General features: G+C 36.0%; 2 protein-coding genes and 1 long non-coding RNA gene across 10 annotated transcripts; all 3 read right to left on the reverse strand.

The window, feature by feature from the left end:
* Window positions 1-3,277: 3,277 nt before the first annotated feature.
* Window positions 3,278-15,022, reverse strand: LOC110903963 (ABC transporter B family member 15). The gene is made up of 7 exons (XM_022149765.2): window positions 14,669-15,022; window positions 14,526-14,580; window positions 14,122-14,300; window positions 11,770-12,227; window positions 11,090-11,630; window positions 4,918-5,817; window positions 3,278-4,843 (listed from the first exon to the last, which is right to left on the reverse strand). The coding sequence occupies exons 1-7, from the start codon at window positions 14,885-14,887 to the stop codon at window positions 3,452-3,454; spliced, it is 3,744 nt and encodes a 1,247-aa protein (XP_022005457.1). The 5' UTR covers window positions 14,888-15,022; the 3' UTR covers window positions 3,278-3,451.
* A 2,328-nt stretch (window positions 15,023-17,350) lies between these two features.
* LOC110903955 lies at window positions 17,351-25,706 on the reverse strand. Of its 8 annotated transcripts, none has more exons than XR_004879498.1 (5): window positions 19,836-25,706; window positions 19,576-19,738; window positions 19,278-19,408; window positions 18,482-19,193; window positions 17,351-17,727 (listed from the first exon to the last, which is right to left on the reverse strand). It is a non-coding gene; the product is annotated as an uncharacterized LOC110903955 (long non-coding RNA). The 8 variants fall into 8 exon arrangements; XR_004879497.1 differs by having other exon boundaries at window positions 18,482-18,951; window positions 19,027-19,193; window positions 19,576-25,706; XR_004879499.1 differs by having other exon boundaries at window positions 19,576-25,458; window positions 25,575-25,705.
* A 15,681-nt stretch (window positions 25,707-41,387) lies between these two features.
* Window positions 41,388-52,051, reverse strand: LOC110907461 (ABC transporter B family member 15). The gene is made up of 5 exons (XM_035983324.1): window positions 51,754-52,051; window positions 44,524-44,984; window positions 43,908-44,448; window positions 42,937-43,818; window positions 41,388-42,856 (listed from the first exon to the last, which is right to left on the reverse strand). The coding sequence occupies exons 1-5, from the start codon at window positions 51,949-51,951 to the stop codon at window positions 41,483-41,485; spliced, it is 3,456 nt and encodes a 1,151-aa protein (XP_035839217.1). The 5' UTR covers window positions 51,952-52,051; the 3' UTR covers window positions 41,388-41,482.
* Window positions 52,052-72,089: the final 20,038 nt, after the last annotated feature.

A 72,089-nucleotide genomic window follows, 5' to 3' on the forward strand; every position in this document is an offset into this window, starting at 1 on the left:
GCATAGTAAATAAACCAGTAGTAGTTAACAGTTTTAAGTGTCATAATAGCTCAACAGAAAAGCCACGATCCTTGTCCACAACGACCCGCTTCTCCAGTGCAAGCTCCAAGTACCTAACGATCTGCAAGGCATGTAACAGAATGATCAACAAACTAGTTGAGCGAGTTCACAGAAAGTAAATGCGTAATAGTAAGTTCGTTTGTAACAGGTGGCTCTACTGGGCCGTTTGTATGTTCTATTGATGGTGGTGTTCCACGTTATTGGTGGTGGTGTTCCACGTTATTGGTGGTGGTGTTCCACGTTATTGGTGGTGGTGTTCCACGTTATTGGTGGTGGTGTTCCACGTTATTGGTGGTGGTGTTCCACGTTGTATAACCACTAGACTACTCGTAACTATAGGTATCCTTCACAACCGAGGATAGTGATCAGTATAAGTATCCTTCACATCCGAGGATAGTGATCAGTATAAGTATCCTTCACGTCCGAGGATAGTAATGTGGTAGTCTAGTCATAGTGTCAATAGTGTATCTAATCAACCTTTCAATCCCATTCCCAACACCCCGGGAATCCCATGCCTTGGTAAGAGTGTGAACTCACCTTGGTTTGCTCGGTATGCTATGTTATGCACTCACAAGTATTTCAATCAAGTCCTATCGTGTGCACGTATAATATCAGTTCATGTTCGAAACAATACGCACGTAACATCATAGTACACGTAAGCAACTAATCACATTCATGCAATTCAAGTCCTATATCAAGAGTTTTCTCAGTTTGCTTTGACCTAGTTATTCGTTAGCAGTTGTGTTACAGCGTTGATCAGAGTTATTAGAATTTACATGCACAGATTTGTTCCGTTAACATACTACACAGTGTTTACCAATTTGATAGTGTTAAGCACTTAACAGTTTAACAGATACAAACAACTCAGATCATATGTCATAAGCATTCAAAGATCAGGCAAAGCTTCAAGAAGTTCGGACCCTTGAGTCCATTAATTAAACTCGGGCCCAATGACATCCTATTAAACTCGGACCATAGACAAGCTATTAAACTCGGACCAACATTTGAAGATTAAACTCGGACCAACATTTGAAGATTAAACTCGGACCATGAACAGGCTATTAAACTCGGACCAAGGTAGTCATTTATACTCGGACCAATATTTAAACTCGGTCCAATCAATAAACTCGGACCATTACAATTGATTATATTCGGGCCAAGACAAGTTATTATATTCGGACCAAATCAATTACCATTATGTTCGGACCATTATGAAATTTATATTCGGACCATCAATTGAACATTATGTTCGGACCATTTTGATCCATTAAACTCGGACTAGACAAATCAATTATATTCGGACCTCTACAATTCAATTAAACTCAGGCATTACATATTAACATAACTCAGACTATCATGCGTGAATTTCAATTTGCACAGAATTCAATAGGATCAGAACAGTTACGTTTTTCATTCAACAAACCCTAAATCAAAACATATGACGGCAAATCACAAGTTCATTCAATCGATGTTAAACCACAACAATCACCACAATGTTAACCTATCAAGCATGCATCTAATCATCATCGTAATCTCAACTATCCAGGATTAAATCACAGAATATCACATGAGAAACTAGGGTTTTCCAAGAACACAAGAATCAAGAATTCAATAAACAATCAAGCACAAATCATTAACAATGATTAAACAATTACCTTGAATGATTCTAGAGGAGTAGAGTGATCAAACTCGTGATGATTATCTTGGTGATGATGATGGTGATGATTGCTAGAGCCCAAGAAATGAGAGTACGTTCTTTGGTTTTGGTGAAAGTGATTAGTGAATGATTAGGGAGGGGATTAGGGTTAAGTGTTACTAGAATTTCACTAATTGCCCTCTACACCCTCAAGTACTATATTTTACAATAGTGCACCATTCCAAATAATTACACAATTTCACCACCAAGTTTACACATTTGACAAGTTCATCAAATAACAACCAACTATGCACAATCAAACAATCAAAACGTATATAATTTCATGGAAATCAATTGTGCAATTACATGAACGTGCAATAAATACGAAATAAGATCTTAGAAATTCGAGTTGTCACATAATGTTCTTAAGAATTTTGTGTTTTTTCTCATCGTTTGATTTTTCAATCCCAAAAGTTTCAAATCATTCAAAATATTTGAAAAACGGTTATATGTTTATGACAGAGTTTCATTACCATGACTTTTAAAGTATTAATAGTTAGAAACACATTTTGTTCTTTTGTTTTTTTCATTCTTTCTCCACCTTCATAAAGATTCTCTAACTTATCCTATATTTCCTTGGCTGATGCACATGCATCAACATGAGAAAATATCTCATAAGGAAGTGCCATAACTGGATCGCTGATGGGAGTATTATTACTATTATAGTTTTTTTTTTTTTTTTGTTATCCGATGTGTATGTTGGCCTCCTTTTAGCGGAAGCTACAACGACCCCCTATATATACTTCTAAGTATTATAAAAACAATGAGAAGTTTAGGTTTTGTATGTGTAATCCTCACTTTTTTGAGACAATGGATGAAGCAAGGCTTAATCCAAACACATTTTATGGTGATACTCCAGCAGAGATGGTTTGCCCTGGTGGCAAACAAGTTTTTATCAGTAGAATGATTCAAGATAGTTTGTTTAATATGATAGATATTTATTTAAGAGTTTATTTATTTATTTTTTTTTTTTTTGAGAAAACATCGTTTAATATGAAATCAAAGGTTCTGTTCTATGAAGTCTTTATGTATATAAATATGACTATATGGATGAATCATACATCAGTTACATCAAATGAGCAAGTCATGGCTACATCTTTTATAATTGTTTGTAGGATGTACTATAATTGTTCCATAATTAAAAAGACTATCCTTATAACTTTTGGTTGGTTCTTTTTTTAGAAGGGACTCAATTTACTTAAGGAAAGATTTTAGCAACTCAAGGATATGCATATTTAAATGGACTCGACTATCTTTAAATTGTATTTCCACTTTGTCACTAACTTATGTAATATGGCACTGTGTTTGTATTTTTTTATACAATTATGATTTATTCGATGACGAAGGAAAACCAACCAATGAAACTGCTAACGTCGTTTACAAAGAGATTTTTGGAAATTTATAATCATTTTTTGGTTGAAACCCGCGTTTTACACGGGCAATAACCTAGTTATTACTATTACAAATTTGGATTTTATAAATTAAACCAGATACGCATTATTCCCAACTAACACACATATATGTATATAATATTCATAAGTTGTGTGATATAAACTTGTGTGAACACTAAAAACTTAAATATTGTATAATAACAAGTGATTATGTCATAATTTTTCTGTTGAAAAGGTAAAGAAAATACATATAATTCTTCTGTTACTTCCAACACTTACATGCAGTATACCAAGAGAGATCCCATCATGTTTCATCTAGCATGTGGTTAATGGTATTAGGCTCTCGAGGATTAACCAAGGAGTAGTAACCTCCAGATGGCCCTTTCGCTAGTAATGAACCATGCGACCCTTTTTCAACCACCTTCCCTTTTTCCAAAACCGCAATGGTGTCACAACTTTGTATGGTACTTAATCGATGTGCCACCACTATGCTAGTCCGCCCCACCATCATTCGCTCAAGTGCATCTTGCACTATGTTTTCTGACCGACTATCAAGTGCACTGGTCGCTTCATCTAGTAACAAAATCTTGGGGCTTTTTAATATTGCACGCGCTATTGCAATGCGTTGTTTTTGTCCCCCAGAGAGTTGAACCCCTTGATTACCGCAACAAGTATCATACCCATCTTTCAAAGCCGTTATAAAATCATGAGCATTGGCTACTTTGGCAGCCGCAACAATCTCTGATTCACTAACGTCCATGGAAACACCATATATGATGTTTTCACGTATAGTACTAGCGAACAACATGGGGTCTTGGCTCACGAGTGCGATAAATTTCCTTAGTGTTCGTAAATGGTATGACTTTATATCTTTTCCATCAACTTTGACAAGGCCTTTCGTTGGGTCGTAAAAACGTTGGATTAACCCGATTATCGTTGATTTCCCCGATCCACTTTGTCCGACCAAAGCAGTTGACTTTCCAGCTTCGAAACTGATGGAAAACCCATTAAAGATACTTATATTAGGCCGAGTAGGGTAAGAAAAGTGAACATCACATATCTCTACATGGCCTATAATGACATCGGGCTTCATACCATAAGGGTTTGTTGGATCTATCAAGGTTTTACGGTCTAATACCGTGAATACTGACTGCACTCCATCAAATCCTTTGGCTAGATCATTTGTCATGGTTCCAGCTTCCGCGATTACCCTACCCGTGTTTACCAATATCAAAAATGTTTGCAAAAATGCTTTTGCACCAACATGACCGCTACTAATTAATATCCCTCCATACCAAAAGCCTAGAGCCCAAACAAAACTAATAAGGCTTTGAGAAAACCCAAGCCCGAATCCCGCATACCAAGCTTGTCGGATGCTTTCGCGCATTGGTGCCTTTTGGGTCCCTAAAAGCATTTTGAGGATTCGTGTTTGAGATGAGAATGCCGTGACTGTACGCAAATTAGAGACAGCTTCGGATGCAAGCTTGGTGCTTTCCTCTTGTGATTTCATGGCTTTTTGTGACATGTTCTTTAACATAACGTGTTTGTAATAGAAGCATATGATTATCAATGGCTGAACCACTATTAGAACCAATGCCAGTTTCCACGCAATCACCAATCCCATTGTGAAGGAAACCGTTAGTGTAGACAATGTCTGAATTAGAAGTGAGCATCGATCACCGACCAAAGATCGCACCTACAAATTAAATCACTATTGGCATACTAATTGTCCCGTAATTAATTGAAAGATCAATTGAATGTAAACCATACCATATTGGCATCGGTAGCGAGTCTCGAACAAATAGCTCCACTTGAATTTTCATCCTGATCAAACCACCCAATTTCAAAGGTGAGTATCTTTGACAACACCCTTTCTCGGACCCTCTTGGTTAAATATTCTCCCATGGCTGCAAAATTGTAATGTTGAATGACATTGCTTACTATCGAGAAAACTGCTAAAGCTACGATACATAATGTATAAATCATTGTTTTTTGCTTGATCTCATCATGATCTGTCAAGAAATAAACTGATATCATTGACCCAATTGAGAATGAAAATATTGGTTGGACTGCACCGGATAGAGTTGCACCCACACTTCCAAATAATGCCTGCTTCCATTCAGGACTGTTCATTTCTATCAGCCTTTTGTAGGACAAAACTAGAACTTCTTGGTTATCCTGCAAGGTAAAGTTCATGTCCTCTCCAGTATAATTGACAGAGGCTACCGAGTTTGACCGACTCACCATTGGCTGCCTATGACTGCTTATGTTGTGGACATCAAATGTTGAGGAGATATATGAAGTGCCAGATGGGTAAGGGCTAGGGGTTTCATTGATTTTCTTGGTTTCTTGAATGCGGATAAGTGATGTGTAGAAACCGTTTTCAAGCTGAATGAGGTCATCATGGGAGCCAAACTCGACCACATGACCGTTTTGGACTACATATATCACATCTGCATTTCTAATTGTGGATAGACGATGAGCTATGACGATGGTGGTTCGACCTATTGTCGCTTGGTCAAGTGCCTCCTGAACAATTCGTTCGGATTCCGAGTCAAGTGCACTTGTTGCCTCGTCCAACAGAAGAATACGAGGTGACTTGATTATTGCACGAGCAATTGCAATTCTTTGCTTTTGCCCACCCGACATTTGAACTCCTCTTTCCCCAACCTATTTATTACAACAAATATAAGCATAACCAAAATAAAGAACGATGAAATTTTATTTTGATTGCTCTCTTATATATTAAACATCACATTTGTAAGGTAAATACAACAAAATTAAGAAAATATAAACAAATTAGTTTGATTGTTCATTTATGTGTATATATAACATAATGTGTTAGGAAAAAAAATTAAAAAGAAATATGAAAAAATAGTTTGATTGTCCATTCATATATGTATATATAACCCATACAACACATGTGTAAATATGATTAAATGAGTTTGATAATTGTTTTACACGTATAGTGTTGGGTTCAATGGGGAACATCAAAAAATGAAAAATCGAGAAACCACGTATTTAACATGTAAAATATATCATAAGCATTTCAATTTAACATGTTAAAAATTATTTTTTTTAAAAAAAATCCGAGTTTTTGCATATAAATACATGTAGAAGCCATTTGAATAAAAAAAATTAAAACTAAAAAAATGCCTAAAAACACCGAGAAAAGGGTAATTTTTTTTTTTTTTTTACAAAAATGACTTTTTTTTTTTATTTGAACAGCTTCTAAACATCTTCATATGCCAAAACTCCAAAAAAAATTGGAAAAAAATATTCTTTAGCATGTTAGATTGAATTTTTATGATATAACATGTTAAATGCATGGCTATTGGGTTCACTACTTTTTTGGTGTTTCTTACTTTTTTGGTGTTCCCCATAGCATCAGGATCTAAATGCATGGCTCCTGGGTTCACTACTTTTTTTTGTTGTTTCTCACTTTTTTGGTGTTTCCCATAGTATCAGGATCAAATTCAAACAGATTTAATGTATGCGCTAAGACTGGAAGGTATAGTGAGGGTCATCCCCAAGGGGATGGACCGCCACGTAAGCGGGTGTGACGATGGGCCTAAAGGGGATGGACCTAGAAGGTGGGGGATGAGCCGCTTTATGTATATATATGTATGTATGTATAGGTGTGTGTGTGTGTGTGTGTGTGTTGGAGAGGGACGGCGAGATCGTCTGGGATCCGCTGGTGAAGACGCACCGGCCCATAGGGGGGCGGTGTTCTAGGGCGACGCTGGGGCTTGACGGCTCTTGGCCGTCCCCCATACCGTCTAGTCTAAGCATACACATAATTGGAGTAATTATGCTAACAGTATAGTAATTATTCTTAGTCTAGAGTATTGAGCTTGAGAATTTTTTATTACTTTGCTTTAATTGTTGTAGTGTAATTACTGTATTAGTAATAATAATGTACTAGTTATTTCTATGCTTATCACAGAAAACCATTTTTATTGGATCTCACCCCTAATGTGTGTACACTACATTATAATATAACTTTTTAGAGAAGAATTAGTATTTTACTTAATTAAGGCACCTACTAGGGACATTTTTGGTATTTGAAAATTTGGGTATTTATAACATAATTTTGTTATTTAATTCAATTTTAGTATTTATGACATAATTTTGTTATTCGAATGTTGTTATTAATTCTTACAGGTAATTAAGAAACTAACAAAAAACCGTAACAGTTGATAAACAAATGGAAAATGAGGTGTTTTGGCTTAAAAAACATTTTTTCCTGAGAAGTGTGAGAAAATTTTTGTGCATGGTATAGTGCTTAAAAATTAAAAACATTTATGAATTTTTTAATACCATTCTACAAAATGTTTTCACACTTTGTAGAAAAAAAATTCTTTGGTGGTGTATGTTTTACTAAAAAAATCTATACAGGCTCTTCTATATGTGTTGTGCAGACCACGCACACAACATGTCATCGCAGACTGTTTGTTTTTTTGAATACGTTTCATTAAAAAACGTCCACGCGAGCTCTTCTTGGTGCTGACTTAGTCCAGCCACTTTTAAGATCTTTTAAGTTCTGTAGAGGGTACCACAGAACAACCCACACCACCCACCGTCCACGTCCACCACCCACCACTGTCTACCACCGCTGTCCACGTCCACCACCCACCACCATCACCCACCGTCCACGCCCGCCAAAAGAGAAAACCTAAAATCTGAAAATCCTAAAGTTCTACGAGACGGTTCCAGTGCGCCAGAATGACTTTAATTGGAGTCCATTTGATACCTTTCCTGCGACTTCCTAGTTTTAGGAGACTCACAGACGATATATATAAGGTGAGGTTAATTTCTAAAGAGAGTTTTAGTGCGAGAAGCACGAGAAAAAACCTAAATCTTTATTTTTTTATTAGTTGTTCCTATATTTTTTTTAAGTTTTAAATTATAGGCATTAGTTTTAAATTGTAGGCATGGTGTTCAGATTCTTTTGATATGGCATTGCAAAGAAAAACACAAAACGTAACAATTTAAAACACAATAAAATGTATTCTAGGTATTGGAATTAAAACACAATGCCAAGAAGGTTAATCAGCGTGTTTTAAATTTCATGCCAAGCATATGTTTCATTATGTTTTAAATTGTTACATTTGGTGTTTTTCTATGTGATACCATACCTAAGTGTTAAAACATAATGCATACATAAACTTCTTACACCTTTTAGGAGTTTCGAATAATTTCTTACACTTTTTAAAAGTTTCGAACTTTGTAGTTGAACCCTACCATATAGGGTGAGATCCACTAAAAAGTGTGTTTGGCCTAAATAGGCTAAGAGGGTGTTTGGGATTACGTTTTGAGGTGATTATTTGATTATTGCGTTTGTAAAACATACATAATCTAAAAAAGTGTTTGGATAAAAAGTGATTATCTGCCTCTAAAACGCAGTTTTGGAGAAGCATGTACCTACATGCTTTTTCAAAACGCAGTTTTGAAAACGCAAAACCTATTTTGAAAACGCATAATCTATTTTAAAAACGCAATACTAAACACCCCATAAGAAGGATTGTAAAGATGACATGTGGAACGCCTTATAAGTAGCATAAAATGACATTTTGGTGCTAAAACACATACTATTAGCCTTTTGTTTTCTCAATATCTAGCATAAAAAACCTAGTAAAAAAAAACCAATACAAAAATCAAACACAAAAAATGTAGCACAAAAGATTTAGCACAAAAAAATTATACAACATAGAAATATAACACATTTTTTAGATTTTTTTAGTTGGCATATTTAAAATATCAATGTGGTACTTAAATTAAAGATAAAAAGATGCTCGATTTTATGATGCATTTTTTTAAAATAATGTCGTATAATGAAAACTTATGAATGTTTAAAAAATTGGGCGGGGATATGCATGTGGAAAAAGAAAATCGATAAATAGGTTATTCCAAAAAAAATCTCTTACCCTCCTCTTTTTTCTACATTTTCATCTTAACAATTAATATGGAAAATGAAAGGTTAATAAGTCTTTTACCATACTTAGGTAAAATCAACTTTTTATTTGATCCATCATAGGAGAACCATGAGAACTCGTTTGGTATGGAGTAATGGAATGAACGAAGGAATGGAATGGACGAGGTAATGGAATGGACGAGGGAATGCAATGGATCATTACCATTCCATGTCTTGTTTGGTTACCATGTGAATGAAATGAATTATTATTGTGTATTGTTCGGTAGGCAAGAAAAACGGAGTAATAAAAGTAGCGGTGAGTGGTTGTGGTGGTCGGTTGTAGTGATTGTGGGTGGTTATAGGTGGCGGTGGTGGGTGTCGGCAGCGGCGATGGGTAGTGGTGGTGCCAACGAGTGGCGGTGCGGCGGTGACGACGAGTGGTGGTGGCGACAAGGTGAGCCGTTGGTGGTGGGTGGCAGCAAAGGTGGCGGTTGGTGGCAGCGGCAACAAAGGTGGTGGCGGTGGTGGTGGCGTCGACGATGGTGGTGGGCAGCGGCGGCGAGTGGCGTTGGCGGTTGGTCGCAGCTGTGGGTGATAACGGTGGCGAGTGGGTGGCGGTGGCGGCGGTGGCTGTCGGGGTGAGGTGGTGGCGGGTGGCGGCGATGGCGTCGGTGGTGGGTGGTGGTGGTGGGTTGTGGCGAAAGTCGTGGGTTGTGGTGTTGTTGATAAATGGTGCAAGAGGGGATGGAATGGAAAAAAACATGGGGGTGGATTGAATTATTTTGAGGGAATGGAATGACTTTTGGAATGGGTGATTCCATTACATTGACCAACCAAACACTCTTTTCTTCATTCCCTCGTAACCACTCATTCCATTCCACCTCTCATTCCTGCATACCAAACACTACCACTTCCTACGAGAGTTGGGCCACCATTTTTTGCACAAACGTAAATGAAAATGTTTTATAAATACATCTATAAAAAGGACAAAAACAGTTGTCGAGTCGATAGTTACGCATGATGTTAATTTTATTTACGTCTGATGTAAATTTTGTTTGTAAATGTTTTTACATCTAATGTAATCTTTTGCATGCGACATTTTTTTATTTTTATTTTTTCTAGAACAAGTGATTTTTTTAATATTTTTTAGAACAATTTTTTTTAGAAAAATCTTTGGGAACGTCTAGTTCTCATAACTCAACTCATTTTACGCTTTCCCTATATATATATATATATATATAGGGAGCCGCTAGAATGAGAACCACCCCGAGTTGTAAGAACCGCGAGAACCACACCATCCGGGTCGCCGTTTACCATGATTTTTTTTTTTTACAACTAGATGTGTAGATTATAAACACATCCGTAAAAAAAAAATTAAACGCCCCCTCGGGGGGGGGGCGTTTAATTTTTTTTTTTTACGGATGTGTTTATAATTTACACATCTAGTTGTAAAAAAAAATCGTGGTAAACGGCGACCCGGATTATGTGGTTCTCGCGGTTCTTACAACTCGGGGTGGTTCTCATTCTAGCAGCCCCCTATATATATATATATATATATATATATATATATATATATATATATATATATATATATATTGGAGAGTTATTTTGAGAACGCTAAATATTGCGAGAACCATGAGAAGAATGAAAAAATCAATCAAAACCAATTTTTTTTAATACAAACTCATTGTAATTAAAATACAACATAAAAAGATGACAACATCAAATAGTTTATTTTTTCTCTCAAAATCACTCTTATTAGACTTTTTACACATGTGTAAATTACCGACTTATACATGTGTAATTTTTCTTTATTTACAAATTCACTATAAATTTAATTTCTAACATTATATTTGAATAATAATAATAATAATAATAATAATAATAATAATAATAATAATAATGTAAAAAAATAAATTGGAATTGTTAAGGTATATTTAATCCAAAGTATCCGAATATGTGATTATTAATACAATATCGTTTTTTTTTTTTTTTGATATTTTTGGTTTTAGAAAATGGAAAATGTACCTGAGTGTCATAGGCCTGGGGCAACTGAGAGATGAAGTTATGGGCATTTGAAGCTTTTGCGGCTTCAATGACTTCTTCCATGGTGGCATCCTCCTTACCAAAAAGTATGTTTTCTTTTATGGTGGTAGCAAATAGAGCAGGCTCTTGACTCACCAACCCCATTTGTGATCTCAGCCATTTTAGTTGAAGCTTATCAATCCTCACCCCATCCACACAAATCTCTCCTCCTTGAGGATCATAAAATCTCTGCAGCAATGCGATCACCGTCGATTTACCCGACCCACTCCCACCCACCAAAGCCACTGTCTTCCTAGCCGGAACTATTAAGTTAAAAGCTTCAAATATCACCGATTCGGGCCTTGATGGGTATGCAAACTTTACATTCTTAAACTCAACTTCCCCATAGACTTGTTGTATTACCTCCCCTTCCATATTCTCTGAATCAATAGCTGGAACTCTTTCGATCACTTCTTGTATACGTTTGCTGGCAGCCATGGCATCGGAAAAGTACTTCACGTTAGACATTGCAGAACCAAGTGACCTGTCATAATTCATTTCAATTTTAACAAACAGCTTTTTAGCAACAATTTATTTTCACCGATGCAAGTAGACCATAAGATCATGGGGATTTTTAAAGACAACTGATTGATGGAATGCCAAAACGAAAAGAACAAACTTACAGCCCGCCAATGGCGATTCCTACTCCAACTGACCACACAGTTCCTCCTCTAGCTCCATGGTACATCACTTGTCTACTACCATACCAACACAAGAAGGCCCATACCGCGTAAGTCACACCATTGCTACTAATCGCGAGTCCTTTAGCCAACCCCTGCTTTAAACCCAACTTCAATGTACCTTCGAGAGCATCAGAGTAGTCTTTAATGGTCTTATTTTCGCCAACAAAAGAATAAACTGTCCTTACGGAAGTAATCGCCTGTTCTGCCACCGCATCAGCCTTATTATACTCCTCCCTAATCTTTCTTGATAACCTCAACAGAATCCTTCCCGAAATCAAACCAGGTATAACCAAAATTAGGATAAATGGCAGCCCAACAATCGCTAGCCTCCATAGCAAAATAAAGGACACAATATACGCCCCAACAAAACTTGTCGCATTCGCCACAAACATGGGCACCTGCATTTTTGTTTCACTATAAAATTGACCATATATATAGCCTCCATGAAAATTAGAATACTGAGCTAGTGTATGAGTCGTTTGTTGTATAAAATAATAATGTTACCGTGTTGATTGGTTAGCTTTTTCTAACAAATTCATTTTTTGCCGTGGAAAGAATGTATAAAATAAATAAAACTTTTTATTACAGTAAATTACAACTGAAATAAATAAGTTAAGGATTCAAGTTCAATACGGATCCCTTGAATCAAATTTGGAGTCATACAACAAAACTGGTTTCTTTTCGTGGGTATAACAGCTAAAGGAATGTGTAAAGTCCGGGAAGACTAGCAATCGAAAAGGTACTTTGAAGAATGAATAGTAATAGAAGTTGAAAACCACAACTCAAACACTTTTGTATTTTGTGTGACGTGTAGTGTATATTTTTAACTAAGAAGCAAATGTACCGTGAAAAAAGTTAGAAACAACTCTACAAGGCATTATACAGCAAAATAAATTACATTAAACGTCTACAATGTATTTGGATTATTTTTTTAATCTAAAGTGTCATTTTACTGTTTTAGCTCATAGATAACAACTATGAAGGTTGGTAGCAAATTAAGATGAGTGTAGCAACTTAGGTGCTCGATAGCAAACCTAGCAGGGCAGGTCCTGGGCGGGTTGGGTGGCGACCACGCACCCAGGGCCCGAAAGTTGTTTAAAATTCTTTTATACATTACACACACACACACATATATATACATAAAGTGTATCGTACAAAATGCCTTAACGTACGACGTGTACGCGACGGCAAGTTCACATATTATAAAAACGAAAGCTCGCACGTTAAAAAAAATACAATTCGCATGTTCAAATAAAAACCCAATTTGCATGTTGAAATAAAACTACAATTTCGCATGTTGTTATTGGAACCCAAATTCGCATGTTAGTTACAAGTATTCACACGTTGATAATGCAGTGGTTTGTTTTCAACGGACTCTGGTTCGAACATAACAACCAATATGGACGAACTATTAACGCATACAATATTTCACAGAATCTTTCACCGATTTACCATCCGACGTCTCTCATCCTTTCTTTTCGTCGTTCACCACCGTCGTAGCCCCGTGAGGTGCTGCTCCCTTTCTCCAGAGCCGACGCTCAAAACCGTGGCTCTGATACCACTTGTTAAATTTGGGTACATGATCCTATTCTTACTTATACTTATCTCTAAACAATTAGACACTAATCAAATCTAATACGAAGATAATTCAAATAATAATTAAATACATTTAATTATTATTTTACTCGCTTAGTCCTTTGACTTAAGATCTCTTCCGGACCAACCCTTTTTTAATTTTATCACCTAAAACCTAGTAGTAAATTCGCAACTTTAACCGTTACACTAAACTCTAAGGCCCTTCGGGGCGTCTTCGGTAAACCGAATCGGGGAGGAGAGATGGAAGGCGGTAAGACACCGCCAACACTTCGGTAAAGGAAATCGGGGAGGAGAGAAGGAGGGAAGCCGGTGGCGGCTCACCGAAGAGAGAGGGAGGAGAGAGAGAGGGAGTGACCAATCACAGCTTTTCTTTTTTTTTTTTTTTTTTTAAAAAAAAAAAACCCAATTCACCTAAGAGGGGAGTGGCGCCATCAAATTGGGGTGTTAGGGGAGTTTAAGAGGAGAGTTGACGTGGCACACGGGGATTAGTTTGGCGTAAGAGAGGGGACTCACCTATTAGGTGAGCACCCCCTTCACCCTAAACATAGATATCTCGTGCATCATGCATGTTACCTCCGTTTTCTACGGAGTTTGGTTGGTTGTGAACCTCTTACGTAGTACAACTCAACCACGTAAAATAATAATATATCAACATCGATCAGTTAAATATAATTATTCGTGTCCAATAGCTAGTACCTTTTCACTGATGAATTCTTGAATGATGAGGCTGTCACTTGAGACACTGGTAATGATATCAGCTGTGCTTGTAACATTCAAATCAAAATAGGCCACGTCTTGCCTTAAAACTGCTTTCAAATAAGTCAACCTCAATCTTGATGCCTGCCTTTCTGATGTTCTTGACCAGCAATACCCCTCTGCAACAATATTCCTCATCAGATTACAAATATATGGATTCAGTGGCGTAGCTTAGTTGATACCTGGGGTCCCCCAATATTTCGGTTAAAAGTGTAGAATTTTCGATTTTTCGTCCAAAAAGTATAAAATTATAAAGGATCCCCGGGACTTTTGGTCAATCTCCGCCACTGTATGGATTGTAATGTAACCTGCTTTAATTAATAAAACAATCAAGCAAGACATACCAAGAAAACATGCAACACACTTCACAATAGCCAAGTAACAAAGATAAACAGCATTCTGTAAGCAAGAAATTAAAACGGCATTTAGATTGATTTCTTGATCAAGATATACTAGGTTGATTTATTAATGTATATTTAATATTAACCTTGTTTATTTTGTCTATGTAGACGTCTGCTGATACAGAAGAACTGCCTCCAATGCTGTTCATCGTGGTGGTGGTGAACAACAGCGTAACTGGAAGCCCCATTCCATCGCCGATGGCACCGATAAGCCCAACAGCCATCAGAAACATGTCGGCACTATCTACATGCATGAAAAGCGACCGGAATGACCCATTACTTGTATCCTTCTTATGCTTATTCATTTTCACACAACAGATTTGAGTTTATGGTAAGTGGGAGGAACAATGTTTATGTGCATTTATAAATCTGCCACAGCTCACTCGTCAGATGCAACTTGAAATATTTAATTCAAATATGTTTTGTTTTTTTGCTATAACGAAATTAGTAAACTCAACTCACTCGTCATCAATGCCTGCCAGGCTGATTCCGTTTATTTTTAAATTTATATTTCTAATGTGAAAAAATTGATTAGAGTCAAATACAAAGGCTCCTAATTATAAGAAGGATACAAATGCTTCTAAAAAACCCATTAAAAACCCCTAATTATAAGAAGGATACAAAGACTATGTTGTCTTAACCAGACTCACGTTGGTTTCAGAGTTTGGCTTGGGAGTCCATCTGGAAACCATATCGCCGACTGCCATTTGACAGTCGTTGTGCCACCATAAGAACCGAACATTCTCTAACGTAGCACATGGTGAGACGAAAACTCGGGTGAACTCAGGATAGAACCTGACACCCCTGTAAAAAGGCTAGGTTCTATCCATTATTGTTTAATCCACTAAAGTGACACAAGTAAAGATTGAATTTCACAAGCAACAGGCGATAAGTGGTAGATTGATATTTTGAGTTAGGTATTATCAAATCAGAATAATAATATTATATAAGATTTGTGTTACACGTGTTATTTTTGTATTTGTAGATTAAGGGGGTGTTTGTTTTTTTTATCAAAAGTACTTCATAACCTCTTATGTCTGCCCCACACAGACCACGTGCAGACGTTTGAGTCTGCAGTGTGTTTGTTTTCTGGAAGTGCTTTCATTAAAAAACGTCTTCAACACCTCTTCCTCAAGCAGATGTGGACTCACATCTTCAAGGCTCTTCAAGGGTTTCAAGGGTCTTTTTCTTCAGCTCTTCAAAACAAAATCCAAACCCTAGCAACTACTCCCAGCCGACACCTCCTCCGCCACCACCTCCACTTCCTCCGCCACCACAATACGCCGTCGTCTTTGGCGCCACCGTTCTCCGCCGGTACCGCCTCCACTTCCTCCGGTGATTTTCGCTGTGATTGGTTGGTTTTCGAAGCTTGTTGTCCGGTGATTTTCGCTGTGATTTCAGCACTCTGTGTATCTGGCCAGCTCTTTATTGGAGGATCAAAAATGGTTTTAATTTGAGATCAAGTTCTTCAATTTCTTGTAGCCCATGTGTCTGTGATTGCCCCCCCCCCCCCTCCTTTGTCACTTCTTAAGCTTGCTCCTGGTAATCAACCCATATGATTTCTTGAATTTTTATCTGGGTATATGATTTTGTGGTTGATTAGACTGTGTTTGATGTAAGGGGGTTGGGCAATTAGGGTAAATTATAAAACTTTTCTTTCTTTTATATTGATTGATGCAAAATTCCCAATCTTAATATGATTTTCTTGATTTTCCTGTACGATTAGGCTCTAATTAGTCTGAGGATTTTGTATGAAAATTGAGTTCTAGTTGAATAAAAGTATACATTTTTTTCATTATTAGATCAGTATGAATTAGGATAAAGCCCATCTTCCTTTTTCAGCTGATTAATGTAGAAACTTACAATCTTGATCTGATTAATGTAGAAATTTACAATCTTGATATGATTTTCTTGATTTTCCTGTTTAAATAGGTGTTGTTTGTTTGAAATTAAGGTGATGTTTGCTTGAAATTAAGGTGCTGTTTGCATGAGGTGGTTAATTTGTGACTGTAATTTTCTAAAAAAAACAAACAGTCTTCTTCTTGCAAACTGCAGAGGTTTGGTCCACCTCTTCAGCTGCATGTTTGCAGATGTGGTCCGCAGACTGCAGACGTTTTTCCTCTGAAAAAACAAACAACACCTAAGTGTCTCGTTGAATTAATTAGATTATTTAATTCCATGTTATTAGAATAAGACCTACATTAGTAACTCTGTACATTTTATTATATGTTGGAATATTTAATTCCATGATGATGATGATGATGTTGTAATTAAGTTTTTATATGTCGGGTGTAATTACTGTTAGCTGCCTTGTACTGGTTTAAAGATTTGACCTTGACAATCACCCTACGTAAGAATATAATTGGAATATTTAATTCCTTGTTATTATAATAAGACCTACTTAGTAAATGTGTATATTTTATTAGGACTTTTTACATATTTCCCCCTGCTAACACTACTAGAAATTTGGCATTTTCTAACAATCTTTTCCGTCACAAATGCGTAGCAAACCCAGATTTGCTACGCACTTGTAACAAAAACTTGATGTTGGAAAAAGCCTCGTCGGAAACTAACTACTACGGATTTGCTACGCAAATTTTAACGCAGTTCTTACGAAAATATTGTGTCACAAATTTTGTGACGCATTTCCTACGCATTTCTTAATTGTTTTGTTTTAATGCTTGAAAGTTGCAACGCATTTGCAACAAAACAGTTTTACTTTTTGTGACGCATTTGTAACGGAACATTTAAAATAAAGAAATAAAAAAGGCCAAAAGTATTCAGATCTTATTTTACTAAAAAATGCAAATATGAATCACCGGAAATTATAAAACATGTTTTAAAATCACAATACAACTAACAAACTTGTAACATCCATAACGCAAGATCTAGTACGTCTAAACCACAAAACAAATAAACTCTTAACGTGCATATGTTTAAAACGATACCAGCTGATAACTAAATACTAGGACGTCAATTCTTCATGAAGTTGTGCAACTCTTTTTACACTGCTTCGTTTATGTGTTGTTGAAGATCTTCTCTCGTTCTCTCAATTTCAAGATGAGTTCTAAGACTTTCCTTGCCTTTGTCTCATTTTCAAGACGAGACCTTGAATGTCTGCCAATTGTTCTCGCATGGCTTGAGCCTAAAAATGTTAGGACAAAAAAGATTAGAAACTTAAAAAATATAATGAAAGTCACGTTCATAAGTATTCTATTAAATGAGTTGTAGCTAATCAAACCGACCCATTTCTACATGTACCTAAATACCTGTTGACTAGAACCCATTTTTTGTCAAAAGATTTCTATTTTATTTAATGGAAGAGTTTGTCTGCCCGTCAACACAGAAGAGTTTCACAACATTTATTATATTTTTATTCTTATCTTTACTTACAATAGTCATTATATACCTCAAAATTTTAACAATAACTCAAATAGCAAAACAATAGTTCAGCAGATTCAGATCAAACTTTCGAATGTTACAGAATCTCTACAGAACTACCTACTGGAAGCTAATAGCACAAATCTATCACTACAAATAGAGAATGTTAACTAACTAGAACAATTTCTTCAAGATTTTTGGCAATATATGAAAAAAGGGACAATTAATTTAAACCCTAAACTGATTGTTCATGTCACTATTGGATTACTAGGTGGAGTTGTCATAGTGAAGTCTAAAGATATAGTTGCCCCTTCAATTCGTTCTGGTATTCATAATCAATAGAACTCCATGCCATTATAATATTTCACATACTTGACAAGCAATCTAGAGTTCAGATTAAGTGTTCAAAACAGAATAAAAAACATCAGAGCAAGTATACTACAATGACCAATGCATAATAAAGGAACAAGATAACAATTCTATTAGAGGAAAATAAATGATGCTAATAATCATGATACCTCTTATAGGGACCGTTGGTACTCAGCAGATGATGATGCACATCCGCTAGAAGAGGATGACGTCCCAGTCACCATGTAATGCAGATCCGAAGATCCTATGCCATATACCATGTTCCTGTGACCTCCTGCCTGCACAAAATGTCAAAGATCCTGCCTACAAATAATCATGATACCTCTACCTTAACGAAATGCGACCCGTCAGGAGTTGCTACTTTTTTAAGTGGCTAATCCATCATGTTCATGCTTGTCGCCTTCCGTTTGTCTTTGATAAACATTGTAATTACAAAAAAAAAGATCAATAACTTCATAATCATAATTTCATATGACAACTAAGAGCGAGGTCACGAAAGAAGCCATACTTCGGATTTTATCCCAAATTTCCCATTTCTCTTCCAAGTGTTATGTAGAGGTGGAGATGATAAATTATGAATCAACTTAAGTTGATTGTAAATGCATAAACCGGCTGAACACTATGAATTGTATTTCCACCTATATAAGCAGAAAAATAAATGTGTATACCAAAACTGCAGTAAAACAAAATTTACCATTAAGGCCCCATGCACTCGCCATGCCTAGAGTCACCTGCTCTCATTCTTTTGTGAATACATTATTAGCAGTACTATTAGCAGCACACCATCCTAATAGAAAAATCAGGCAACAGGTGTATTCTTAGCTCCAGCTTCATATACCGAACTAGGCTAGGGTCACGAGCCTTTTATCAATATAAATAAAATTTTTATTTAATACAAAAAAATACATATTACATAATAAAAATAATTATATAAATAGTACATACCGCGCCACCCAACAGTGGAGAATCATTTCTTAGCCATGTTTTATTGAATTCCAGTTTGGTAGTGTGAATAGCAAGAGTTGACGAACAAGCCTCTTGAAGGAAAGTTGTCGAATTCAGTTCCTATCCGAACCCTGTGAAAATTTACCAGCGACATGGGTAAGGAATGGTTTTAGTACACTAAATGGACAAAAAGGGTATGCAAGTCACTCGACCCTTAATAAAAATGGACCCATTTTGAAAGGTTACCCAACCCACCCCATCTTGCGAGTTAAAGGTATCAAAAGAGATGAGAGTGAACCTTGCAGGACATCGAGTTGAGTCGCTGAGCACTTTGTTATATTGAGTTTGCACAAGTCTGACATGTCAAGTGCAGGTTGTGCAATTTTAGACTCAAATAGGGCTCGGGCCCATTTTTTTTTTTCACTCAAAGATCTTTCCAGTTTAGCATACTTGCTCCAAGCCTAGCAATTTGATAATCTAACCCATCCAGGTATCTATTAGGAAAAGTGTGAGTCAGGTCTCTTTAAGATGAAGTCAATTATGATACTAAGTGCTAACCCGTACGGCGAGTGTAAACCTTGGATTAGCTAACAAGTTCCTTGTGTGTAGCCAGTGGCGAAAAGGAAATATTAGATATGCAAGTTGAAGTAGCAGAATATATATAAATCTTGTGAATACAAGTTTTAGCAATAATTCAAGCGGGTCAAACAACAGTCTATTATTGTGTTGTCATCTTTGTGCTGAGGTGAAATATCTTAACAACCATTTCTTCACTGAGACATTCCAAGAATACAAACAAGACTCAAGAGATCAGCCCATGGCATACTTATGTGTCTAGCTATGAGCAGTGGCCTCGTACTCAGACTCGTAAGTTTTTTACATGTGAGCAATCTCTGGCACCAATGGGTCACGGGTTTAGGGCTATAATAGAGTGTCGACTGTCAAGATCAAACATCTTTACCAGTGAGTATTATTTGACTTGGCTCAAAAGAGAGATTACACATTTGATCACATAGAGAGTTAGAACATATTCACTGAAACATATGAAGAACATCTACATAATCTCTAGTTCCTTATGCTTCATTAAGCTTCAATAATTTATGTCACTGGATATAGTTATAACATATAATACTTTTTGAATACTAAATGGTAAGAAACTAAGAATACTAAATGGTAAGATGAAGTAATTATATGTTATGAAAATGCTAGGTAATATGAAAATGCGCCATCAAGTGCCCAACTAATTGAACCTTCATCACTCCCTTCAAAGACAAACCTTGAAGAAATAACAATATGAAAGTTCTCATCAAGAACTAAATCAGATTTTTGTAAAGAGTGACCTATCTGTAAGCAGAGGATTCATTGAGATATTAATTTTAATCAGATTCCGCAAACCACAACACAAACATTTAATTCCAGCACCAGTGATCATAATTTCACTAATGTTATAACTACGCTAAGCATCAATTTCAAGCTTATTACGCGGATAACTTACATCTAATTCCTTCAAACTGGATGAAACTTCGCTATATCAAATCAAAATCACATAACTCATCAATTTCAAACTTATTACGCGGATAATTTACATCTAATTCCTCCAAATCTGGATGAAACTTCGCTATATCAAATCAACGTTACGTAACTCATCAATTTCAAGCTTGTTACGCGGATAATTTACATCTAGTTCCTCCAAATCCGGAGGAAACTGTTATGAAGTCGGTGGACCTAAGCCAGCAGGCCCAATTAAGAAGCCTAGTCCAAGAGGCCCATCAAGATGAAGGAACCTTTGCAGGTTATAACGGATGTTAGAATCAAAGAAGAGGGTATCGAGATTATTAACTAGTGTGTGTTCTTCTTCCCATCTCCCTATCTGTATGCTCTAATCTTCCCATCCCTTTCTATTGTTATCTTTGTCACTTTCAATTTCTTGTTTGTAATCACTCAAAATCAATAGAGACCTATCAGATTACATTCATATTCGTATTGTTGTTTAGTTGTGAATATCAAATCACAACATTGGTGCTTTCATTGATCCTTAGCATCGATGGCTTTGGAAGATCTCGAACCACAATTACCTCGTTTCACTGGCTCTGATCCTAACTCGTGGATCTCTCAATCCGAGCTATACTTTCGATTTTACTCAATCTATGGCGATGAACGCTTCTCATACGTTATTGAAGTATTTGAGGATGAACCATTCTACTGGTTCAATTCCTGGTTTCGGAGCGATGACCTCACATGGAACGATTTCACTACTGCCATGCTTCACCGATTCCGTTCTCCGACCTCCACGAAAACTGCTCTCAAGTTGTTCGATGAAATGCCTGATGGTATTGAAGTTCATGAAATCATCAATGATGAGGTATCTGAAATCCAAACTGAATCAGTAGTGAATGTTAATGAGTCACGAGGAATGAAGGATGCCCAATTGGATATATGGTATTATAATTTTGTGCTTGAACATGTTAAACCTTGTCTACCTTTAGTCTTGGCAGATGTATCAAAGGAGAATGATATGGTAGAAACCAACGTTTGTAATGATGGTTTTTTAGTTGATTCAATGGTTCTTAACTCCTTTGCATGGAAACCGGGTTGGGTTACGAATCTTGTTCATATATCTTCTAGGAAATCCACTATTTCTGCTACTCATACACCGAATTTCACATTGACTAGACCTGCTATGGTAAGTGATGGTCTCCTTTTGCCTTATTGTACTGAAGTTCAAGGAATGAATTTCGGTTTTGATCCTGGTCTGTATATTCTTAACATGCTTTATTCAAATCACCTTATTATAATGCTTGACCATATCGATGTGGTTTTGTTGGCACATAAATTTTCTAATCATAAGCTGAGAATAGATGATCCTTCCTTGGGTAGCACCACTAGTGCACAACAGCTATTTGATGAAATGTCAAACAATTGCACAACCTTAGATGATGCATTCATGACTAATTTACCACAGTTACAACTTTCTCTGTTAATGCTTGGACATAGTTTGCCCTTTGTTATTGATTGGCTTGGAATGGATTTGAGTTTTACCGCTAGTTTCATGAATGTTGAAATTCCTTATTTTCTTCAAGTTGTCAAGCGCGTTGGATATGTTAGTGACTTTGTTTCTCCTTTTGCGATGTTTTTGCTTGCTGTTTCATGGGGCTGTGGTTCTCATTTGGTTCTTAGAATACATTTTTCGTGGGAAACAACTGGGTGTAGGGTCATTCATGCAGCTTACTTGTTCGATAAAGTGCTTATATGGAATGCCTTCTTGCGTGATTATGTTTCTAAGTTGTTTCATGTGGATGCGGATCTGGCACCCCCTGACCCTCATACAAACTGTACTACAGATACCGCTGTAAACATAGCTGCACATTGTGGCTCAACTTTTCAAGAGACAGAATTTGGTTTTCTCTCTCATTCCATTTCTGTTTACAAGCCTTATTTTCGGAAGGATGTTAAGATATTTGAACCATTTAGTATGGCTTTTCATAGGTCTCTTACTTTGGTTTATGATCCGACTCCTATTGTTATTGCTCACGTGTTACAGCATTCTGACCATATTTGGGTGTTATGTCCTGCCCAACTTGCTGCATTTGTTCCATCAAAGGCGAAGCACAATCGTATACACACAATTCGAGTGGTTACCACGACTAGAACAGATGTTGTGATGCTTACGTTTCAAGTGGGGGGTAAACGTCTTTTTTGGAAAGGCAGGACATCTGTCCATATTACTACTCAGTTGCCAGGAAGAACCATGTTTATCGAACAAATAACACTTGACGAAAAGCACTACCGGACTACGCGTTTTCAAAAGACACTAATCCACCACGTGATTGATCCAAACAACCACAAACCTACTGGTACCACTTCTGTTTACAATACAATGGTTAAGTTTTATGGACACGGGTTACCATCCTCATCCATGGAAACAAGTTTCAAATGCGGCAATTTTTTGAGTAAATTGGGTGGTGCCCCGTGGCTCTTAGTTGAGTTCCAGTTCAGTAGAGATTCAATGGGTTATACTTTCATAGATAACATTACACTCGTTGCCAATGGAATTCTAGTTCTCAAAATGACTTTCTTCAACGTTGAAGGGGCTACTGCTGAAAACATTCTGTATTTACAAGAGGTGTATGTAATGAAAAGGCTGCAACAACCAACTCTTTTGTTGTTCATGGGTGCAGTAATTTCACTTCAGCAAGTATGCATCATTACTGAAAATGCAACTGAGGTTTTAAAACTCCATCATGTTTTGGTTGAGAACATATCAGAATTCAAGAAAGTGCATATCACAAAACAAGATGAGGTGCATGACTCTTTGCTGCTTTTTAACAAAATGATTGCTGAAAAGATGGTGCTTGTTAACGCCACTATTTTTTTAGTTCTCTATGCTTGTGCATCTATAACCTGGTTGGACGTGGGACACGAGATAGATGATTTGGTGAAAAATAACAGTTTGGTTGAAGCTTTATTAGTTGGGCATACTACGGTGGCTATCCTTGTCAAAGGTGGTCACATAATCTATGCACAAGCTATTTTTAATGAAACTAGTAAGAGATATGTGGTGACAGGGACCTCAAGGATATATGTACTTGATAAAGAAGCAATATTTTTAGTCAAAGAACAGAGGCTAAAAGGTGTATTACCAAATGAGGAAACTTTAAAGTGTGTTTTACCAGCTTATGCTATCACAACAAATCTTCAGCAGGTACCTAATTTTCATGGTAATTTAATACGATCGGGGCTTTTATCAAACAGTGATTTAGCAATTGGTGTGACTGATATATACTCAAAATGTGGAGCTTCGGAACAAGCTTACATGACCTTTCTTGAGGCCGAATTAAAAGAAAAAGATATTCTATTATATATTGTGATTGTGATACTATCTGGTTATGGGAAATCACCATGGTTTACGAGGTCTCTACACGAGTATTGGCTTAACCATTCTCAGTGGCTGGTCACCTGTTATGCGCAACGTCTACATCGTATTTTAATTGCTGAATTGGAGCTTGAACACGCTATCCGACCAAGGACCCTTTTGACAAAAGTGAAGTATAATTGGGTTGAATATGCTTCTGTGCAAAAATGGGTTGATGAAATCAGTTGGTTTTGCCTTGAATTAAACACACTTCCTTATTGGGGTGGCATTCTTTTAACTCATTTTGGTATTGCAACCGCACAATTGGTCCGTGCATTAACAAATATTGAAGCCCTTTATGGACATCAGCCACCAAACATAGCTTGTTACATCCTGCTACAATCGCATTGTCAGGCACCACAACTTCTACAACGTTTTCACAAGTCGGGTACACAACACCTTGGACCCTCTCAACTGTCCTATGTGACTAGTGAAGTTGCTTGCACTTCCGGGTTGTTCACAACTTTTACCGCCTTGCACCTTGAGGACAAGGTGAATTTAAAAGGGGAGGGTAATGTTATGAAGTCGGTGGACCTAAGCCAGCAGGCCCAATTAAGAAGCCTAGTCCAAGAGGCCCATCAAGATGAAGGAACCTTTGCAGGTTATAACGGATGTTAGAATCAAAGAAGAGGGTATCGAGATTATTAACTAGTGTGTGTTCTTCTTCCCATCTCCCTATCTGTATGCTCTAATCTTCCCATCCCTTTCTATTGTTATCTTTGTCACTTTCAATTTCTTGTTTGTAATCACTCAAAATCAATAGAGACCTATCAGATTACATTCATATTCGTATTGTTGTTTAGTTGTGAATATCAAATCACAACAGAAACTTCGCTTTATCAAATCAACATCACGTAACTTATCAACATTCGCACATCTCAACACCTTAATTTTCCTATTACTCAACCCTAACTTCTTCAATCAGAACCAAAACATAAATCGAAACATCAATAGATTCTAAATTCAAAGCAACAGACGTACGAGCAATCTCATGAATAGCAGTTTCTACGTTACAGTTTTGCAATTAACTAATATCTAGGGTTTTTAGGTTTTTGAATCGGTAAATGAATCCAGAAATCATACCGTGAACGACTTACGTCTGATCTACGACGGTGAAATGGCGGCGTAACCGATCGGTTAACGACAATAATAATTTGCTTACCAATGAAAGTTATTCGAATTGTTGATGATGATTATCTCCTAATTGGTTCAGTATTAGCTCCCAAATTTCGTCCAGTAATTCATCGTAGTTGCGATTCATGATCTGATCTGGTTATTGATCAATAAATTGGAAGATGTATGGAATGAAAATGTGAAGATTGTGCGATTATGGAAGTGATGGATTGAAAATGGAAGAAATTGGTGATTATATTTGGGGATCTTACCGGAGAAGAGGACTTACAGGACGATGACGATGACGATGATGAATATTTGGGGATGTAGGGTTTTGAATTTTAGATTGGAAAACATGTCTTTTTGACAGAAGGTATGGTTTCTACTTTCCGTAGTGGTTTTAAAAGTGATGGCAGAAATGTAATTATATGAGTTATTTTGCACTTGAGTTATGGGTCCCGTAATCTAAGGGGGTTTTTTAATTTTAGAGTTAACTGCCATTTTCGTCCCTGTGGTTTGGTCACTTTGGCCATTTCAGTCCATTTTTCAAAAATGCGCCATTTTCCTCCCCGACGTTCTGGAAAGGTGCCATTTCAGTCCAAAAATCATAACCCAGTTAAGTCGGTTTGTAAATAAGGACTGATTGTGTAAATTTGTAACATAAAGGACCATTTAAGTAAAATGTATAAATATTAATATAATTATAAAATATATAATATAAAAACACCACCACCACCGCCACCACAGCCGCTACCACCACCACCACCACTGCCACCACAGCCACCACCGCCACCACAGCCACTGCCACCACCATCGCCGCCACCACCACCGCCACCACAGCCACTGCCACCACTCTCTCTCTCTCTACTCTCTCTCTCTATGCTCTGCAATCACCACCACCATCACCTTTACCTCTCTACTCCGGTGACCGGAGAAAATCCGGCCATCTTTCCGACACCCCACACCCCCACGAACCAAACTAAGCACACACCCCTCCACATCTCACAGATCAGACGAAAGAGGGAGAAAGTCGGAGAGAGAGGGAGAGATAACGACGTGAGAGAGAGAGAGAGAGAGAAGGAGGCGGGAGAGAGAACCGGCGACGGTGGGGGTGCCGTTTTTCCGGTGAGTTGCAGGAGGCGGCAGTGGTGATGAAGGTCTAATGATGATGATGAAGATCGCGATGATGATGATGAAGGTCGATGATAATCGATGATGATGATAGCAGATGATGACGATGATGACGTTGATGGTGGTGGCAGTGGCTGTGGTGGCGGTGGTGGCTGTGGTGGCGGTGGTGGTGGTGGTGGAAGTGGCTGTGGTGGCGGTGGTGGCTGTGGTGGCGGTGGTGGTGGTGGCATCGGCTGTGGTGGCGGTGGTGGTGATGGTGGTGGCGGCAGCGGAGTGGTGGTGGTGGCAGGGCTAGTGGTGGTGGTGTTTTTATATTATATATTTTATAATTATATTAATATTTATAAATTTTACTTAAATGGTCCTTTATGTTACAAATTTACACAATCAGTCCTTATTTACAAACCGACTTAACTGGGTTATGATTTTTGGACTGAAATGGCACCTTTCCAGAACGTCGGGGAGGAAAATGGCGCATTTTTGAAAAATGGACTGAAATGGCCAAAGTGACCAAACCACAAGGACGAAAATGGCAGTTAACTCTTAATTTTATAAAGTTTGGTTACAACTGCGTAGCAAATGTCTACTCGCTAGAAATGTGTTGTAAAATAGTTAGATTGTATTTGGTAATAATAATTTAGTTAAGTTAATAGTTTTAATATAATATTTCCGTCACATTTGTAACAAAATTGTGACAAAATTGGGATTTTTTTGTTTGTGTTACTATTGTGTTGCAAATTTGTTAAAAAAATTATGGGTTTTTTTTTAGTAAAAAATGCGTTACAAATGTGTTAGAATTTGTGACGCAATTTTTTGCGTAGGAAATTTCTGTAACAAAATGATCACTTTTCTAGTAGTGTAAGCTGCTTTATTACATATTTACCCAAACCATAAAATCAATTACATATTTCCCCTCCATAACTGATATATATTACATATTTCCCCTTTTCATTAAAATGACTCTTATTTAAGACTATTTTACCCTTAATGAGCTAGTAAATGAATATTTACATATTTCCCCACTTTAATATGTAAAATCAATTACATGTTTACCCAATTTATGTATTATCACCCCAATTCTTCTATACTTCGCCCTTGTTTACAATAATAAAAACATAAAACCAAAAATGACAAAACATAATTTTCGTTCATAATAATTTCCGTTCATAATAATATAAACATAAATTCCGTTCATAATACTTTCCGTTCAAAAAACATAAATACGATACCAAAAATTATCAACCGCTCATCTTTGACTAATTACTTAAAAAGTACCTGATTCATATACAATAAGACTTTAAATTTTACATACTTTTTTTAACGACCAACAAACGCATTTTATTAGATAAAAACTGGATTAACGTTGTTAACCCCAGTCACCAAAGCTCACAACAGAACTAAAAGACACATACAGAAGAACAAGAAAATTCCCAGCCACACCAAAACTAGAGTCCCATACAATTTGCACTAAACCCACACCATTGTTCCCATGTTAGCGCCACCATTCTTGCTCGGTTCTTAAACCATAAGAAGCTTATCGCCTTGATTTCCTCGATCACCTTCCCGATCCTCGGCTGCTTCTGATTAAAAACAAGTTCGTTACGAGCCCGCCATGTGCACCAAACAACTGCTTGCATGACCAAATATATCGTTTTTTCCAACTGTCTGATCCTCGAACAAAGTTACCTAAAGCAACCCATTTCTGTTAGAATTGAGTCATATACCAGGTCTGCTTGTAATCATGCATGTTTATAGGTTACTAAAAATATATCAAACATGATGAAACATGAAAGCACCTTATACATGTTAAATTTGAATACTAGACATTTTAAATAAGAAGAAATTACAGCTATTCTATTAATAAAAGAACTAACATAATTTCTAAGTATTACAGTGTACATAATAAAAAATGAAGAGGTATTGAAAGGGGAACACAACTACACAAGGCAACATAATTTGAAGCCTAGTATTGCTTATTTAAATGAATTATAAGCTAAACATATAAGCTAACTACAAATGGCATTAAATCCTATAGAAGATGAAGATGAAACTAGAATAAGTAATGAAGAAAAGGGATTAACGTCATTGCAGAGTCCCAATTAATAATCTGAAGCCTTCATTGCAATGGATTTAATGCCAATGCAGAGTCCCAATTAAGATTATTTAAATGATATCTTAATGAAGGAGATTATTGTTAAAAAAATGAAAGATTAATAACCTGACGATAATCTTACTGATTGTAATCGAACCAGTAAAATAGATAAAAGAAAAAAACACACGTTTGTAAAATAATCGAACCAGTTTTTGCACTAATAATCGATGAACCAGTAAGAATCGATGAACCAGTAATAATCGAAGAACAGAAAGATACCTGAAGATGTCGACGTCGCTTTGGTGGGGGAGGAGAAGAAAGGTCGCGTGTAGGGGTTTGGAAGATGAACTGATTATACAAACTGATTATAGGCTTTGGTGGGGGGAGGAGTAATTGAGGGTAGTTAGGTAATTTCTCAAAAAAAGGGGAAATATGTAATTGATTTTATGATTTGGGGAAATATGTAATTAGGAGGCTTAGGAGGGGGGAATATGTAAAAATCCCATTTTATTATGAGAGTTAATATTCACATCCCTCCTCTCTATCTCTATACATATATAGATATATAGAGACGGGGTAAAAAGGATGTGTAAATTAGATACAGGGGTGTAGGGTATACATATATAGATATATAGAGACGGGGTAAAAAAGGATGTGTAAATTAGATAAAGAGGTGTAGGAATAGTGAGAGCTTTTATTATACTATATACAAATTTGTAAATATACAAATAGAGTAAACTGTCATTTTGGTCCCTGCGGTTTGGTCACTTTTCCAACTTTAGTCCAAAACTCAAACCTTTTGCATCTGGGTCCATGTGGTTTTAGTTTTATTGTCATTTTGGTCCAAAAGTGAAATCAGGTCATATTATCTTATAGTTATTTTGTCCTTTTCCTCATGGGCAAAATGATCATTTCTTTTTTTTTATTTAAAGCTTTTATTAAAGGGACTATTCGTATAACTAGTATCAAGTTTTGGACCAAAATAAAAAATTTATATGGTTTTAAACACATACCTACAACACCCTATATCTTCTTCATAGCCTCACCACCACCACAGCCTCACGATCACTACCACCATCACTACCACAGCCTTAGAATTTCTGTTCTTCGTTCTGATTTCCGGATCTAACCAGAAATCATCATCCCTGTAACGACATCACTGAAATTACAGAAAACTCATGTCCCTGTTTTCCGATCAAAGAACCAAATTTATTCCGACAACGGAAAGAACGATCGCAAGAATAAAAGACAAACCAAAAATCTGTTCGATATACCTAAAACGCTTGAACAATGAAAAACTGTTTCGTTTTTCAAATCCAATCAAAGAATTTGAACCCATGTTTTCAAATCGCAAGTATCGACATTCAAATTCAAAATTCGTAATTGAAATCGAGCAATAATCAATCTATACACTTGATACATACAAACCAAGGAAAAAACCATCTTCGTTGATCATCACTGAAATCGGAATCTGGCGAAACAAATCCCCGATCGAGAAACACGAACAACGTAGAAGGTTAGATCCGAAAATCAGAATGAAGAACAGAAATTCTAAGGTTGTGGTGGTAGTGGTGGTGGTAGTGGTGGTGAGGCTGTGGTGGCACTAGTGGTAGTAGTGGTGGTGAGGCTATGAAGAAGATACAGAGTGTTGCTGGTTTTTGTTTAAAAACATATAAACTTTTTATTTTGATCCAAAACTTGAACCTATTACACAAATAGTCCCTTTAATAAAAGCTTTAAATAAAATAAAAATGAAATGACCATTTTGCCTCTAAAGAAAAGAACAAAATAGCAGGAATTTATAAAAAAAATATGATCTGATTTCACTTTTGGAACAAAATGGCAATAAAACTGAAACCACAGGGACCTAGATGCAAAAGGTTTAAGTTTTGGACTAAAGTGGCAAAAGTGACCGAACCTCAGGGACCAAAATGGCAGTTTACTAATACAAATAAAACCAAAATGTTGATAAAATGTTAAAATATGGCCAAAATTGTAAATATTTGTTATTTAGTTTATTTTGTTATTTAATGTAAAGTTTTTATTTAAAACCCATATAGTTTAACTATTATATTTTTTTTATTTTACCAAAATTGTAAATATACAAATAAGACCAATATGTTGATAAAATGTTAAAATATGGTCAAAATTGCAAAAAAAAAAAATGTTATTTAATTTATTTTGTTATTTAATGTAAAGTTTTTTTTAAACCCATGTAGTTTAACTATTGTATTTTTTATATTTTACTTTAACCAAATTACTCTTCTACTCTAAATAGTTTTTTAACGAACACGTTAATACCGTTTTAGATATATTTTTTAACTTTTATTTTCTTTGTTATAACGAGTGTGACGAATGTTTTTTTTAGTTTAGTTTTTTTAACGAATGCTCTGATCTTTTGAACATATTTTTTAACGTTTCTTTTTCTTTGCTATAACGAGCGCACCGGTACCGACCGTGTTTCTAGCGTTTTGTTTTTCGTTTACCTTTTTTTACCTTTGTTATTTACTATATTGTTTTACCTGTTCTAATTATTTTGATGTTCAGAGCCGAGTTACGATGCAAATATCATAACTCATTTAGATATCATTTTATTTAATTTTATAAATTTATTTATCGGTTATCATGGTGTGTTATACATTCTGAATTCCAACCGTGTCCCTACGTAACGCAAGGTTAACTACGACCCTAGTTATAATAAGACCTACGGTAGTAACTGTGTATCTTTTATTATACAAATAAGACCAAAATGTTGATAAAATGTTAAAATATGGTCAAAATTGCAAATATGAATTTTTAGGGTTACAACTCAACACTTGAAAATTAGGATGTACTATGTTTATTTCAGTGGCGGATCCAAGGGGTTTTTATGTGAGGGTGCACAAAGTGGGTCTTGTAAAAAACAAGTTTGTCCAATTCAAGTCGGGTAAAAAAATTAATACTTATTCACATAACGATATAATAAAATACGTTCATATCTATTCAAGCAAGGAATATGTAAGACCCGAGCTTACTTAACTGAGAACTTATAAAAACTTTTGCGTTTTATAAAAATAATGCAAATAAACATTCATACAATATTTCAGGTTCAATAAAATTCCATAACTATTTAAAAACACTTTAGCACGTTAACACGTTCATAAAATATAAAGCTCTTGCAAAGTTCATAATTGTTTCATTTCGTAAAATAACGAAACTAAGCGGAAGCTTTTTCGGTTGTGTTCGATACTTCGCATAGCTTGGTCGTCATCCGGTACTTCAAATTATTACCTACATTTCATAAATCATGAAATACGTTAGTTATATGGAGTTTATAACTAACCTATTTAAGCCCGAAATCTCAAAACAACGAAAACAACATTTTATATAAATATCCCACCGTAAGCTACGGCTCTGTGCCGTAACTTACGGCACACAAGCTCTATTTCAGTCAGTAGTTGCCAGCCGTAAGCTATGACTGAACAGTAGGAATGTTCACTGAATAATTAAACCCATTTTAAAGAATGTTCACCCATCAGTAGAAATGTTCACTGAATAGTTAAATCCATTTTAAAGAATGTTCACCCATCAGTATGAATGTTCACTGAATAGTTAAATCCATTTTAAAGAATGTTCACCCATCAGTAGGAATGTTCACTGAAGGGTTAAACCCATTTTTCAATTATGACTCATTACCTGAGTTGCTATGCATAAGTTTTACGCATCCGCCATCCGGTATGCATTATAATTATTCAACCCATTCAACCTCAAAATAGTTGAACATAATTAACACAAATTCTATTTGCGAAATCCATCATCCTTTAGTCATAACTCATAATCCGATTCTTTTAACTTTTAATCCGCGTTCCGTTTCTCGGTTTACGCATATATATGAAATCCTACCCCTCAACCGGGTATTAGCCGAAGTCATCATTAACGCAACCATTCCGGTATACATTAAGACTTCATTTTGACCCGTTTGGTTGACTTAGCGAAATCCATCGCTTTTTATTCAACCAAATCTTTATCAATTCATTATTTTGACCAAGTGAGCACCTTTAATCCATGTTCTATTTAAAATTTATTATGTTCTTAAAAACATAAAACAAAATCTCCCTTCGTTTAATGTTATAAACTCACTCAAATGCACTTTTCGCTATAAACATGTCTTCGGCTCTAATGGACGTTTTACCCACACGTTAGATATACCTCACTTGAGGTGTTCTAGTGTCCACCCTTAACGACTAACATTAGTCGTATCGCAAACCCTCATTAGGAGTATGACCACTACACATACATGGTGTGGGTCTAAGTATTGACCTGTTTTACTACCTTGCATTATTATTTGCTAATTAATAGCGATGCAAGCCATACTCTATTCTCCCTGTAAGCACAAAACTTGACAAGTGACCATTAGTCATTATTGTCAAATGGGGATAACATCACCTTTTGACCCGTTTGGTCTAAATGACCATTTTATCATTGTGAGATGGTATTTATTTGCTATCTCATCCTTGTAGCCCGTTTCGGTTTACACCATATGATTATATTACTTAAAAGTCATTTCTTAATTCGTTTGACCCATCATGACTTACGCCATAGGGTGTCTTTTTCAAAACTATTATTTATTTGTCAACTCGTGACCAAATTTCCATTTTACCCTTTTTACCCATTATGGTTTACAACATAAGGTAACTTTTCAAAACTCCTTGTTTATTCGTCATCACATGACCGAATTATTGTTTTCACCTGGTAGACGTTATTTTAGGCTACCGTTTTAACTAAAGCCCGAAACTGAATTTTTATCATTTCTTTCACTTTGACAAGTTCGAGCGATTATTAACATGAAGTTAACTTAGCTTTCAATTATCAATGCTAATTTATCCATTCATTAAGCTAAAACTAAGGGTTTCCATCTATATGTCAAACCTATTTCATCATATTACTAGACATTCATCCGATTACCCAATATAATCGAGTTCTACATACAAACTAGTAGACAACATTATTTCAAACACCTATTAACATTGCCATAACATCAATTTCATCACATCACACAAAACCCATTTCAAGTCATGTTTAAACACTTACTGGAATCTCTAATTTGTTCAAGTATCTTACACATACTTACAAGCATGAGGATCACGAACACTCATGTATCATCAATTTTATCATATAATCAAAAACCCACTTCACTAGTTGTGGTAAATCATCCAAACACCCAAATCATAGCAATATATTTAAAGCTTTCGCTTAGGGTTTGTTTCTAAGCAAGTATACATCTCTTATCTCACTTCAATTTCTGATATTCATACATGGATTGAAATCCAGGAAATCTACCTACACTCAAAACATCACCAAATTAAGATTTTTGACATACCTTATGATCCCCTAGTTTAGGTGATCATTAATATGCGTTCATGCAAGAATTTGAAATCTGAATTCTCCTTCAATTTGATGATTCCTGATGAACAAGGGTTTTGGCTCCCTTATGTTTCTCCAGATCATTCCACGTGTGTGTTGTGTTTTGTTTTAATTTAATTATTCAACTTTCAATTTTCCCCTTTTTGGTCCCTCATGTTTGAGACTTTAATAATAACTGGATATCATCCAATATTTATCACTAACAATACAAATAATCAACTAGGTTAATTATTCCTAGTTATTTTGTTTATGGGTTAACTTTTATCACTAACGGCACTTTAACCGCCGTTTAATATTAATGGAGTTTGATTAGCAAACCCGTTTTTAGAGTGTTACAAAATATCATATTCCATTCTAAGAGTAAACATTTTGAGCAATGTTTTTTTAAATCAGTCCGTCTGTTTAATCTAAACGGTTGAGATCAGGCTTCATGGTTTCTTCAAGTTTGTTGACACCTCATTGTGTCTTTTGCCACCTTTTTCCTTGGGTTTTTAAACCATTCCCTCCCTTTTCTTGAAGATGGACAACAATAGTGGAGATGGTGTAAAGTCGCAATTGCGACTGTCACACTAGAGATGCGGGTGGTGGGACGATTCTTCATACACGCGTTAATCCCATCTTTGTTTTATGTATTGATATTTAAACCCAAAAGCAGAGAAAGAGAGATAGAGAAGGTAAGACCTCACTGTCTCTATATCTCTCTTCTTCAACCATCCTCATTTCGCTCTCTCTCTCTCCAAACCTCAGAAGGCGTAGCCATCTCGTATTGTGTTTGTGTCTGATTTTGTGGTTTTTATTTGACGAGGAGACAAGACAGGTCATCTTGCCGCCATTTGTTCTTGATGGCTTAAATGTCGTCGTCATCAGCCATTTGCGATGGTCTTTTTTCTCTTGGTGCTCCTTGGTTATCTTTGTCACTTTTTGTCTGGTTTGGCCCTTTAATCGTTTTATAGTTTTTATAGGCAATGGACTCCACCGTCGCTAGTGACCTGCTAGTGTTTCCGATTTTTGCTTCACGATGGTGATGGTCGCCTGTTATCAACCCATTCGGGTTTTTTGTCACACCCCAACCAATGGCGGAAACATCGGAGTGGGACGAAGAAAGATTGTTCATCACTCATAACGCTAATTTGTGACAATAGAATTAAAAATAAATTGATTTCATTCGTAGCAAAAGTGTTGCAATACATGGGAGTAGAAATACAACATGTTCAATACAAGAAACAATACAACAATTAAGTACAAACTTGATACAACGTATTAAAACCTAAAACGTCTATATGTGTATCTAGGCATCATCACTACTTCAGTTTCATAGCATCGTCATCATCAACCTGTAACATGTTAAAAAGTATAGTTCAATACAAAGATGTATTGGCAAGTATACAGGTTTTCATACATAGCATAAAAATAAGTTGTAAACAATTCCACATAGCAAGCTATTGAAACAAGATAAACAATAAAATTGGCATGTGTTTAACTAATCAAACCAATGATGAAACGCAATAAGCTCTTAACATAACCCAAAGTTTACATGTTGTGCGTTAATCCTATAGTGTTATATATGTCAAGGATAGGCTCGTACGAAGTTAATGATAAGTCTAACACAAAACGTATAACCCCAAGTTTAAAGTATCAAGTAACAAGTATGCATGCATGTATAAGGAATGTTTGTGCATTTAAGAATAAAGTTTAAGTGTAAGTTTATAGTTTAACATTTTACACCCCAAAAGGTGGTAAACGAAAAGGGGGTTCAAGTATACTCACAGTTTTGCAAAGTTTCATTTGGTGATTCCGTGAAGAGTTGGAGGTTGGAGCTTCAAAGCTTCCTTTAAAACACTTAGTGTTTTCTTTTAGACTCTTAGAGTTCTCTTCCTTGCTTTGAAGATTTGATAGAAGTAGAGAGGTTGAGAGAAGAATGGTTGGAACAGTAGTGTCCTTTTAGAATTCTTGATTTAGAGAGATTGAGAGAATTAGAGAGATGGAGAGAAGAATGGTGTGAAGAAAATGGTAGAAGGAGGTTGGTATTTATAGGTAGAGAAGGTGGAAAAGGGTGAAATATGATTGGTTAAAAAGGTGGAAGAGGATTAAAAAGATGATTGGTGGAGAAAGGACGTGGAAAAAGTTGAAATATGATTGGCTAAAGAAGGTGGAAGAGGATTGATGAGGTGGAAAGATGATTGGTATATTTCTTGGTATTTCTTAAGTATATATTATGTAATTGAGTATATAAAAAGTATAAAAGTATAATTCAAGTATTGAGGATGTGCGTATAAGTATTTATACGTATAATTATGCTGGTTTGCGTATAAACACGTATTTAAATGATCGGTTGTGTGAATAAAAAATATGTATAAAAAATGAATTTTATTATGATTAATGCCTCGAATTGTGAGATTGAAATTAAAATACGAATGTAAGGTTTCTAAAATTAGAATACGAATACGGACATTTTTAAAATAGAAATATGAAGATACGAGGCGTTACATTTTTGGATCTAAGGCCTTGGTCGCATCTAGTGTGAGTCTTTCGTGGTGTTGTCGGTTAGTACCTCTTTTACAAAAGGTACAGTCGATGATCATGAGTATTAGCTCATTTGAAACATCTACGAGACCTGATTCTATTGCATTTCATTAGGTTGAGCTAAAATTGTTCACCACTGTTTTGGGGTTTCGGGTTGTAATGTTGACTTCATACTCATCTAAGCCTAGGTCTTGGATGATTGTGGAAAAAAAAATTCTTTGATCTCTGTTAATAATGGAACGATATGAACGGTGTTTGTGGCAGGGTGGCCTCTGATTGGGTTATATTACTTTTCTGTTGTTATACAAGGATGTGAAACCCTTATCTATTCTTGGGTTTACGGTTGTGATAATGATTTGGTACTCACATGAGCCTTGATATGATCTTAATGTTAATTATTACTGGCTATAGCTAGGCGGTGATGATAAAAGTAAAAATGGGGCAGTGTTTTGGTGTGGCAAACGTTATGGTCAGTCACAACGTTCTTTGTTAACAGCTATAGGTAGTGATGATAAAGGTAAAATAAGGGTGTTATTTTGGCGTGCCAGACATTATTGTAACACCCGAATTTTATAAATTTTAATAGTAATACTTATTGAGAGAGAAAGAGACTTTCATAGGAATGAAAATAGATTTTATGAACTAAAATATTGCTAAAAATATCATAAAATAAGACGTTCAAAAGTTAAAATGAAGATGAGTTTTATTTTTTTACATTGGATGATAGAAACAATAATTTGTTTGAAAAGAAATTAAAATGGACTTTAAGACATCATAGGTCTTTTGCCATCGGATTCGCAAATTCAAAGCTTTTGAACGAGCCTTATCCAGCTTACTATTGAGGTTTGTCACTTGTATGTTAATATTTAAAAATACGTCAGCTTTCACTAATAAATACAATTAACCGACACATTTATAAAATATTTGAATATCATTTGATAATCATTTGTGATAATAATCTTGTACCAGATTTACATGCTTGTCACATTCGGGATCCAATGTTCAAAACCGGCTTATGATTAATATACACATCATGTATTTTGTGTCTGTCAGGTGTATGCCTACACCCCGCACTTAATGGCCATTACAATAAATGAATCGGGACGTCCGGATACGGTACTATTAACCCCCAAATTTTTTATGTTAATCAAGCAATACAGATTAAACACGGGTTATCAACATTCTGACAGCATTTACCCATTGCAATACCCGAACCAAGTGGTTTTGTACCATATCCTAAGTTTTTATTATAAAAGTGGTTAAAGAGTAATTACATGTACTAGCTGTGCATACAACGTATTTGGTTCGTAGTACAACCGAATTCAAAGTTTATTATCCTACAGTGCGACTACTGGAAGGCACTATAGTATAGAGTAAATGGAAATATTTATCCATTAGAATCGTTTATGGGTCATTATAAGTCATTTAGACTTGACCGGTTAACATAGATTTAAGCATGGTTCCGCTAGATTAAGCGTTGCCCGAATAGAATGTTTGTTATAACTATATGAGTGAGGAGTCTCGTGTATTATGATTGGTTAACCTTACATTTTGATTTCAAAGTGTTTTGAAATGGTTTTGACTCGTTTCGACTTGTTTATATGGTTTATGCCATTTTAACGAGTCGTGCACGTAAATATGGGTTCGGACAAGAAAATAGGTTTATGACAAGTCAAATATGCTAGAATATATTTTTGTTATGTTGTATAAACTGTTTTGATATTGAATATTACATCATATATGTTTAAAAGTTTATTCTTTGATAATCATATAAAGCATAGTTTGACTTTTTATAAATGCAGGTTTGACTTGCAATTTTGACCCATTTAGACGTGATGATCACGTAATATGAATACAGGATTTTATACCCTACATTATGATGACCACTTGGGTGTATTTAATTTGAAATTGGTTTGACCAAAGTTGTCAGAATCGAAGATCAAACTTGAAAATCAACTGTTGACAATTTCAGACTTTTGGACAAAAAAAAAACTATAAATCTAATTACTAATGAAAAAAATAAGGAAGGAATACTTACTACTTCGGAAGATGGCTTTAGAGAACTCAAGGAAAAGCTTGAGAGAGTAGAGATTGGGACTTACACAAAACTTTTGCAAATGAAGTGAATTGGTGTGAGTAAAATGGGACATGAGGCTTGCTATTTATAGCCAAGAGAGGTTAAGAAGGTTAAGACAAGTGTCCATGAGGTTCTTAGAGGTTGATTAGTGTCATAGGAGGCCAGAGAGAATAGTGGCAATGGCGAGGTAGGTGTCAAAATGCAGCAAGAATGTTGCTGCCAGCAAACATTCTGTTGTCAGGTACCCCTTGAGGACCGCAAGGGATACCCCTTACGATCAACACGGACCTTCAACACACCATTATATTAAGACACCCCTTGCGAACCGCAATGGGTTCTTGATACGGTCCACAAGGACCCCTGATGCAACAAGTTAACAAGTTTTGCTTTTTGGTCAACTTTTGCCTCTCAACTTCGGTTTAATCCCTTTTCAATGATTCTAACCCTACCTTTTCAATATTTTGAGTGATATGAAGGGTTGCTTGACACGTGTCACTTTAGGATTTGATCAAAAATTATTTGGGTGTTACATCCTTACCCCCTTAAAAAAATCTCGTCCTTGAGATTTATATTCAAATAATTGAGGGTATCTAAATGTCGGATTCTAATTCCCAAGTGTACTCAGGGCCACGTTGGGAATCCCATTTGACTTTCACAATTAGGATTTTCTTTTTGCGGAGCTTTTTAACCTGTCAATCCTCGATTGACAAAGGTTTTTCAATAAAGTAAAGCTTTTCATCGATTTGTACCTCATGATGAGGCATCGCTAAAGGTTTTTCATCGATTGTATTTATACCATTAATATACTCGTCTATCGGACAGAAATAGAACTAGTTAAGTACTAAATGAACTAATATTATTATAATATAGATTACTTTTGTTTGTTTTTATTGTGTAGGTTTTAATAAATAATGAACTAACTAAAAATAATTAATCTAATGAGTAATTGAGGGTTCTAACTTGCAGGGCCTTTAATATGTAATTTTATATTATACGTGAACTAGCCGAATTACATCAATATCGCAGGTAAGCGAGCAACAAGCTGCGCCGCTACCTCTTTCTGAATAGCAAACCCTAGCCTATTAAAGACAAACCCCTGCCCCCCTGTTGATGAGCAACTGCTGTGGACAACCTTTTGGACCCTAGTCAACAAACGGATAGCTTCTAGAGCTAGGGAGCCAAAGGTGTCGAAGGCGAAGGGGATAAATGCATGTTGGTTATCAGCACAGGCTTTAGCGTGTTTATCCATCTTTTTTTATTCTACTTTCCTTATAGCTTGTCCTGCTACAAACCCGCTTTCCCTTAAACCAGCTAAGGGGGAGACTCCTGCGAGATCTACACAAGCATGTTTCCCTCCCTCCCAGCCAAAGACGAGCAGATCCGCTGGTCTCAATGTAGATCTCCCTTCCATGGGATCTGTAAGGAAATTCACAGGGGCCTCCTTCTTGGCAGAAATCCCCGCTCTCCTCAAGATATCCCCCAAAACATCCCTCACCGAGTCATGCCGATATTTGAAACCAGGGAGCTCCTTACAATGAACAGCATGCTCCCCATATTTATCCATGCTGGCTTTATGGCAGATTGGGTAGGTTTGATCTTCTGGATACATAGGGATCATCAGCCGGTATTTGAAGATAGCCCTATACTCAACAGCCGACATGCATTGCCCCAGCCCCTCGATCGGGATAACAGTAAAAAAGTCTTGCGCATGGGGGCTTTTCAAGCACTCAATCACCGCCTTCTGGCAAGGAGACAAATCATATGCTTCTCCCAGACTCCGAGCGATTTTGTCAAATAGGGCATTCGTCAAGGTTTTTTGTGGCTTTGAGGGGGCGGTGTCCATATTAGAGAAACCGTCAAATATCAAAGTCTGGAAGAGAGACACTTAATTACTCAAAGTGAACCGAATTAGTAATAGATTACATAGGATGGAAATATAGAATCACAAGTAGATGGCTTCTTGGACCAAAGTGAACCGAATGAGATAAGTGAACTATGGGCTGCAAGTTTAGTTGGCTGATTGGCCCATCACAGACCGTAGAAAAATAAAAGAAATAAAAAAGGAACCAGGTTGACAGTTTCTGAGTGGGTTCCACATTGTCCGCAGTTCCCTGTTGGGACTGCAGGCACCCAAATCCAGAGTTCGCATACCGCAATTTGAGGATAGTTCTGAACACGGGAACTGAAGCAAGCAAACCGAAGTTTAAGTAATCAATGTAGAATGGAGTTTCTTTCGGTGAGAGTCTTAAATTCTTTACTTTTATGATAGGATAGATATTCTGATCACGACTGAGTGTAGACTGTAGGGTTTGGTTTTTCTTTTGTATCCAATCTGATTTTGTATGTGTACTTCAAGTACAGTACTTGACATGAATTTGGGTTAGTTGTTTGTAGTAGTACTTACTTAATAACTTGAGTGAATTTATGTGTTTATCATGTTTATATGTTGAACAATTTATTTGAGCATGTCATTGCATGGTCTATGCCATTTGCTGTTTGATTAAAGCGTCCATTGATTATCCAATATGTAAACTTGGTAAACAAGGTTATGTTTATGTAACTGACTGGTTTAGAAATTAAGTATATACATTGTGCTATCAAACCCCATCATGTATGTGATTGATTGTTTATTCTCGCGTATTTCGTGTCTTTTCTCTAACCGCTATTACTAACCATAATGGTCTTTAGCAGTAAATGTAAAGTCATCGTAGGGTACATGCTGAACAGATGTGATGGGAAAGAGAAGACAAACATCTCATGTTTCATGCTTGTATAGTATCTGATATAAAAGAACAAAACTACTACTTCCAACTATCCATCGTCTTCTATAACGTTTTTGTTTTACTATTAATTTAAACGAAATTCTTGTAACACATATATTTCATGTTGAAATGTTACAAAATGAGTTACTGAAATTTCGGCTTTTGTAATTGTTCCAAGTTAAAATCTCTACCTCAAGTGAATCGATCCGGCTTTTGAAGACTAACCAAGGAGTAGTAAGCTCCAACCGATCCTTTCGCTAACAACGAATCATGGTTCCCTTTCTCAACCACCTTTCCTCTCTCCAAGACCGCAATCATGTCACAGCTTTGTATGCTACTCAACCGGTGCGCCACCACGACGCTAGTCCTCCCAACCATCATTCGTTCTAGGGCCTCTTGGACTAATTTCTCTGACTGACTATCTAGCGCGCTAGTTGCCTCGTCTAGTAACAAAACCTTGGGGTTTTTCAGCACGGCACGAGCTATAGCAATGCGTTGTTTTTGTCCTCCGGAGAGTTGTTCCCCTCGATCACCACACCACGTATCATACCCGTCTTTCAAAACAGTAATAAAGTCATGTGCATTGGCTGCTTTAGCAGCCTCGACAATCTCTGATTCACTAACTTCATTAGATGCACCGTATATGATGTTTTCACGTATAGAACCGGCGAATAACACTGGCTCTTGGCTCACGAGTGCAAGATAGTTCCTTAAAGTTCTTAAATGGTACGATCTTATATCTCTTCCATCGAATTTTACAGTGCCTTTCATCGGGTCATAAAAACGCTTGATCAACCCAATTATGGTAGATTTCCCGGACCCACTTTGACCAACCAATGCAGTTGATTTCCTAGCTTCAATATCGATGGAGAACCCTTTGAATATCATGATGTCAGGACGCGCAGGGTAGGCGAAATCAACATCGCATATCTGTACATGACCTGTAATGATCTCGGGTTTGTTTCCCCCCGAATCCTCAGGCTCTATCAAGGTGCGGCGGTCCAATACCGTGAACACAGACTGCAACGCATCAGACCCTTTGGCCAGATCATTTGTCATGGTTCCAGCTTCCGCAACGACTCTACCAGTGCTTGCTAAAATTAAAAACGTCTGGAAAAGCCCTTTAGCCACAAGATGACCATCACTAATCAACTTCCCACCATACCAAAAAACTAGAGCCCAAGTACAGGCCATAAGGCTTTGAGAAAACCCGAGCCCAAATCCAGCATACCAAGCTTGCCGAATACTTTCTCGCATTGGCCCCTTTTGGGTCTCTTCAAGCATTTTGAGGATTCGTGTTTGAGATGAAAATGCAGTGATTGTGCGCAAATTGGATACCGCTTCAGCTGCTAGCTTGCTGCTTTCATTTTGTGATTTCATGGCTATTTGTGACATGTTCTTTAGCAGAACTATTTTGCAATAGAAGCACACGATTATAATAGGTTGAACCGCTATCATCACCAGTGCCAATCTCCACGCGATTACCAACCCCATCGTACATGCAACCGTCACTGCTGAAAATGCTTGAATTATAAGCGAGCATCGATCACCTACCAAGGATCGCACCTGTAAAATCATTGTTGTCATACTCTCATAATAAACGAAACACAAATTACTTTACACAAACTATGATAAATGATCCATACCACATTGGCATCGGTACCAAGCCTCGAACAAATGGACCCGCTTGAATTTTCATCCATGTCAAACCACCCGATTTCAAAGGTAAGTATCTTTGTCAACATTCTTTCTCGGATCCTCTTCGTTAAGAACTCGCCCATGGCTGAAAAATTGTAATGCTGAATGATATTGAATACCATCGACAAAACTGCCAAAACGGAGAAAGTCAGTGCATACATCGTTGTTTTTTGCTTGACCTCGTTGTGATCTGCCAAGAAATATACGGATATCATCGAACCCATTATGAGAGAATAAAATGGATGAATTAACCCAACTAGAATCGCGCCCAAACTCCCAAACAGTGCTTGCTTCCATTCAGGAACACTCATTGCTAAAAGTCTCTTAAAGGGCGTTACTTCAAATTTTTGGTTGGCTTGCGAGTTAAAGCTGTCTCCTCCACCTGGGTTGACCAAGTTTGTAGATTTACACCGGCTCACCATGGGCTGCTGACCACTACTCGTGTTTTGGACATCAAATGTGGAGGAGATGGATGATGGCTCGGGTGGTTCAACGTTTTGCTTTTCTTCTTGAAGGTGAACAAGTGACGCGTAGAACCCGTTTTCCTGTTGCATGAGGTCATCATGGGAGCCTGATTCGACCACTTGGCCATTTTGGACCACAGATATCACGTCTACATTTCTAATTGTGGATAGACGGTGAGCAATGATGATGGTGGTTCGACCAACAGCTGCACGATCAAGCGCCTTCTGAACCACTCGTTCGGATTTTGAGTCAAGTGCACTTGTTGCCTCGTCCAACAGAAGGATACGTGGTGACTTGATTATCGAACGAGCTATTGCGATTCTTTGCTTTTGCCCACCCGACATTTGAACACCTCCTTCACCAACCTATTAATAATAACATCAAATGTAAGCCCAAACTAAAACACTTATATAGATTCTTTTTTTTAATTGTTATGATTATATTATCTTAAGACCTGGGTGTCATAGGCCTGAGGCAACCGAGAAATGAAGTTATGAGCATCTGAAGCTTTGGCAGCTTCAATGACTTCTTCCATGGTGGCATCCTCCTTACCAAAAAGTATGTTTTCTTTTATGGTGGTTGAAAATAGAGCAGGCTCTTGACTCACCAACCCCATTTGTGATCTCAACCATTTTAGTTGAAGCTTATCAATCCTCACCCCATCCACACAAATCTCTCCCCCTTGAGGATCATAAAACCTCTGTAACAACGTAATCACCGTCGATTTACCCGACCCACTCCCACCCACCAACGCCACCGTCCTCCCAGCCGGAACTTTTAAACTAAAATCAGTGAGTATAGCCGATTCCGGCCTTGACGGGTAAGCAAACTTCACATTCTTGAATTCCACTTCCCCAAACACTTCTTGTAATATCTCCCCTTTCATGTTGTATGAGTCGATTTCCGGAACTCTTGCAATCACTTCCCTTATACATTCGCTCGCAGCCATTGCGTCGTAAAAATACTTCAAGTGTGACAATCCAGAACCCAGCGATCTGTCATTAGATATATTAAAAACTTTCTTACCAAATCGGTCCATATACGAAATGCAAGAAAAAAAAGAAACTTACAATCCACCAAGGGTGATGCAAGATCCTACATTATACGCTGTTCCTCCTCTAACTCCATGATAAATCACCAATCTACCACCGTACCAACACAAAAAAGCCATAACAACATAAACAACCACACTGTTGCTGCCTATAGTCAGTCCTTTAGCCAACCCCTGCTTTAACCCCAACTTTATAGTGTTTTCTAGAGCAGCAGAGTATTCTGTTAACGTCTTGTTTTCACCCACAAATGAATAAACTGTCCTGACTGAAGAAATCGCCTGGTGTGCCACTCTATCAGCCTTAATATACTCCTCCCTTATCTTTCTTGATAAGTTCATCAGAACCCTTCCATAAATTAAACCAGGTATGACTAAAATTATTATAAATGGTAGCCCAACAATTGCTAGCCTCCATAGCAACAAAAATGCAACAATATATGCTGCACCAAAAGTTGCCATATTCATCACGAACGCCGGTACCTGCAATTTTTTATGTATAAAGATACAATGAAATATTGAAAACTCATCCCAAGAATTTATATTTTCAAGTTTTTGCTACATTTTTACTTTTTTCATATTACCAACGTCATCAAGTTATCTGGATATTGGATAAGTCAATGGGTGGAACACAGAATAAATCTTGTTAGACGATTGGTAATGAGATGGTGCTTGGTTATGACTTATGTGTTATGCCCCTAGCTGTAAGACTAGTTTAGAAAGATGTTTACGGAACGAGACGGATATTCTGTTAGTTGATCAGTGACGGATTTAAAATGCCCCTAGCTGTAAGACTAGTTTAGAAAGATGTTGACGGAACGAGACGGATATTCTGTTAGTTGATCAGTGACGGATTTAAAAGAAAATTTCAGGCCTATTTTATAAAAGAGAATTTTGACCGTACATTCATAAAACTAAAACTGAGAAAAAAAGACTATTTACCGTACATTTAGTGGTAGCCTAATAAAACAAAACAGAGAAAAAATGTGCACTTCATCAAGAAAGTTGAGGGTAGGGGTGTAAACAAGGCCAAAGGCTCAAGAACTACTCCTAATCAGCTCGGTTAAAAGCTCGAACGAGCCGAGCCCAAACTCGAGCCTGAAATAGAGCTCGTTTAGTTCTCGAGCCCTAGCTCGAGCCTAAAATAAAAAGGTCGTCTAGGCTTGCGAGCCTAAACGTGCCCATACAAAATTTTAGTTTTTATATATATAGTCTAATAATAAAATAATAATGAGAATAACATTGGCGAGCCGAGCTTGAATCGAGTTTTGGCTCATTTAAGCGAGCTCGAGCCGAGCTTTTAACTCGTTTGAGGTTGTTTTCAAAATAGCTCGAGCCGAGTCGAGACAAGCCAGGGCTTTGGGTTTTACTCACAAGCCGAGCTCGAGCTCAAATAAGTAGGCTCGAACCGAGCCAAGCTCGAGCTTCATAAAAGTAGGACGAGCCGAGCTCGAGCCTAATCGAGCTCGGACTCTGCCCGGCTCATTTACACCCCTAGTTGAGGGGCAGTGGCGAATGTAGAATTTTTTTTTTTGCGGGGGCCATAACTAGTTAGGTTAAAACAAGACGGGTCAAAATGGGTCAGGTAAAACTAAGTCATACTTGTCCACTTAATGATATTATATAACCATTCATAGCTATTTACTTAATAATACGTTAAGTTTCGTTTGAAGATGATTCTTTTTTTTTTTAAGAAAATTGTTTAGATTTCCCTTTTTTTTTTTGTAGGTGATTCAAATTTGTACTCCTTGGGGCACTTGGGCCATTCAAAAACAAAAGTTAGGGTGGAGGGTATGGTTCAATCAGTTAGGGTATTTGAGTTATTCTCTAATCAATAATATTATGTCATGTCAACTCCCCATTTGCACCCAATCACTAGGTATGGTTCAAACACCCCTCAATTAAAAAAAAAACTTGATTGGTTGTATCTCTCCTCTCCTCTCTCCTCTCATCGGTGACTATACACCGAAATCAACCCTCCCCATTCACTGATCCCCACTCACCGATCCCCATTCAATCACCCGGTGTCATTCCCCGCTCGGCAACCCTTCTCCCCGAAGCCACTCCCCGAAGCCATACCGACTACCCTTATAGCCACTTCCGCTAGATTAAGACAAAAGCTATAGCCACTTCCGCTAGATTAAGAAAGCACTTGAGCTAATTTAAGACAATTTTACTGTTTGCCACTAAATTAAGACAAAACTGTTTGCATATTAAATATGAAAAAAAAGGAATCCATTGAATATTTGCTAATAAATTAGAAAATCCAAAATTGTTTGCATTTAAGAACAAGTGTTAATATTTGCCAATAAAATTAGAAAATCCAAAATTGTTTGCATTTAAGAACAAACTAGTAATAAGTTGCGGCGCGGATACATCGCAAACTTCGAATGAATTAATCCAAGCGTTATGTGATGTGTTAATGATATAATAATATGCGTTTCAACGTATCCGACTAAACTCAATGTAACCTATAAATGTGTTGCAATTGGATTAAAATGTAAAGCAAATCGAGTTTATACTGTACAATCATAACGTATTATATGTGACTCGACTAACTCGAATTTATACCATCAAGTCAAAACATATTATATGTGACCCGATTCATATGTAGGAAACATACAAAATAAAGGCCGAAAGCGTATACCAAATTTACGTCAAAATGTAAAAAAGCAAAGTTTAAAAGTTGAGGGGTCGGTATAAAGCCTATGTGCCAAAAACGTAAATTACCAAAGTATAGTTAAAAAATGCAAGTTACAAAAGTACAGAGTAAAAAAAAGGAAAATTCTATATGCAAAAAAATATGAATTACAAGACTATAAGCTAAAAGTGGAAATTTTGAAAGTCAAAGAGTGGTGGTTTCACCGACTTTGTACTTTAAGTAATATAGAAATTAGTAAAAAGCTAGGGGCTAAAAATGCCAATTGTTAAAGTAGAAGAATAGAAATAAGGGACTAAAATTGATTACTCCAAAAATGGAGGGTCGTAGCAAATCTGAGGGGCTTCAAATGAAATATTGTAAAAGTTTAGAGGGTAGCAAAGCTGAGGGGCTTGAAATGCAAAATTGTAAAAGTTTAGGGGGGCTAAGGCAAAGCCTGTGGGGGACTAAAATTGATTACTCCAAAAGTGAAAGGGTCGTAGCAAAGCTGATGGACTTGAAATAAAGGATTATAAAAGTTTAGGGGGTATCAAAGCTGAAGGGCTTGAAACGCAAAATTGTAAAAATTTAGGGGGTTTAAGGCAAAGCCGGTGGGTCACCGTACCAACTTTAACTTTTAAGATATAATAAAATGTTAAATGGGCTGGAGACCGATTGGATGGTGGGCCTAGGCCCACCCTACCTCTTGAATGCATCTGCCACTATTGAGGGGTACCCCAACCATGCACCCCTTAACCCCATATAGAAGTGTCCCTGTAGGGTAGGGGATGCTCGGTCTGATTACCCAAAACATATATACTTGTTCGTTCGACACATGCCCGTTGAGATTTCCTTTTTTCCTATCTTACCCATAGAAAATTTGGTTGTTATAATATAAATTTTCTTTGGAAAGAGAATTATACATATATTAAATTAAAATTATATTATATTATACATATATTAGATATACATATATTAAAAATAGAAGTGAATGAATAGTGTTTTAAATACTATAATAATATATAGTTTTTTTAGTACTTTTATTCTCTTCTTTACTTTTAAGTTTGATAAGCTTGTATCAACCGGTATCGGTATCGAAAATAACAGTACAACTATCGGTACATGAAGGTAAAAAGCGACACCAGCGTAGTACAGAAAACGCCAAAATTATACATATATTATTATATATTAAAAATAGAAGTCAATGAATAGTGTTTTAAATATTATAATAATTAGAATTACGACCCGCCGCAATGCGGTGGGGATTCTTTAGTTATAACTAAGTCGATTTAGAACGCGCACGTTATGTTGAACCTGTCAAACGGGAAAAAAAAAAAGACGATGCAAAAACGTTCACCCACACACGCACGTTGCGTCGTGTTAACTCGCAAAATTTAGAACGAAACGTAAAAACGCTAAACCAAAGACGCACGTTGCGATGTGTTAAGTCACAAAATTTAGAACGAAGCATAAAGCGAAAAAATTTGCGAAAAATGAAAACTATAAAGGAACAAAGTTGAAAGTAAAAAAAGTTGTGAGAATAGATTGCAAAAGATAAAAAGTTTTGTGTTAAAAGTAAAAAAAAAACAAATAGTTTTGGGTTAAAAGTAATTTATGAAATACTTTTGGGTGAAAAGTAAAAAAATCAATTTTTTTTTTTTTTTGAAAAACCCCCAAAGCCAAGGTTACAACAACCATATGCATAACCATTTTTTTCTTTGAAAAACCTCAAAGCCAAGATTACAACACATAAGTAAAAAAAATCAAAGTGGTTAAATCGCAAAAGATGAAAACTTTTGAATTAGAAATAAAAAATCAAATTAATCAAAGGGGTTAAATTACCAAAGATTAAAACTTTAAACTTAAATCTTCAAAGATTAAAATTTTAGGGTTAAAAATGAAACAAAGATTAAAAATTTTAAACTTAAATTGTCAACGAATAAACTTTAGGGTAAATTGTCAAAGAATATAACTTTAGGGTTAAAAAGGAAACAAAGATTAGAAGTTTAAACTTAAATTGTCAAACATTAAAACTTTAGGGTTAAAAAGAAAAGTTTCCATTTTTTTTTTGGAAAAACTCTCAAAGCTAACATTACAACACATATATGCATAATTAAGTTGCTTTTTTATAGTGTTTAATATATAGTTTTTTTAACACTTTTATTCTCTTCTTTATTTTTAAGTTTGATTAGCTTGTATCAACCGTTATCGGTATCGAAAATACTAATACAGCTATCGGTACATGAAGGTAAAAAGCGACACCAGCCTAGTGCAGAAAACGCCAAAATTATACATATATTATAAATAGAAGTCAATGAATAGTGTTTTAAATATTATAATAATATATAGTTTTTTTAATACTTTTATTCTCTTCTTTACTTTTAAGTTTGATAAGCTTGTATCAACCGGTACCGGTGTCGAAAATACCAGTACAGCTATCAGTACATAAAGGTAAAAACTGACAACAGATTGGTACAGAAAACGACAAAAATCAGTATTGAATTGATTTTGGAATCTTATAGTTTGGGAAATTCGGTACTGCTACCCGGTACCATTTGCTCATCCCTAATCACGGGTACCGTATGAACAACAACGGTATCGTGCAACTTTTTTTTGTTGATTTTCTTCAATTTTTAATGATTTCTTTTTTTTTTGTTTCAGGGGTAGGGATGAGCTCGGTACCAACCAATATCGAATCGATACTGGTAACAAAAATACCAATTATGGTACCGGTATATGAAGGTAAAAACCGGTAGCGAACCGGTACTAGGAACAACAAAAGTCATACCGAATTGGTACTTAAGATCTTTCGGTTCGGGAAATTCGATACCGGTACCAAGTATCATTTGCTCATCTCTGGCCCCATGTTTCATACGAACAACATCATTACCATACAACTTTTTTGGTTGATTTTCTTTTGGTTATCTTTTAGTGTTTTTTATATATTTTCTTTTTATCCTTGTCAGCGGTTCCATGCGCAACGCGTTTGTAGTGATTTCAAAACACATGTAAACACAGATTAAACAAAAAAAGACGTTCGGTGCAACGCGACGACAGGAAAAAAACTAGGTATATTAAAAGTAAACTGTTAAGAAATATACTTTCAAAATCCTAACTTTTAACAAAGTATAGAAGATTCCTGCCCTTCTCATTATTTTCTGCAGCGTCTGGTGAAGATGGGAGACTAGACGAATAGATGGTGATCGCTAGTTCGATCCTTGAACTGAGCGGATTTTACCTCACCGCACTGTCGTGCCTTCAGGCGAGTGTTTACGGGCTTGGGCCCAAGGTGAGGGTTTTCTCCGGTTCAGAGGCAAGTGTATCTCGATGTGGTGAATTTCGTCAGTAGCTCATTCAGATGATTCGTTGGCCATTAAAAAAAAAAAAAAACAGAACTATAGAAGATACATTGTATATGTGGGTAATGGATAATTGTGATGAGGGACCAATTGCTTAATATGGAATGGTTGGAATGCAAAAATAGAAAAGAAGAAAAAAAAAAAGATTTTTCACTCCTTTTGAATTTGAATTTTAATTCAAATTTGAAGTTTTTCTTAACTCTTCATAGTAATTAGTCTTAAGTCTCCTGCGTTATGAGGTAGGGGTCTTAAAATTGTGCTACCAGCGTTACGGGGCTGGGGGCGTAAAATCATGCTAAGTAGCAATCGAACGACGATCAAAACCAGAAAAAATCATAAACCAAAAAAAACGTATTTAACCCTAGATGACTCACGTGACATAAAAAGTAGACGAACCCGAATTTATAACGACATATATTAGAAAGCTTATAGAGGGTAAAAAAAACCCGAGGGAACAATCGTGACCACCAAACATCGTACTATACTAAGTAGCAACCGAATGACAACAAAATCACGGAAAAAGTGTAAAATAAATCTAACAAAAAAACTAAACTTGTTTAACTTTTATGGTCAAATTATCAAAAACCAAAATTTTGTTACAAAATTAAAAGAAAAAACACTAAAGTTTATAAAAAAAAAAAAAAAAACTAAACACAAAACATTCAAAAGACAAAATAACTGTTACTATTCAAGTATTCATTGCAATGTTGGAAATGGAAATTAATATGTAGAGACAATATGGAAAGCTCATGCAATTAATTGTCAAATGAATTTTCTTGATTGTTGTATTTAATTTCTTAGTTATGACATTAATAACAAATTGCTAAAAATTTCCCTAAAACAAGGGTGTTTTTTTAGTCATTCAATAACTTTTTTTTTTCTACCTATAGATATTATAGTCTAGTGACATTTTGAGGTAGGATAAAGTTTAGAGACTATTAGGTTCTGAGTTTGATTCCTACAAGAGGTTTTTTCCAAATTTATTGGGTTTTCACCTGAATTTGTGTATAGACATTATTGTCTAGTGGAGATGAGTATGAGCGGATGGTTCCGTTAGTGTCATGATGACAGTCCGATAACACTCCAATGGCCCGTCAGTGATCTAAATTTGTCGTTAAAAAAAATAACTTTTCCTAAAGAGTATTTAGGCTTTAAAGCAAATAAAAAAACATAAACTTTCACGAACTAGGATAACCAATTTCCGTCTAATTGCATTCTTTAAGGGTAGAAATTCTTGAGGGTTGGATCGAGGTACCTTTTCACTGATCACTTCTTGAATGATGAGGCTATCACCGGAAACACTAGTGATAACATCAACTGTGCTCTTAACATTAAGATCAAAATAGGCGACTTCTTGCCTTAAAATAGCTTTCAAATATGCTGACCTCAATCGTGACGCCTGCCTCTGTGCCGTTCTTGACCAACAATACCCCTCTGCATTAACAAAACCCATTTATGGTTTCTATTTCTGGAAATTTTCATAAAAAAAGTAAAAGATAAAAGAATTACCAAGAAAACATGCAAACCATAACACAATAGCCAAATAACAAAGGCTTACTGCATTCTGTGAACAAGAAATTAAAACCCATTTAGATGAATAAAGTCGGTTAACCTTCCATAAGCGAAAACTATAGGATTTCCGATAACCAACCCGGCCCGTAAACCCTTCCAACTGATAAATAAGTAGATGATTCTTTGATACACTTCCGAGTTAAAGGTTTCAAATCCTTCGGGTTTTGGTTTTACTACGTAAATCTTGTTTAAAAAAAAATGTTGAGCATAATTGATATAAACTTGATGTATGTATAATATAAGATTGACCTGGTTGATTTTATTAGTGAAAACATCGGAGGATAAGGAAGAAGAGTCTCCGATGTTGTTCATGATGGTGCTGGTATAAAACAACATAGCCGGTAACCCAATTCCTTCGCCGACAGCGCCTAAAAATCCGACAGTCATGAGTAACATGTCGGCACCGTCAGCATGCATGAAAAGTGACCGGAATGATCCGTTTCTGCAGGTCTCTTTCCTATACTTAGTCATGGTAACAGAGGAATACGAGGTTGTCGACAAATCGGAGTTTATCAAAAGTAGTTGGGACTGGGTACATTTATATATGTGTCAGATGTATCTAGATAAACTTACCTAAAGGGTGTTGGGGTCATGGTTGGAATATGATTCGTCACATAGGAATATGAATGGAAGGTTACATCACCCGGCCCCCTTGCTTAATCCATCATGGTTTGCATGGATTAAACCATGGCAATCATGGTCCTCCTTTCCATTTTTCAAAAAATCATTTCCTTTTTCTTTAGACAAAGATAAATTAAAATAAATAAGGGGCTAGTGGTTTGGGTCATGACCACACCCTTAGGGTAATAGTTTTGAATGGTGGATTAGAGGTGAGTTACATAGCACTAACGTGGAGGGTCATGGTGGTCACAAGGGTCATGACCACACCCTATAGCCTTAGTAACTCAGGTGGGGTCGTCTTGATTCGAAATATCTATTTGATTTCTTTTCCTTTTCAAAAAAATAAAGGAGTGTTTGGGATTGCTTATTTAACTAAAAAAGAACTTTTTGCTAAAAGGACTTATTGACTTATAACTTATCTAAAAGAAGTTTTAAAAAAAATGTTTGAATTAGTTTATGTGTGGTGGGAAAAGTCAAATTCAATATGTCAATAAGTTGTTTTATAAAAAGGTATTTGTTTTAGCCTATTCATGTAAAAGGGTTAGATTAGGGCCTTTTTGTAATTATTTCTTCAAAAGTCAAAAGAAGTTTTAAAAAGTCAGGGTTTTCTGACTTTTCAAAATGACTTTTGCCCCTTATGCAAAAAGTTATTTCTAAAAGTTTTTTTCACTTATCCAAACATTATTTCTTCTTATTGTCTTTTTAAAAAGTCAATAACTTGCTTCAAAAAGCAATCCGAAATTAAAACTATAACTATATATAAGTGATGACAAATTTTATAAAAAGATATGTAAATTGGGTAGAGGATTTGGATGTTTTTTGGCCCCAAAATGCCCCATCATGCCCAAGTGGACGTTTCCTTTAAAACGCCTGAGAACCTTTGCTTTGGTTAATGGGAAATTTCCAAGTATTCCATGTAATATTATTTGTTTTATTTTTCTAAAAAAAATAAAAATTGGGTAATCATTGTTGCCGCATTATGGAGCATTATACAACTACACTCCTTTTTAACTTCAAATCCCACAAGGCTGGTGGATGTGGAGGAGGGTAGTTCTTTGGGATGATCCGCCACGTAGGCGGCCATGTCATCGGGTGTGAATATAAGCCCCAAGGGATGGGTCAAGGGTGTGGTGATAAGCCCCTTTATATATACATATGTATGTATGTGTATGTTGGATAAAAAGCAAAAGAAACGTCTTCAGCGGCTTGGGAGGGACGATGACGACGATAACGGGGCTAGTGGTGGTGTGGACGAGCCTAGCCGACCCACTACAGCCACAGGCCGCCCCCACACCGCATAACCTAATGTCCCTTTGCTAACTAGGACATCACATATCAGATAATGCCTAAAGGAGGGGCTTGAACTTCAAACACCATTACACATGTTCTTACAATTAATGCATGTTTCTACATTATCTCATAATTATTTATGTGTGCAAAATCAAGTATAAATCAAGTATAATTTTATGATTATTATGTGTGTGAGATTGTTTTTTTTTTTCTTAAAAATCAAAGTTAAAAGAATGTAATTAGTCATATTAACCTAATTGATTATTATCAAACAATAAGTAATATTTTATATTAAAAGTTGGGTCAGGATTTAGAGAAAACGATGGAAAGTGTGAGAACGTTTATGATCGTCCATTCAAAACAATCTATGGACTAGATTGGCGCGGTGACGTTTTCGTAAATAACACGAATTCTATTACGTGAACGCGCTTCATTAAGGGTAAAAAGGTATTTACACTTCTATACCAAAAACGCCAACTAATGAATAAAACGCCATTACGGACCAAAACACATCCATATATAAACAAAAACATACAAGACATAAAAACACACTCCCCAGAACCTGAAACGCCATATTTTCTACTATATACCATTCATCTTACAAACGCCAAAATCCCCAAAACATCAAACACACCTACTCAAAAAACGCCATATTTTAATATATAGCAATCATCTTAGAAAACGCCAAAATACTCAAACATCAAAGATTCCCAAAAATCGACATTTTTTCAGATACACTATTTCCTCAGTAAAACGCCAAAAATGGCAAATATCGATTCTTGTATATTCAATATTGTTCAACGCCAAGTTACGCAGAATGCATTCTTCCCTGAGGTGCTGTGACTCAAATAACATTTTGATGCATGAGATGGACAAATCTTAAACAGAAAAATGCTGGGGCCAGACTTATGTCATTTTTTGTGTTTTGTTATTGATGAATATTATAATGGCATGAAAAGACGAATGACACTAATGAGTTGTTTGAAGATACACATTCAAAGAAAAAACTTATGTCATTTTGTCTTTCTAAACGGCCACAAAAACACAAGCATGACAAAGCCAAACCGTCAGTGAACATGTTTCAAAGAAGAAAGAGACTGATGACAGCGAAAATTTGGAAGATGAATTGTTTCTATTTTTATTTTTTTAATTTTCTTTTTTTCTGTTGTTTGTTATGTATTTTTCAACTTAGAATAAAAAAATACATTATATTAATAAAACACCAAACAGTCATAATGCATGTGAAACGCCATAAAATGCAGTAAAACGCCAAAAACCCCCAAACTATAATAAAAGTAATTTGCAGAAGTATTAATAAAAGCTAAAAATGAAAAAAAAAGCCAAAAACTACTTAAAGCAATTAAAAACGCCAAACTTGGGAGATGGAAAGTCTATGACCCTAAAAACTCATAAAAAGCTGAACAAAAACAGTAAAAATACACAGTAACTGAAAAGACGGCTACTTTACTAATATCATTTATTATAAAATAAAATACCGCCTAAACTATGCGCCAAAAACATCCTATAAGAGAGACGTCTATGCACAATCAACTGATCACAACCCAAAAACAACGCCATATTTCCTAGAAACCATTCACTTTAAAAACGTCAGAAAAATAATAGTTAAAAAATCACAGATCAGGAACCTCGTTTCTTCCATAAAGAGTATTGTTCTGAATGAAGTTTCACTGAATGGATTCTTCTCTGAATTGGGTATCTCTATAATCTTTTGCTGAATGAGATGGACAAATATTCAAGAAAAAGAGACTGATGACACTGTATCATCATGTCACTTTGTTCTTGATGGATATATTGATGGCATGAAGGAATCAATAGATTAGAGCTGGCGTTGGTCTTCAACATGTCATCAAACAAGTATATATCAACCCACAATAAAGGATGCCACAAAAAATAAGCATCTTCTAAAGACAGACGTTATGTAGAAAAATAAGGATCTACATAAGGTATTCCAAAACAGGTTCAAAACGCCAAAAATGTTAAAGTAGAAGTGGCTGATGACCGTGAAGATTTGGATGAGAAAGTAGATTATAATTTTTAATTTTTTTTTTCATTTTCTATTGTTTGTTATCTAATTCTCTGTTGTTTATTATCTAATTCTCTACTAATAAAAAATTGAGTATAAAACACCAAAAACTACAAACACCAAAACGCCTGATAGTGTGAAAACTATGAGAACGGATGCTAGCAAAGCACGATGTTGCTATATAAAACGCCAAACAAAGTATTACTGGAAAAATCAACACTAATTGACAGATGAAATTGAACGAAACAGTAATTGCTAAACAGTAAAATGAAGAGACGGTAACATTATTGCCAAACATTTATTATATTAAAAGCCACGACATGGAAAATTGAATTTATTTATCTTTTCAAAACCCCATAATTGTCTGTCACATTATAGACCTGAATCCTACTTAATATAATAAACATCAAGAAAATTACTGATGTTTTTTTACATTATAGGGCTGCATCATGATCTAAAAACAATAAAAACGCCAAAACATACTTAAAACGCCAAAATGTTTACTATGATCCTGATCTTAAAACAATAAAAACGTCGCGTATTTATTAAACGCCAAAAAATGGAAAGGTGATGTGACACGCGTTTAAAAAAAGAAATATGAAAGGACAAAAAAGCCCCTCCGCCCTTCTGTATGTCGCGTGACACGTGTTGGGCCAGGATATGTTCTCACCGTTCTTATACTTTTGAGCGTTTTGTCCTGATCCCGTTTCATTAAAAGTATTATAACATTTTAGATCATTTTTGAACTAATGTAAAATTTTAAGTTGTAAATGTACACACTTTAAATGAAAAGATAATATTATATCATATAATGAAAAAACAGCATACATTAGCATAGCGTATGGAAAGGTTAAAGACAATCTTAGCATACAAAATGTGAGAGACAATCTAGGCCCTTGATTTACAAGATCAATTGTTGATATTAAATACTCTATAAATTTTGAATTCACATAACTAAAATTGGGGAAGAAACAAGTAAGTAAAAGAGCAAAATACGTAAAAAAAAAAACCAATATTTTATACTTATAAAACAATCTTCCCATGATTTTCAAACTACTATAACTTTTTCGTATGATAATATATTTTTAAAAACATTACACCATATTAACAGACATTCCATTCTCTTTAATTTGAGTAGTTTATTGCTACAGTTTTTTTAATGTTTGAAAAAACTTATTTTACAAGCTACAAAGTTACTTGATTTTGTAACGTTACGTGATAATGTTCCAGTACGTGATTACGTACCGGAACATAATTAACGAATACCTAAATCATGTACCATATGTGCAAGCAGTAAAAAATTCTTAGTGTAACACTACATCTATAATCACGTATCAAATGATAAATGAATACCTAAATCACATACCAGATACTCAATGTATACATAAATTTAGAATCACGTACCATATGTGCAAAAGCAGTAACAAATGCTCAATGTAATAATAACGTATCATGTGTGCAATCAGTAACAAATGCTCAATGTAACACTATATCTATAATCACGTACTTTAAAAAAAATACTCTTTCCACTTAAATTAAAAAGGACACATGTCACTCTAAGGTTGTCTCATACACTTCGCATGCTAATTTCATCTTGCACTTGATCCAGACCCGTATACCATATTACCGATATGGATTATTATCAAACAATAACTAATATTTTGTATTAAAAAATATTATTATCAAACAATAACTAATATTTTGGATTAAAATAATCCAAATTTACCGTGAAAGTATTGTTAGGTCTTGATATATTAAAAAGTAAGTAGATTATAGCCTTTTGGTATTATACATGTTTAATGATAGAAATTATGTAACTTTATAATTTCTACACATATTTATATAACTAAATTATTTTCATACATACAACAATGTAAAATCAAATTACAATCATAATTTACAAATCTCTAAACACTTCTTTGTACACCTTATTTGTTGTTTTGTTCGTAATTTGACCATCCTTATCAAGTATCAATAGCTTAAGGTCATTTATATTTATTTTTACTTTGGATAATATCACATACAGATAGCCATGTTTAAAAACTAGTTTCTTTATAAACAAACCAACCTTATATAGGGTTGCCTTTCACTTTTATTTATCATCATGATAAAACATATGTTGAGAAGAAATTGTCTTTTTTGACCTTCAAACGGAATCCTTTTGTCTCAGTTGAATATGTTTAACTCGGGTTAGTGACAATCGGTTGCCTTCACAGTCTAATGATACAGACGTTTATAGTAGAATACTCCTTACGAACCTTGAGTTCATTGAGCATGGATATGTTTCTTACATCTGTTTACCTGTATATGAATTTAAAAAATGAGAAGAACCCTCAAATCATGTTAAAAGGAATAAAAGTAAACTACCTTAACCTTATTTCTTTGCTCACTTACCTTTTTTATACAATGCACTTTTGAATCGTAAAACTACTACTTTTTATGCAATCCTTCAATTACTTATTACTTTACGGTTATTGTGCCTTAAAAACCAGAAGCGTAATAAACCAAATTAACTAGGGATGAGCGGGTAAAATTCCATTTGTCGTAAAAGTTAACCCGTAAATATTAAGATTTAATTAAATAAACCTAATATTAAATAAAAATGAATAAATGTTTTATAAGATAAAAGTTTATAGAAAGTCCGGGCTACCAGGATATAATTTAAGTCGGGTTGTAGCACCCCCGAACTTAGTAAATAGAATTATCAAGTTCGTTTTATAATTGACATAAGGTACATAGCTAGGAATATTAACCTGGTTAACGTTATCGGTTGTGGAGGTGAGTTATAAACAAATTGAATACAACCAAACCATAGGGGTTAAAAGGGGCAATGAACAAAAGACATCGGTATTTGATTGAAGAAAACACAAAACAGGCACACAAGAGTGTGTGTGTGTGTGTGTGTCATGAATTAGAGGGAGAGAAAATGGGAGAACCCTTACAACTTTCAAGCACAAAATCTAGAAATCAAGAGTGAAACTAAGTGGATTTTGATTGCATGTGTTAAGGTTCTAGCTCTTTAACATCATCCAAATATACAAATCACAAGGTATGTGATTATTTTGTGTATGATGAGTTTTTATGTTAATTAGGTTTTGATGAAATAATGAAGAAGTTGTTGGGATGTTTATAATCATCATACTTGCTAGAATATATGAAATACTTAGACGATTTAGAGATCTAGGTATATACCCATACATGTCATAAAGTGGGTTTTTGTGATATGATGAAATTGGTGTTGTCTTGATGTTCATGATCATCCTACTTGCTTTTATGTGTGAGCTACTTGAACATATTAAGAGTCTGATTTAAGTGTTCATACATTCCATGAAATAAGTTTTTGACATGAAGGTGAAATTTTATTAATTAGTAAAAAGGATGGATTGGAGTATAATAGTTGAAATTTCATGTTATCTTGATGTTAATAAGTGCATGAACTTTTAGAATACAAAGAAACATGGTGATTTTGTATGGCAAGTTAGCTAATATGATAGCCTAAAATGATGCCTACCAAGTATATGATAAAATGCATAAATGAGTTTTATTGAACTTGTTAGTGCATATAAATGTCAATTGGCACTTTAACTTTTTAAAAGTCAAACTGACCTACAAAAGGATTGGATAAGTAAGATGTTATAGACGTCCATAAGAGGGATCGTCATGGTATATAATGATTAATCTAACCATCTTGTGGATATTGTAGTATAGTTTGAATCTTGACAAGCTAGGTGGAAGCTTGGAAATGAATGGGTCAAGTGGATCAAAAGCACGAGAAAGCATGAACGGGCGCAAGTTAAGTAAAGCTTACCCATCTTAAAAAGAGCCTCTACTTATGTAATTGGTTAAGAAGAAGATGATTAAAGAATCGGGTGAATATTTGAAATAAGACATTCTGACGCGAACCGATACGGGTCGAACGAATAAAATGGTAAGAACCCATATTTTGGTAGTAAAATGAGTTTTTGGTGTAAACACTTGCTGACGCGAACCAAAACGGGTCAAACAAGTAAAAAATAAGTTTTTGGTGTAAACACTTGCTGACATGAACCAAACAGGCCAAACAAGTTAAAAAAGAGTTTTTTTGGTGTAAACGGTTGCTGACGCGAACCAAAATGGGTCAAACAAGTTAAAAATGAGTTTTTGGTGTAAACACTTGCTAACGCGAACCAAAATGGTTCAGATAAGTAAAAATGAGTTTTTTGTGTAAACATTTGCTGACGCGAACCAAAGTGGGTCGAGCGAGTAAAAATGAGTTTTTGGTGATAAACCAGCGAATGATACAAAAGAGACCTGTTAGGATCTGAGTTTCTTTTGATTGTGTTTGTTTAACAATAATGAAGATGAAACAGAGATTAATTGCAGCGGAAATATGGAATAAACTTTTAACACACAATCAACGAAAGAATAAGTTTAAGCAAACATGTTTGTCATGAAATCGAAAAACTGTATTTATTACAATATTCAATTACACTGCATGCATGCACAAATCTCCCCCTCAGCCTGAGCTCACTTGACTATTCGTATAGAATTACTTGGTGAAGAAGAGAGCTAATAGAACAGTACAGAGTACTGTTCTATTTATAGTAGAGAACAACCACTAAGCATCTTCGACTGACATCACCATGAAAGTGACATCTAACCTCCTAACAAACTCTAACTACTGATCTAGACAACCACTGATACAGACTACTGATTACATAATACAAATATAGTGAAAGACTAAACTAGTGATTCTTCATTCCACTGTTGTAGTTCCAGTAGTGCTTTGATCTTGAGCAGTACTTGAGACATAACAGTAGATTGAGCTTCAGTGCTTTAACTCTTCATCAGTCTTTAAGATCAGCAGCAGTTGTGAAGGGCAGTGCATTGAGTCATCAGATGTTAGGCCACTTTCAAGGGGAAAGATTATGTACAAACTACTGCTTATGATGAATCCACTGCTCTGAACCAGTTTTGGCTTTCTCAACTGTTCCTTTGTAGGTTCAATCCCAACAATCTCCCCCTGGAACAGATGATGCCAAAACTCTTCATTATTCAGGATTTTTATTGTCTCATCAAGAACTCCCTAACTTGCCCTTTGAGTTGTAATTCAAAGTTCATGGAATCCTCATCATCCTCATCCCTGCACAGTTCAAGCTCAAGTAGATCTTGTAAATCTTCTACACCCAAGCCAAGTGCATTTTCTCTTGATATATGCTTGACTTCACCACTGGACTTGAGCAGAGTCAATACGTGGGTCTTTTTATCAGACTTCCACTTTAGTATTTTTGAGTCTAGTGGGTTTCTTGGGAGAGTCTTTATTTTAGATGAGTTTGGTGATGGAGGCCTAGTAATGACTGCTTTGGCAGGGTCTTGAGATTTGGCTAAGTCTGGATTCTCAGCAATCATTCTTGAGCTTCTTTCATAATGAAGTCTTCTTGAGCCTTGTCTACTTCTTCATCCAACTGTTTTTGCTTTTTCCTTTGATACACAGCAATAGCAGTGGTTGTAGCAGGTCTTTTGATTGGCAAGGCCTGTTTGAATGGAACCACTACTTTTGTATAATCTGGCTTTTGAGGAGCAGTGGGGTCTTTCTTTCTTCTTTCTTCTAACCTTTTATAGGTTTCCAACACTTTTACCTCTGTCCATCTTGTCACCTGATTCCTTGAGCCATAATTTGCAACTATAAGCTCTTCCTTCATTCTTTTCAGTTTCAGAACCTTTTCAGGTACATTCTTTTTGTAGTTTACCCAAACTGGTGGGGTTTGTTTTACTTTGTCTTCAAGCATCTTTTCTATTCTAGCAATTTCTTGCTGGAGTTCACTTATGGTCCATTCTTTGTATTGATGCTTTTCTGCCTTGTATTTCTTGTATGTCATAATGTGTTCAATGTAGTCTTGTTTCATACTTTCATCATCCATTTCTGACAATTTCCGACAAAGATCTTTTGAGAACTGCTCCAAAGTTTTCACTTGTGTAAGTAGATATTGTAGATTCCTTTGAATTTCTTTATCAGTCTTTCCCTTTGTGTCTCTTTTTGATATATCCTTTGCTTGTTTGGCCTTTAGTTGAAGATATTCTTCTATGTTTCTAGGCAGTGGATAACCTTGAAGAAATGGGAGATACCTTTTTTCAGGATCATCTTCAGAGTAGAAGGATTTGATCTCCTCCCTAACTGCTGGAAGATCCAAGGTATTTAATTCCCAAAGGGACCAAGGTAGTGTTTGGATCAGTGGCTTGAACAGAAGAAGCTGGAACAGGTTTTTGGATAGTGGAAAGGACAAGAGGTTATGAAGAAATTGGAAGTGGAGAAGGTACATTATCATCTTCAAGTACAACATTTGTTATCCGTCTCCTTTTGTGTTTTGGAGTGGTTGGTGGTGTATTTGTGGGTTGAGAGGTGGCATTTAAAGTGATGGGTTACTGACTAACAGTTGTTGAAACAACTGGTGTTTCAACCACTGTTGTCACTACAACTGTTGATGTATCAACTGTTGTCTTCTGCTTTATGGCAGGTGGTGGTTTTTGTGATGGTGATTTTATTTTTGGTGTGGCAGTTGATTGAGTGGTGGTTGGTGAAATGATGGTGGCAGTGGTTGACACAAATTGTTGAAACCACTGAAGTATCAACAACTATTGATACAACAGGTGTCTTAACATCTGTTGGTTTGGATGTTGGTTTAGAGGTTTGATGTGAGGAACTTTTGGGGATTTTAGGAGGAAGTTTAGTGGTTTTGGGTTGGCTAACATTTCTGGTAGTCTTTCTTCTGTTTGAAGTACCGTGTGCCTCGTTTGAAGTACCCTGTGCCTCCTTAGCCATAAAAACTTTCTTATCCTCTTCAAATATTTTATCTCCCTTAGTTTCCATTTTCTCTTTTAACTTTGCTTTTTCTTCAGCAAAAGCATTGAGGGTCACATCAACCTTCTTTGACCCATCTGGCATAGGAATTTCTACTAAAAGTTTAGACATTGGATCTGGTGGTAGATATAAACCTTCTTTACCCTTCTTTCCTTTCTCCCCCTTTTTGGCATCATCAAGGTTTTCAACATAGATGATTGAAGGAGGAGCAATGCCAGTGGTTTGGAGCAGATGAGCTTTAATGGCTTTGATATCTGCTTGAGTATCTTTGTACCTAGCTTCTATGATATTTCTGATTATTTGAAGTTGAACTTCATGCTGTTGATCAGCATATTGTCTTTGTTTGTGAAGCAGAGGTTGAAATAGTTGCCATAGCTTAGCAGGGGATGGAGCAGATGATGAGGCAGTTGATGGAGCTTTTTGAGATTGTAACAACTGCTGCAGCATATTTTTGATACCTGCAACAGATGTTTCAATTTTATCCACTCTCTCTGTCAATTCTTTGTATTTTAAACCATCACCCAAGTGAATGGGATCATCTGATTTCCCACTAGCAGTGGTTTTATCAGTAGTCGACTTAGGAAAAGTTTCCCAAAAATCATCCACTGATGCCCCTTTGTCTTGGTACTGGGGACTTCTTTCCTCAGCAGTGATTACCATTGTAAACACACCAGTGGATATTGGATACACACTAGTGGTCACTTTGGTTCCCAATGAAGAAATTGCCTTCAAGGGAGTCTGACTAATGAAACTACTGTCTAGGTATAAATCAGTGGATTCAATACCTGTAGTAGCTGCTTCACTTGAACTACTAATAGGAATTACTTGTAATTCCTGCAGTGTAACCTCCTCAATTGTTGATCGGTTAGAAATGGCAGAGGAATCAAACTCAGTCACTTGTTGAGGTATGTTCTCAGTGATAGGTTGTTGAGAAGAACTGATTTGTGCCTGGTCCATATCCAATGCATTCAACAGAGGTAAAATAGATGGTGGAATTTGTGAAGTGAGGATGAGGGTTGAAAAAGAATTTGCCCCGGGAGCGGGGCTGTGGAAGATGGAATCAAGTGATTCAAGAGCTTCATAATATGGTGTCCCTGTGGATACAACCTGATCCTTTTGAGAGGATGCAGGAGGAGTTTGAGGCTCAAGTTGAGATCTTTCTTCCATCTGCTGTGAGGAAGTAGCAGCAGTGGTTATTGGTGACTTTTGTGTTGTCACAGGAGTTTCTTCTGGGATCTCATCTTCCAGAAGGTCCTTTTTGGAGGGTTTGGGGGCTTTTTGGTAATTTTCTTTTTGGGCTTTTTGGTGAGTTTTGGTGTGGGTTTCACAGCAGTGGTTGTGCTGATGTGATCACCAGGAGCAGTAGGCTCAACAACAGTAACCTGAGGAGCAGAGGTTGTCTCAGCTAAATTCTGCTCAGGTTCCTCTGTTTGTGTTTGAGAAGGTTTTGACAGCCTTGTGAATGTTTCAGAAGATAGGCTGTTTATTTGAAAAGGTTTTCGTTGGATAAACACATTTGCACTATCATTTGGAATTTTCTTTTGTAAATAAAAACTTAGAAACCTTGGAAAAAGTAAAAATGATTTCTTTTTATTGTTGATATTTTTAACATTTTAACCATGTCAATGAAAATCTCCTGGGAGTAATTGAAGTTAACATCTGCTATGATAGCATATCCCAGGTATTGGATTTTCAATGGTATTTCATTAAAGGCAGTTGTTTTATTTGAAACTGTAGGATCGATTTCGGACCCGAACGAGTCGATCAGAAGAGTTTTTGCTCAATACGAAAGGCGGAAACAGTCGTATCAAGTTCAATTCAGCTAGATATACACTTTAAACTGTCTTTTGATTGATTTGACAATGATTTACAGCGAGTTAACACTTCGGCAGCAGTTCGGTACTCAAGCCGGAAAGTTTCAAATGATATCAAGACACCACTATTTATAGGCTGCCTAATTTCGCACGGAATTCCCCAAACGAAATCACATTCACACGAAATTACAATTTCGTGCGAAATTAGCCAGTGATTTCATGCGAAATTACTTCCTAACCTATATTGACAATTTTCTCGTACTACGTGCCCTGATCTATCTATACAAATACAAGACTCGATACAAGACGAAGTCGACAGACGGATGCACCAACAGACTCCCCCTCGGATGTTGACGAAGTCTTCAGTGTGTCGAGTCTTCAATCTTCAGTCTTTTTCCGTCCTCTCGAACTCTTTTGAAGTATCTAACAATGTAAAGCATCCTCAAACTCTGATCTTCTCTTTTCATCATTTCCAGGATCTTGACCTGGCTTTAACTTTACTCTATTATCTCAAGATCTGTAGCTGTCTCTTACATTCTCTTGATCAGATCTCTTGATTCCTTAAGTTCATCAGCATCTTCAGCTTGCATGAACTTTAGCTCCAGAATCAGAATCTGGCTCTTTGCATCTACAAACTTCCCCTTAAATTGTGCTTTAGATTGCAATCTGGCTCTTTCTAAACACAGAATCTTCAGGTATCGGAACCTGGCTAACCCGCACATTCTCTACCTCACAATAAATTTCACAAATTAATATTTTGATAAATTTATGTTCTCTGCTTACCACTTGTAAAATACAAATCAGTAAATGATTTAACAAATTCAAACTCTGATGAACCACTTGAAGGAATAACATTTCTTTCAAATCTTTTCTTATTTCAAACCAACTCCCCCTCACATGATGTCCATCATGTTTAGCACTCGGAATTTTGAAAGTCAGCTTTTCAACATCAGTTGTCGAAAACAAGATGAAATAAAATCTTTTTGAATTTTCAAAATTTTATGCTAAAACACACTCAAATCTTTTTGGATTTTTGATTTTAACAGAAAATAGTAAAGAAATATATACAGACAATATTTTTGTGAGTTTGTGCAAGAGGATCATATCAGTTTCTGAGACAAATCACTAACACCGTTAAGCTTTAAATATTTTAAGTACTAAACAATTCACTTAGATTGTCAGTATACTGATCCACTTAAATTTTCACACATAGTTCAACTGTTCCGAGATACGAGATTAGTGTTTTAAGTACTTAAAACTTATTCGCGTGTCCCACCACTTGAATATACTCCCGTATCCAGATTCCAATATTCAGTCTTACAGGTGAGTATACCTAGATGATATCTATTAAAGGGTTAAATGCGAAACCATGAGAGCTCAGGCTATTGCTTCCGCAAAATCAGAGAGATGGTGGTTCGACTTTAGGTGTGTTCCCTTTAGAGAATCTTTTCTTCAACATCACATGATTTAGCATTTTGCAATGTTTCATCATTTTTTGTACTGCGGGCTGACTTTAAGATTAAAGCAAATGCAAAGTATTATTCGGGGACTAGGCCATTGCTTCCGCAATATCAGAAGTCCCAGGATAATACCCCAGATATCACTGAGTATAAAGACCTAGTATCTCAGAAAGAGGGACCTTTCAAACAAGATTTCGGGGGTTACCCATATATCCGAGAGATGTTCCCCATGAGATAAGCAAGTTTGAAACTTAGGTTTATATCTCGAATACAATCTACTAAATGTATAAAAACCTACTGGCATATCCGTAGTGAGATTGTTTATCACATTTGGCTTTCCAGTTCTTTAGCGTGTTGTGATAGTCCACTGATGTACTATCATTTCCTCTTTTATACAACAAAACTCATTTTTCATTTTATCATGTTTTTTGGCTTTTTCAAACTTTCTAATGTTTTTGAATTTTCTGAAATTTCTACTCCCCCTAAAATGCAAACACATATAAAGAAATTTGAAAACAAACTGTACAAATAAAATGACAACTGTTGTGAATTGCTTCAATTCGCCATCCACTTGGCGTAAATAATCAGAACTCCCCCTTACAACAAACTATTTTCCCATTATGATTTCAAAACACTTAAGTTTGTTTTAATCGACATGGTTTTTCCGGAAAATAAGTTTTGTTGATTTTACCACTTGTAGGATTGTTAAATCAAGTTCAACTTAATGACCTTGACTAACCACTTGTAAAAACAAACCTTTGTACCACTTGAACAAATATGACAATATCATAAAAAATACCACTTGTAGGAAATCAAGTACAACTTAATGTCCCTGATTTACCACTAGTAGTATACACAATCACCACTTGTAGATCGAAATATCACAGTTACCAACCTGTGAATTTCTCAAGAAAGATGCCGATACCTACTCCCCAATTACCAACCTGGGAGTTCCGGCAAGTCAGGTTTTTTTAGTTAAGAATGTTCTCCCAAGCCTGACAGTCCTTGGGAGACTCCGAGTCATCAACACTCGGTTTCTTACCTTTTCTCTTCTTCTCATAGAATTCCTTTACCCCTTTGACCTTCCCATTGATCATTTCTCCAAAAATATGTTTCACATTGGGGTTAAAGGCTTTTTCAACATCAAATTTTTCTTTTTCAGAAAAGAATTGATTTGAAATCTCAACTTTTCCAATCTTTTGTTTAATATTTTCAGCCCTCAATGGTGGAAAATTTGCATCATCCATTGGAAGAACTGATTTTTCACCTTTTGATTCAACCTGTGGCTCCTCTGACTTTGTGGAATCAGATTCATCGCCAGAAGATAGCTCCTCTGATTTTGATGAATCAGAATCATTGCTAGAACTATCATCAGATTTCTTAACAATCCATTTTTGATTGTCAAGATTTGCTTTTCTCTTGTAAAACTGTTTTGAACATTCACCAATCTTAAATTTTGAATCTTTGAAAACAATAGGTTTGATTGGTGGTTCACTTTCAACCATCTTTTCTTTCAGTTTTAAAGACACTCCCTGTTTCGTTTGAATTGCCTTGGGACAGTTCTTGGCAATATGACCAACTGTTTTGCATTGAAAATAGGTTCTCGTCTCTTTCATCTGAGCAGCTTCATTCTTCATTTCATCTTGCTTCTTTGCAAGGAATTCTCTGTTTGTCTGCTTCCAGAATGAACTTTTCTCATCTTCTTCCGAACTTGCTCCTGAAACAAATACAGTTTTTGGTTTATAAGTTTTATCATTTTTATAATTTTCTGGTGGAATAAAACCCAAACCTTTCTTTTTGAAATTACCGTTATGGTTTGGTTTCTTTTGAAAACCAGAACGAGAACTGTAACCTTTTTTCTTGTTTTCTCTTTGTTTAACTCTTGAGGTGTAAGGTCTAGGTTTTTCAGAAAGATTTACATCTTTTATTTCAGAAATATTAATTTCTGTTAGTTTGAAAACCTTTTTGATCATGTCAGATTTGACACCTCTTATTGGAAATTCTTCATCAGAATATAATTTGTCAGAATCATTCAAAGTATATGCCACTTTGAATGTTTCATCTTTCAAATTAGATTTTGATAATAAGAATTCTTTATTGTAAACCAGTTTGTCCTTTTTGACTGTTTGACTTGGAGTGCTGGACTCAGACTTTGACTCTGACTTAGACTCCTCCCTATCATCTTTTTCTAACACATGATCCACTACTTTCTTCATCAATTGAGATTGTTGATCAGTGTCAGACTCGGTAAAAGTAACATCAATATTTTCTGGCAAATTGACTGACGGTTCAGACTCCCACACTAAGTTGGTTGCCTTTTTGACTCTTTCAGAATTTGGATTTCTTGGCAAATATCCATTTTCCAGCGGGGGTGGACACTTGTTGTAACTGAAACCTTGTTTCTTACCAGAATTCTTCTTATCAGTTTCTTTCTTTGTGTCTATCTTCTTCCCTTCAGAAGTTCCTTCTTCAAATGCCTTCATGCCTTCAACTGTCGGATAAATCATGTCAATAACATAAGAAGTACATGAGTAACTTTTTAACAATCTATTAACTCTTTCTGTTTCAATTCTCTGAGTTTCCAGTTTCTGCTCCAAAACAGCACACTTTTCAATGTAACTGTTTACACTTTTCTGCTTTGTCATTAAAGCTCTTTGAAGTGTTTTCATTGTTGTTGCTTGTTCACTGCTAGTTTTGTTGTACTGATTCATTGCTCTGTTAAGAACATCATACGATTATTTCAATCTATTCATGTTGTGAATCAAGGTACTGTTTTGCTTTTTCACAGCTTCATAATTTTCACACTTCACAGAAATCTTTTGTGCATCAACTTCTGCGTCAATTGTGAAAGCTGGAACATCTTTTGGCTTTTTTCTTATCACTGGAACTTCTTCATCATCACTGCTAACTGGTGTTTTAGTTTTCTTCTTTTTCTTTCGAGCTTTTCCATCATCACTGTCACTCTCCTCCATTAATTTCAAGTGCTCTTCCATTTTTCTTGCATAGTAATCATCATCATTATCACTATTTTCCCAGCTAAAACCTTCTGGTAACTTTTCATCAACTTGATCTATTAAACATGCCTTATTGTCAGCTGAAATATATTTGTCCCAAATGAAACCGTTTGACGATTTTTTATAATCTTGATTCACCATACAAGCTCTCTTTGACGATTCTTCAATCTCCTTCCTGGCATGAGCAGTTTGTGGTTGTTGTTGTTGTTGAGCAACTTGATGATAAATTGCTTTCCGATAGTAGTCATTGTTGTTAAACGGATTTTGAGCTCCACTTGCTTCGCGATTCGTGCACTCTCTCTTGAAGTGTCCCTTTTCCCTTCAACGAAAACAAGTAACTTTAGATTTATCAAATCCTAAAGTAGAAACATTAGCATCACGGAAATCATCTCTTCCCGTAATTTGTTTAAACTTTTCGGCTCTCCTCAACACACTTGCTAAACACCATTTTATATCCATCAATTCCATCTCCTCAGCGTCAATCTGATCGTAATCCTCTTTAGTCAGCATTGGATTCCCGATACTCCCTGCTACTAAGCTTCCATATGATTCTAACACAATTCCTAGCAATGACATGTGACTTTTTGCAACTTCTTCTGAGTAATCCTGATCATTCTCAAGATTCAATACAATGTTGCATTGTAACTTCTTGCCATTTTTAGTTGTTGACAAGTTCGGATCAAATGACGGATATGAAGAAAAACTCGTTTTACTGTTTGATCCTTTAGATGAACCTCCTGATGAACTCTTTGCATTGAATGCAGTCTCAACCTTTGGTGACATGTTGGTCTTATCATTGATACCTGCTTTGTAATAAAGACCGATATCTTGTTCACCATCAAAATCTTTTATTCTTGATATCTTCCGTTGTTCCATCTCTTGAGCTTCAAGTTTCTCAGTGAACTTACTCAGTGTTAGATTGCTAAAATCTTTCTTGTTTCTTAACATCATGAGGTATGTGCCCAAAGTTTCATGTGGCAACGCATCAGCCAACTTCTCAATCAATTCTTCATTATCTTTTGTGATGCTCACCCTCTTCATGTTAACTAGCAGATTGCAGTATCGTTCAATGATCTGCTTGGTGCTCTCAGTTCTCAAACCACGAAATAAATCAAACTCTTTCTTTAAAAGTGATTTTTTGTTCTTTATCATTTCTTTGCTTCCAACAAACTTTGATTTTAAAGCTTTCCAGATTGAATAAGTCGTTCCATTGTGTTGCAATAACACCAAGATATCTTCCTTAACTGCTTGATGCAACAAACTCGTCATCATCTTTTCATCTTTGTATTTCTTTTTCTCCTCAGCACTAAGATCCTTTATTGCAATTACCTCTTCATCATCATTCACCGGTCTATTATACTTTGTTTCAACACATTCCCAAGCATCTAGGTAATTTGCTTGTACCCAATTCTCAAATCGTTCTTCCCATCCTTTATACTCCTCGATCTTCATGAGCTTAGGCGGTTTTTGCATGGTGCCTGTTTCATTTTCCAACATTGCTTGCTGAGTAATGGTAATCGGAGTAACAAAGGCGTTGTAGAATTCCTCTTCCATTGTTTCGGTTTCAAAGTTTTACAAGATCAGAATGTTCAAACGAAATCAACTTTCACGCGGAATAATCTTTGATGCGAAATTACCCTGTTCAAACGAAATTACCTACAAAACAGCTTCAAACGAAATTAGTTCAAATGGAATAACACTTTTCACACGAAATAACTGATTTCGTGCGGAATTATCAAACGAAATATCAATCTGGTGCGAAATACCCTAATTTCGTACGAAATCCTCACACGAAATACTGATTTCGTGCGAAATTAATCAACCTTTCAAACGAAATAATAATTTCGTACGAAATTAACAACACTTTCAAGCGAAATCAATCACAAAATGTGATTTCGTGCGAAATCAATACTCTATTTCGTGCGAAATACTGCTGATGTCATCATCTTGAGCTGAATTTTGTCAAACTGATCAGGTTTTAGGTTTATTTTAGTTCTGAAAATCTCAAGGGTTCGTTAAAACACTATTGCGCACATAATGTGTGAAATTCAAAGCATTTTGACCGTGAAATCAAGTTTAATTTTGAAAAGAAGGTGTAGAAATCAGAATTAGCAGCTGAATTGGTAAGAACTCTTCTTCTTGAGCTCTGATACCACTTGTAGGATCGATTTCGGACCCGAACGAGTCGATCAGAAGAGTTTTTGCTCAATACAAAAGGCGGAAACAGTCGTATCAAGTTCAATTCAGCTAGATATACACTTTAAACTGTCTTTTGATTGATTTGACAATAATTTACAGCGAGTTGACACTTCGGCAGCAGTTCGGTACTCAAGCCGGAAAGTTTCAAATGAAATCGAGACACCACTATTTATAGTCTGCCTAATTTCGCACGGAATTCCCCAAACGAAATCACATTCACAAGAAATTACAATTTCATGCGAAATTAGCCAGTGATTTCGTGCGGAATTACCATTTGTGATTTCGTGCGGAATTACTTCCTAACCTATATTTGATAATTTTCTCGTACTATGTGCCCTGATCTATCTATACAAATACAAGACTCGATACAAGACGAAGTCGACAGACGGGTGCACCAACAGAAACACACATGAGGAGGGTGTGGAATAAAAATCTCATAGGAGGTGGAAAACTCCCTTTTGCAACGTATCTTTTTTCATTTGTTCTTCATACCCCCTCTCAATCAAATCAGTTTGATATTCTTCCTTTGGGAAAGAATTTTTACCTGTAAGATCATTTATTTCAAAAACCTCAGAGATGGTTTGAGGTGTAACAGCAACCTAAATTCCCCCAACTGTTGAAGTAATAGCCCAGGGCCTTTTGTCCTGAATTTCAACTTATGTATGTTTCCGGAAATCTCGGAGGGCATCCAGGTAGATTGGTGCGTTACAGGTTAGCAAAGTTTTGTACTTTGAAATGG

This window comes from Helianthus annuus, chromosome 14 (genome assembly GCF_002127325.2).
Source record: "Helianthus annuus cultivar XRQ/B chromosome 14, HanXRQr2.0-SUNRISE, whole genome shotgun sequence".
Lineage (NCBI taxonomy): Eukaryota > Viridiplantae > Streptophyta > Magnoliopsida > Asterales > Asteraceae > Helianthus > Helianthus annuus.

Bases quoted from the DNA above. Each gene is read 5' to 3' on its own strand.
- LOC110907461 (XM_035983324.1), bottom strand. From the start codon at position 51,951: ATGGGTTTTGTTAATGCAGAGGGGTATTGTTGGTCAAGAACGGCACAG. The intron at 43,819-43,907 runs GTCTTAAGATAA...TATTATTAATAG, and splicing joins CTCAGGCCTATGACACCCAG to GTTGGTGAAGGAGGTGTTCA. The intron at 42,857-42,936 runs GTATGGATCATT...ATGATTTTACAG, and splicing joins TTGGTACCGATGCCAATGTG to GTGCGATCCTTGGTAGGTGA.
- LOC110903963 (XM_022149765.2), bottom strand. From the start codon at position 14,887: ATGAATAAGCATAAGAAGGATACAAGTAATGGGTCATTCCGGTCGCTT. The intron at 14,581-14,668 runs GTTAATATTAAA...TCTTGCTTACAG, and splicing joins ACATAGACAAAATAAACAAG to AATGCTGTTTATCTTTGTTA. The intron at 4,844-4,917 runs GTATGGTTTACA...TTTAATTTGTAG, and splicing joins TCGCTACCGATGCCAATATG to GTGCGATCTTTGGTCGGTGA.